The sequence below is a fragment of the Thermobia domestica genome, chromosome 15 (genome assembly GCF_964235325.1).
Source record: "Thermobia domestica chromosome 15, izTheDome1.hap1.1, whole genome shotgun sequence".
NCBI lineage: Eukaryota > Metazoa > Arthropoda > Insecta > Zygentoma > Lepismatidae > Thermobia > Thermobia domestica.
Genome location: NC_137468.1, coordinates 155,952,158 through 156,024,246, shown reverse-complemented (window position 1 = coordinate 156,024,246; position 72,089 = coordinate 155,952,158). Strand labels below are relative to the sequence as shown.

The 72,089-nt window shown below is 36.9% G+C and overlaps 10 non-coding genes across 10 annotated transcripts; all 10 read left to right on the top strand.

The window, feature by feature from the left end:
* The first annotated feature begins 27,007 nt into the window (after nt 1-27,007).
* Nucleotides 27,008-27,088, top strand: TRNAI-AAU (transfer RNA isoleucine (anticodon AAU)). The gene has a single exon. It is a non-coding gene; the product is annotated as a tRNA-Ile (tRNA).
* A 9,560-nt stretch (nt 27,089-36,648) lies between these two features.
* TRNAI-AAU (transfer RNA isoleucine (anticodon AAU)) lies at nt 36,649-36,722 on the top strand. The gene has a single exon. It is a non-coding gene; the product is annotated as a tRNA-Ile (tRNA).
* A 9,162-nt stretch (nt 36,723-45,884) lies between these two features.
* Nucleotides 45,885-45,958, top strand: TRNAI-AAU (transfer RNA isoleucine (anticodon AAU)). Its single transcript has one exon. It is a non-coding gene; the product is annotated as a tRNA-Ile (tRNA).
* A 3,751-nt stretch (nt 45,959-49,709) lies between these two features.
* On the top strand, nt 49,710-49,782 carry TRNAK-UUU (transfer RNA lysine (anticodon UUU)). The gene has a single exon. It is a non-coding gene; the product is annotated as a tRNA-Lys (tRNA).
* Nucleotides 49,783-49,991: 209 nt separating this feature from the next.
* On the top strand, nt 49,992-50,065 carry TRNAI-AAU (transfer RNA isoleucine (anticodon AAU)). The gene has a single exon. It is a non-coding gene; the product is annotated as a tRNA-Ile (tRNA).
* Nucleotides 50,066-53,968: 3,903 nt separating this feature from the next.
* Nucleotides 53,969-54,041, top strand: TRNAK-UUU (transfer RNA lysine (anticodon UUU)). The gene has a single exon. It is a non-coding gene; the product is annotated as a tRNA-Lys (tRNA).
* Nucleotides 54,042-54,250: 209 nt separating this feature from the next.
* On the top strand, nt 54,251-54,324 carry TRNAI-AAU (transfer RNA isoleucine (anticodon AAU)). The gene has a single exon. It is a non-coding gene; the product is annotated as a tRNA-Ile (tRNA).
* Nucleotides 54,325-58,070: 3,746 nt separating this feature from the next.
* On the top strand, nt 58,071-58,143 carry TRNAK-UUU (transfer RNA lysine (anticodon UUU)). Its single transcript has one exon. It is a non-coding gene; the product is annotated as a tRNA-Lys (tRNA).
* Nucleotides 58,144-58,352: 209 nt separating this feature from the next.
* On the top strand, nt 58,353-58,426 carry TRNAI-AAU (transfer RNA isoleucine (anticodon AAU)). Its single transcript has one exon. It is a non-coding gene; the product is annotated as a tRNA-Ile (tRNA).
* A 3,783-nt stretch (nt 58,427-62,209) lies between these two features.
* On the top strand, nt 62,210-62,282 carry TRNAK-UUU (transfer RNA lysine (anticodon UUU)). The gene has a single exon. It is a non-coding gene; the product is annotated as a tRNA-Lys (tRNA).
* The last annotated feature ends 9,807 nt before the right edge of the window (nt 62,283-72,089 follow it).

Sequence of the window (72,089 nt, the reverse complement as noted above, 5' to 3'; positions counted from 1 at the left end):
GACCCGAGATTGTTTGAACATATTACCCAGGATGAAATGGAGTAGTGAAGTTAAAAGGGTAACTTTATACTTATATTTTGTAATTGGAAATCGTAATACAGCAAATAATTATTTTTTAATTCTTTTATTATTTTTAGGTGGTGAAGGAAATAAAAAATTTTAATAGAAACACTGGAGAACAAACCTTATTTTCCTGAATTGTTTGTTGCGGAGGTTTTTTAGTGAAAAGGAGTTATAGATTAGTTTTAAAATATGGATTCACTGAAACCGTTGGATTTTAGTTGTATGAAATATCGAAAACATTGGATAATGTGTGATATGAATATTGAATACTGAAATATCGACAAAAGTTATTATATCCAACGAATATACTGGCTAGACTAAAGGAGACGGTGATGATGAGAAATTAATGAATATGGTGGAATGAAGAAAGTGGGAAGAAGCAGGAGAACCACGACAAAAAACCACGCACATAGTGTTTGTGCACCAAAAAGCTAACTTGAAACAAGCTGGAATTGAATTAAGGACTCCATGCACCAGAAGTGAACGCTGTATTGCGTACCCACTATAGCTTTTCTATGTATTATATTTGGATGAATAAAGTACACATTTATAATTTGGTGGAAACCGGGGATTGTAGGAGGAAACGGGAGAACTTTACACACAATGTTTAAACTAAAAATACACTTGGAATGAGCGAAAGCATTTAGTTTCAGAAGTGACTTTTTATGATTAGCGCTATTTAATGCGTATGAAGGAGGAAAGAAACTTACTGTAGCGCTTATTGGAGAATTATACTTTTGATACTCTTTATACAAAACTAGGTGTTTATATAACTTCATACATACTAGTAAAGAAAATATATCTAATAAGACGTAATGTACGTTAGGTACAATTTTGACATTATTTGAACAGTGTAGCTAACGACTCTTTTAAGGCAATACAAGAGACGGACAATTATTTGACAGCGCAGATTGTGATAGTAATGGTGTGCTTGGTTTATTAGGATTAGTCATATGCAGATGGAAACAATTGCTTTAAATAAGAGATAGCACTTTGAACGTATAGTTTGGTTAAAATTGCTTTACTTTAGAACTCATAACATTAAGTACAAGGTAACCAACACCATTGGCGATAACTATTAGCAGGACTGTGAGCGATGGGAATTAGCGTGTTGGAGAGACAGATACATTTTGCATACATAATAATAATGAGTATGAATATTTGACTTTGGCACCTAGAAGATTATGCAATCAACATTTTATAAATGTTTTGACGGTTGCATATAATATTTACAGACAGTCTGATACGATTTTGTATTTTATTTGAAGTGTGATTAATGTTTGTTTGAATTAAAAAGGGTATTTTATTTATAGGTCTTGTTTGTAAGTTAGAAAAACAAGAACATATTTTTGTAATGGTGTTATAGTCGCTAGAAGCGAAATAATTTAATACCTTCTATTACAGGTAGTAGCTAACATGTTCTTTTTTACAGTTGAAATATATATCTGACAATTTAAACTTTAATAAAAACTAGTCTGAATTTCGACAGTTTTAAACTTTATTATAATTGTTACAAATGCATAAGAAAACAGTATTTTAATGTTTTAGTTGTATGCATATACAGTGCAGATATATTTGTGAGTGAATACATGACATATAGTTATAACATATCAGAAGTGATGTACTCCCGAAATTAGATCTTCCTAAACCTTAAAGAGATTATATTGTGCAGTTTTCACTTATTGAGTTAAATTTGGTAATTTAAGACGAACTGTGATTTTGCTTTTTACCCACTGCAGTTGTATTGGATTGAAATACTGAACTTACTATATCTGGATTTTTAGTTACTGTTTTACTGGTTCTATGAATGATTTGGGAGGGCTGTTGTTTAAAGTGGAATTTGAACCATTACTAATGCTTGTAACGAGAAAGTATATCTATTGAGAAGTGTAGATTTTCTTTGACGCAGATGAGAAGTAACCTGTGTGTAAGACAGCAATACGAAAACGAATATTTGCACAACGAATTGAATCACTAATGCTCACACCAAGATTTATTTTAACTGTACCTGGGACTTTTGATTGATTAGTAAATGAGTAAATTATATTTTAAAGCGGTGTTGAGATTTATTTCGTATTAGGTTTTTAACTACTGTTTGGATTATTTTTTAAATTTATGTTTTATATAACAACAAGGTTATAAGGAATAGTATATTAACAGTAAAATGGGTTTTGAACCACAATAGGGACAACGTTAATGCAGTTGCTGTTTATATGAACTGTTATGGAAGATTAATTTTCATAGTATATATCATTTCTTTTATGTTATCGCAACTGCAAGAGAACTGTATTATAAGACTACCTACCACATGTAAATAATAGTTAGAGCTAAAATACTGAAGTACTGGCAACTGAATTGTCAGTGAGAGTAATGTATTGTTTTAAAGAAATAAATAAATAGATATTAGAAAAAAATAATCTTAGTTGTTTTCTATGTTATATGAAGAAACTAGTGTTTAAGAAGCAGTGCATTAGAAGAAAAATAATTGGTTTCGAAGAATATGGTAGGAAACTGAAAGTATTTAATACTTAATTTTAGATTATTTTTTACAGACATTACCAACGTAACTGAATGATGAACTGTTGTCCATTGAACAAGAGTCACTGAGCTTGATACCTTGTGTTTACTTTATGATATGAAGACTTTAAAACTTTTCTTTTCACAACTTTTTAAAGAAAATTGTGGTTGCAGTAGGAGAGAAATGCGTGATATACTGTAGAAAAGTTGATGTTACAGTACCCTTGTGCTCCTTTCTTATAAAAAGAAGTTAGTGTACTATTTTGTTGAGAATATGGATGAAAATATTGTAAAATTACATCTTGTTTTATTGCAAGTAGAATAATGGTACTTCAATAATGCTTAAACGCAGTGACTGTTAGGCTGAATCCACCCTTCAACAAATTTCAGGATGTGCAGACCCTTACTTGGTATATGCTTTTAAAAGAATAAGGCTTAGAGAGCTCAATACTTTGAGGTCAAGGATAAAATGTCTATGAAATGCATAGAAATATACAGGAAAATACTTCTTCTTAAGATGATAACGTGAAATACTTATTCCATTTTATATAGTAAAAGGACAAGATTGTACTTTTGTGAATAATTACCTTGGACTTGAAAATCAAACACAACCCTTTTGTTAGACAACCACTAGAAATCCTACGTATAATGAATTGACACACACTGCAGACGCTTTACTTTTATTGATCCTGATAATAAACATTGTATGGTAACCTCTTGAAACTTGTAGACCCACAGTGAGGTATACTCGGATATGGGGAGAGCACTATGACTCAGTGGTAAAACGACATTTTGATGGTCGTGATTTAAAAACGACCAAGTGAACTTTGTGGTGGACAACACCTTTTTTCTCCTGGTATTTCCATTTCCTACAGCATTCATTTATTGGCTTAATTGGCTTATCCCTTAACCTAAAGGACGTTCTTCAGAGTAAGGAAGTTTTCATGTTTCATAATATATAGTATAACAGGTACGATTGTCGTTGTATATTAAAACCTCAACTTCCTCGATAGAATTTTACAACGACAAAAGATTTTGAATTGAATAATAATATGATTTCTATGCCTTGGCGGGCTAAGATCGAACCATGGATTCATCATGCGCCAGAGGTGAAGGATTTGAAGGCGATGAAGAATATTTTATGATTCCACAGTAGTATTAATGATTGTTTGAGATTCTTAATATACTATGTGCAGTAGCGTAGCCAGGATCTGTGTTTGGGGGGGGGGGGCAAGTGCTGTTATAGGTACATATAGAAAAATTACAAACAAAAAAATATATAAACATAAAAATATATGAAAAATTACATACATCAAAGTACTAAAGTACATTGTCGGACCTCTTTGGGGGGGCCGGCCCCTCCGCCCCCCCTTCCCTACGCCACTGACTATGTGATACAAAGGTTACATGAATTTTATTTTGTTCTTTTTGGACTAATGTTTAAGAGGACCAGAATGATAGATTTCAAGAACTACCTATGGTGCACGGATTACAGTTTTAATTTTACAGCTTTATACACATGCATTCAAAATTATAAGGCCATTAGTTTTTTTGTATAAGACTCTTGTTGAACTTGACTTGATTTGAGTTTAACATCTCTTTTCACCAGCGAGGCTATATGAGACGTGGACCTACTGATTAACGTGGAATCCGAACCACATGAGCTCCCGCCGGGAATCGAACCTGGGTAGACTTTTGTTGGAATAAATGCTTTCGCTGGAACCTTTTTTTAAAAATTTAATGTAAAACTTTAAACATAATGAAGAAAATAAGAACATACTGAGGTGAAATAAACTTGAAAACTCCTACCGTGCAAAAGAATTAAGGAAAACAGCCTCTGTTTTCAAGCTGAGACTATCCATGGTTGAGATTGACCACCAAATATAACGATTATTTTTCTCAGATGATGAGTTTGTATGCTTATGCCAGTAGCTAAAACTGGAAAAGTGAACCAGGTAGTGTTTGCAAAATGGTTTGCAAAATGGTATTAAATGGTTTAATCTCAGAACATGTGCAATTGTGATGGACAAAAATTGCATGGGTAGTGGTGCTGGTGGATAACAACAACTTTACGAAACATCTGTTGGTATTAAAATTAACGATACATGAACTTTCAAAAGACAAAATGTTTCTTTATCTGGACTGTTAATACTTTTTTGAAATTTCATCGGAACAAGCATTCAACTTAAACTATAATAAACGAACGAACTATCTAGTTGCATTATAGGAGGGCGATACAGGTGTGAATGAAAAGTTTATGTATTGATTTTGAATACGAGTTGTGTGCGAGTAATTCAATTTTATTTAACTTTTAATATTAGAGATTATTTTATACGACCGTTTAATATTTTATTATTTCTTATACATATTCGCGAAACTTGTGAAATTTGGCGAGTAGCAACTCGAGAAATTTCACTTCGTGGATACGAGTTTCTTCTTTTCTGGCTTGAGAGCAAAGCGAAAACACTTACTCTGGCATGTAGATATGAGTTTCTGCTTTTTTTTCTGGCTTGAGAGCAAAGAGAAAACATTTTGTTCTAGCATGAGTCTTATATACTCATCTACTCGAGACATTTTACAAGTAGGCAACGTTGAATGGTTAATGATTGTAAAAATGTTGAATATGAAGAAAGTGGTAGGAAATGGAGAACCCCGAGAATATCCACAGGGTGTTGTCCATCACAAATTGTCACGGTCTTGGGATTGAACTAGGGATCCTCGTGCCAGATGGGTGCACTCTACCAATGGATCAAACTGTTTCCATTTAAAGAAGAATTCCGTACAGTGATAATTATGAATGTTGTCTAATATTTTTCTTGTGGGTTTTCGTGCTCATGTTGTTAAATAAAACATTTTTCTACTAACATTACAATGGACAAATGATGAAAGCGAATATGTATAAGAAATAATAAAATATTAAACGGTCGTATAAAATAATCTCTAATATTAAAAGTTAAATAAAATTGAATTACTCGCACACAACTCGTATTCAAAATCAATATATAAACTTTTCATTCACACCTGTATCGCCCTCCTATAATGCAACTAGATAGTTCGTTCGTTTATTATAGTTTAAGTTGAATGCTTGTTCCGATGAAATTTCAAAAAAGTATTAACAGTCCAGATAAAGAAACATTTTGTCTTTTGAAAGTTCATGTATCGTTAATTTTAATACCAACAGATGTTTCGTGAAGTTGTTGTTGTCCACCAGCACCACTACCCATGCAATTTTTGTCCATCACAATTGCACATGTTCTGAGATTAAACCATTTAATACCATTTTGCAAACCATTTTGCAAACACTACCTGGTTCACTTTTCCAGTTTTAGCTACTGGCATAAGCATACAAACTCATCATCTGAGAAAAATAATCGTTATATTTGGTGGTCAATCTCAACCATGGATAGTCTCAGCTTGAAAACAGAGGCTGTTTTCCTTAATTCTTTTGCACGGTAGGAGTTTTCAAGTTTATTTCACCTCAGTATGTTCTTATTTTCTGTTTAAAGTTTTACATTAAATTTTTAAAAAAAGGTTCCAGCGAAAGCATTTATAACAACAAAAGTCTACCCAGGTTCGATTCCCGGCGGGAGCTCATGTGGTTCGGATTCCACGTTAATCAGTAGGTCCACGTCTCATATAGCCTCGCTGGTGAAAAGAGATGTTAAACTCAAATCAAGTCAAGTTCAACAAGAGTCTTATACAAAAAACTAATGGCCTTATAATTTTGAATGCATGTGTATAAAGCTGTAAAATTAAAACTGTAATCCGTGCACCATAGGTAGTTCTTGAAATCTATCATTCTGGTCCTCTTATACATTAGTCCAAAAAGAACAAAATAAAATTCATGTAACCTTTGTATCACATAGTATATTAAGAATCTCAAACAATCATTAATACTACTGTGGAATCATAAAATATTCTTCATCGCCTTCAAATCCTTCACCTCTGGCGCATGATGAATCCATGGTTCGATCTTAGCCCGCCAAGGCATAGAAATCATATTATTATTCAATTCAAAATCTTTTGTCGTTGTAAAATTCTATCGAGGAAGTTGAGGTTTTAATATACAACGACAATCGTACCTGTTATACTATATATTATGAAACATGAAAACTTCCTTACTCTGAAGAACGTCCTTTAGGTTAAGGCAGCATTTCCCAACCTTTTTCAACTTGCGGCACACTACGGGTGTAGCATGGATTCTCGCGGCACACTTATAGATATTATTATTTGTAAATATAAAACACACGTATTTTTTTTCTTTGATTACTGATTTTCGCACAGAGAAAAAAGCTCGATTACTGGGTTTTCCTCGTGGTAAATCACTATGCTTATTTTTCATTCTAATTTAAAAACAGAAAACAACTGCAATGAAATGTTGGACTCAGGTTATTAAAAATACGCTTCCTTTTTCGAAAACTGTATCCAACTTTTTACTAAGAATGAAGATCACTAAATAACGAACGAACAAACGAATCTCTTTTACTTTTAAAACACAAATGTAGGTAATTTGTCGAAAAAATGGAATGATATTTTAAATTTTCAAGTTACGAAATAGTCTGCAACGATAAAGAAGCAATAATGGTAATAACAACAACAAATAGTTTTTTCAACATTAGAAATGTACAGAAAAGTAACACGGTATGAAACCTAAAATTGTAGATTCATAGTAGAGGTTCATAGTAATGTGCAATACAAATATATATTTTCTCCTACGTTTTGCAATTTGATTACTATAGAATTAATAATTTTGTTTTGATTTCCTCGCGGCACACCAGCGGCCCATTCACGGCACACCAGTGTCCCGCGGCACACCGGTTGGGAAACGCTGCGTTAAGGGATAAGCCAATTAAGCCAATAAATGAATGCTGTAGGAAATGGAAGTACCAGGAGAAAAAAGGTGTTGTCCACCACAAAGTTCACTTGGTCGTTTTTAAATCACGACCATCAAAATGTCGTTTTACCACTGAGTCATAGTGCTCTCCCCATATCCGAGTATACCTCACTGTGGGTCTACAAGTTTCAAGAGGTTACCATACAATGTTTATTATCAGGGTCAATAAAAGTAAAGCGTCTGCAGTGTGTGTCAATTCATTATACGTAGGATTTCTAGTGGTTGTCTAACAAAAGGGTTGTGTTTGATTTTCAAGTCCAAGGTAATTATTCACAAAAGTACAATCTTGTCCTTTTACTATATAAAATGGAATAAGTATTTCACGTTATCATCTTAAGAAGAAGTATTTTCCTGTATATTTCTATGCATTTCATAGACATTTTATCCTTGACCTCAAAGTATTGAGCTCTCTAAGCCTTATTCTTTTAAAAGCATATACCAAGTAAGGGTCTGCACATCCTGAAATTTGTTGAATGTTGAATATGAAGAAAGTGGTAGGAAATGGAGAACCCCGAGAATATCCACAGGGTGTTGTCCATCACAAATTGTCACGGTCTTGGGATTGAACTAAGGATCCTCGTGCCAGATGGGTGCACTCTACCAATGGATCAAACTGTTTCCATTTAAAGAAGAATTCCGTACAGTGATAATTATGAATGTTGTCTAATATTTTTCTTGTGGGTTTTCGTGCTCATGTTGTTAAATAAAACATTTTTTCTACTAACATTACAATGGACAAATGATGAAAGCGAATATGTATAAGAAATAATAAAATATTAAACGGTCGTATAAAATAATCTCTAATATTAAAAGTTAAATAAAATTGAATTACTCGCACACAACTCGTATTCAAAATCAATACATAAACTTTTCATTCACACCTGTATCGCCCTCCTATAATGCAACTAGATAGTTCGTTCGTTTATTATAGTTTAAGTTGAATGCTTGTTCCGATGAAATTTCAAAAAAGTATTAACAGTCCAGATAAAGAAACATTTTGTCTTTTGAAAGTTCATGTATCGTTAATTTTAATACCAACAGATGTTTCGTGAAGTTGTTGTTATCCACCAGCACCACTACCCATGCAATTTTTGTCCATCACAATTGCACATGTTCTGAGATTAAACCATTTAATACCATTTTGCAAACCATTTTGCAAACACTACCTGGTTCACTTTTCCAGTTTTAGCTACTGGCATAAGCATACAAACTCATCATCTGAGAAAAATAATCGTTATATTTGGTGGTCAATCTCAACCATGGATAGTCTCAGCTTGAAAACAGAGGCTGTTTTCCTTAATTCTTTTGCACGGTAGGAGTTTTCAAGTTTATTTCACCTCAGTATGTTCTTATTTTCTGTTTAAAGTTTTACATTAAATTTTTTAAAAAAGGTTCCAGCGAAAGCATTTATAACAACAAAAGTCTACCCAGGTTCGATTCCCGGCAGGAGCTCATGTGGTTCGGATTCCACGTTAATCAGTAGGTCCACGTCTCATATAGCCTCGCTGGTGAAAAGAGATGTTAAACTCAAATCAAGTCAAGTTCAACAAGAGTCTTATACAAAATCTTACAAGAGTCTTATACAAAATGGCCCTATAATTTTGAATGCATGTGTATAAAGCTGTAAAATTAAAACTGTAATCCGTGCACCATAGGTAGTTCTTGAAATCTATCATTCTGGTCCTCTTATACATTAGTCCAAAAAGAACAAAATAAAATTCATGTAACCTTTGTATCACATAGTATATTAAGAATCTCAAACAATCATTAATACTACTGTGGAATCATAAAATATTCTTCATCGCCTTCAAATCCTTCACCTCTGGCGCATGATGAATCCATGGTTCGATCTTAGCCCGCCAAGGCATAGAAATCATATTATTATTCAATTCAAAATCTTTTGTCGTTGTAAAATTCTATCGAGGAAGTTGAGGTTTTAATATACAACGACAATCGTACCTGTTATACTATATATTATGAAACATGAAAACTTCCTTACTCTGAAGAACGTCCTTTAGGTTAAGGGATAAGCCAATTAAGCCAATAAATGAATGCTGTAGGAAATGGAAATACCAGGAGAAAAAAGGTGTTGTCCACCACAAAGTTCACTTGGTCGTTTTTAAATCACGACCATCAAAATGTCGTTTTACCACTGAGTCATAGTGCTCTCCCCATATCCGAGTATACCTCACTGTGGGTCTACAAGTTTCAAGAGGTTACCATACAATGTTTATTTTCAGGATCAATAAAAGTAAAGCGTCTGCAGTGTGTGTCAATTCATTATACGTAGGATTTCTAGTGGTTGTCTAACAAAAGGGTTGTGTTTGATTTTCAAGTCCAAGGTAATTATTCACAAAAGTACAATCTTGTCCTTTTACTATATAAAATGGAATAAGTATTTCACGTTATCATTTTAAGAAGAAGTATTTTCCTGTATATTTCTATGCATTTCATAGACATTTTATCCTTGACCTCAAAGTATTGAGCTCTCTAAGCCTTATTCTTTTAAAAGCATATACCAAGTAAGGGTCTGCACATCCTGAAATTTGTTGAAGGGTGGATTCAGCCTAACAGTCACTGCGTTTAAGCATTATTGAAGTACCATTATTCTACTTGCAATAAAACAAGATGTAATTTTACAATATTTTCATCCATATTCTCAACAAAATAGTACACTAACTTCTTTTTATAAGAAAGGAGCACAAGGGTACTGTAACATCAACTTTTCTACAGTATATCACGCATTTCTCTCCTACTGCAACCACAATTTTCTTTAAAAAGTTGTGAAAAGAAAAGTTTTAAAGTCTTCATATCATAAAGTAAACACAAGGTATCAAGCTCAGTGACTCTTGTTCAATGGACAACAGTTCATCATTCAGTTACGTTGGTAATGTCTGTAAAAAATAATCTAAAATTAAGTATTAAATACTTTCAGTTTCCTACCATATTCTTCGAAACCAATTATTTTTCTTCTAATGCACTGCTTCTTAAACACTAGTTTCTTCATATAACATAGAAAACAACTAAGATTATTTTTTTCTAATATCTATTTATTTATTTCTTTAAAACAATACATTACTCTCACTGACAATTCAGTTGCCAGTACTTCAGTATTTTAGCTCTAACTATTATTTACATGTGGTAGGTAGTCTTATAATACAGTTCTCTTGCAGTTGCGATAACATAAAAGAAATGATATATACTATGAAAATTAATCTTCCATAACAGTTCATATAAACAGCAACTGCATTAACGTTTTCCCTATTGTGGTTCAAAACCCATTTTACTGTTAATATACTATTCCTTATAACCTTGTTGTTATATAAAACATAAATTTAAAAAATAATCCAAACAGTAGTTAAAAACCTAATACGAAATAAATCTCAACACCGCTTTAAAATATAATTTACTCATTTACTAATCAATCAAAAGTCCCAGGTACAGTTAAAATAAATCTTGGTGTGAGCATTAGTGATTCAATTCGTTGTGCAAATATTCGTTTTCGTATTGCTGTCTTACACACAGGTTACTTCTCATCTGCGTCAAAGAAAATCTACACTTCTCAATAGATATACTTTCTCGTTACAAGCATTAGTAATGGTTCAAATTCCACTTTAAACAACAGCCCTCCCAAATCATTCATAGAACCAGTAAAACAGTAACTAAAAATCCAGATATAGTAAGTTCAGTATTTCAATCCAATACAACTGCAGTGGGTAAAAAGCAAAATCACAGTTCGTCTTAAATTACCAAATTTAACTCAATAAGTGAAAACTGCACAATATAATCTCTTTAAGGTTTAGGAAGATCTAATTTCGGGAGTACATCACTTCTGATATGTTATAACTATATGTCATGTATTCACTCACAAATATATCTGCACTGTATATGCATACAACTAAAACATTAAAATACTGTTTTCTTATGCATTTGTAACAATTATAATAAAGTTTAAAACTGTCGAAATTCAGACTAGTTTTTATTAAAGTTTAAATTGTCAGATATATATTTCAACTGTAAAAAAGAACATGTTAGCTACTACCTGTAATAGAAGGTATTAAATTATTTCGCTTCTAGCGACTATAACACCATTACAAAAATATGTTCTTGTTTTTCTAACTTACAAACAAGACCTATAAATAAAATACCCTTTTTAATTCAAACAAACATTAATCACACTTCAAATAAAATACAAAATCGTATCAGACTGTCTGTAAATATTATATGCAACCGTCAAAACATTTATAAAATGTTGATTGCATAATCTTCTAGGTGCCAAAGTCAAATATTCATACTCATTATTATTATGTATGCAAAATGTATCTGTCTCTCCAACACGCTAATTCCCATCGCTCACAGTCCTGCTAATAGTTATCGCCAATGGTGTTGGTTACCTTGTACTTAATGTTATGAGTTCTAAAGTAAAGCAATTTTAACCAAACTATACGTTCAAAGTGCTATCTCTTATTTAAAGCAATTGTTTCCATCTGCATATGACTAATCCTAATAAACCAAGCACACCATTACTATCACAATCTGCGCTTGTCAAATAATTGTCCGTCTCTTGTATTGCCTTAAAAGAGTCGTTAGCTACACTGTTCAAATAATGTCAAAATTGTACCTAACGTACATTACGTCTTATTAGATATATTTTCTTTACTAGTATGTATGAAGTTATATAAACACCTAGTTTTGTATAAAGAGTATCAAAAGTATAATTCTCCAATAAGCGCTACAGTAAGTTTCTTTCCTCCTTCATACACATTAAATAGCGCTAATCATAAAAAAGTCACTTCTGAAACTAAATGCTTTCGCTCATTCCAAGTGTATTTTTAGTTTAAACATTGTGTGTAAAGTTCTCCCGTTTCCTCCTACAATCCCCGGTTTCCACCAAATTATAAATGTGTACTTTATTCATCCAAATATAATACATAGAAAAGCTATAGTGGGTACGCAATACAGCGTTCACTTCTGGTGCATGGAGTCCTTAATTCAATTCCAGCTTGTTTCAAGTTAGCTTTTTGGTGCACAAACACTATGTGCGTGGTTTTTTGTCGTGGTTCTCCTGCTTCTTCCCACTTTCTTCATTCCACCATATTCATTAATTTCTCATCATCACCGTCTCCTTTAGTCTAGCCAGTATATTCGTTGGATATAATAACTTTTATGTCGATATTTCAGTATTCAATATTCATATCACACATTATCCAATATTTTCGATATTTCATACAACTAAAATCCAACGGTTTCAGTGAATCCATATTTTAAAACTAATCTATAACTCCTTTTCACTAAATCCAGCTCCCGCCAAGTGAACTTTGTGGTGGACAAACACCGTGTGCGTGGGTTTTCTCGGGGTTCTCCCGTTTCCTCCCACTTTCTTCATTCCACCATTTCATATCTTACTCATCATCACCGTCTCCTTTAGCCTAACCGGCATAACCGTGGGACGTAAAACTCAAAGATTTCATTTTTTTTCCTTTTCACTAAAAAACCTCCGCAACAAACAATTCAGGAAAATAAGGTTTGTTCTCCAGTGTTTCTATTAAAATTTTTTATTTCCTTCACCACCTAAAAATAATAAAAGAATTAAAAAATAATTATTTGCTGTATTACGATTTCCAATTACAAAATATAAGTATAAAGTTTCCCTTTTAACTTCACTACTCCATTTCATCCTGGGTAATATGTTCAAACAATCTCGGGTCTCTTTTTATTGCCTTACCTTTCAACATGAAACACCCTTAAGTTCAATCTGCGGTAACGTTAAACGTTCTGTCGCCATATAACCTCTTTGTTACACTAGCGTTTATGAAACAAAACACAACAGTTTACAATAATAATAATAATAATTCTTACCATATACTTTCTAAATACCAGTTATACGTCTTACACAATTCATAGCTACATATAAATAACAACATCTGCTAAGCAAAAATGTTTGTCGTGCGGCTTTTCACGTGGAAGAGCCCTGGCTCAATTCCCGGGGCGCATTCTGCTAACTTTGTGTACAATATAATTTATATATACCTGTTATGTCTTACACAATTCATAGCTACATATGAGTAACAACATCTACTAAGCCAAATGTTTGTCGTACGGCTTTTCACGTGGAAGAGCTCTGGTTCGCTTCCCGGGGGCGCATTCTGCTAACTTTCTGTACAATATAATTTATATATACCTGTTATGTCTTACACAATTCGTAGCTACATATAAGTAACAACATCTGCTAAGCAAAATGTTTGTCGTGCGACTTTTCACGTGGAAGAGCCCTGGCTCAATTCCCGGGGGTGCATTCTGCTAACTTTGTGTACAATATAATATATATACCTGCTATGTCTTACACAATTCATAGCTACATATAAGTAACAACATCTACTTAGCAAAATGTTTGTCATACGGCTTTTCACGTGGAAGAGCTCTGGTTCGATTCCCGGGGCGCATTCTGCTAACTTTCTGTACAATATAATTTATATATACCTGTTATGTCTTACACAATTCATAGCTATGTATAAGTAACAAGTTCGCACTGCAAGCAAAATATTTAGCGTACGGTTCTCCACGTGGGAGAATACTAAGTCGAGTCCCGGTGCAATGAAAAATGTTGATTCCCTGTACCCTCCATATTACATTATACTATATCTTAGTCACGTTATAATTCCATAAAAGTACACCGAGTCATATCATTTTCAATGCCGGAAAATCCGCAATCAATTCCCGATAAAACCAAACAGTTCCGTCCCCTTATACTTCAGACAATTACAATATGTCCCTTTCCCATATAAAAATGAACAAGTATAATACAAGAAAACTACAAATTTAGTGCCTACTAATGATTTTTCTTCCGGTGCTTTCTATGTATCAATTTTCTTCTTTCTACAGTATATTTGCGTTTCTTATCTCTTATACGTTGTACGAATCATGCAAATAAATCGTTATTTATATGCCCTTCAATCTTTCCAGAAGTTTCGAGTGTGTTCTTTCCCCTATTCCAAGAATAATAAGCTTAGAAAAAAGATATGGAAGTTTCCAGTGCTTTCTTTCTCTCATTCCAACGATCAAAATTTCTAAAATATTCTCCAGCAGCAGCTGCCGCGTTACATGTGCTGCATATTAATGAATTACCTTGTTCTACGTGTGTGATCTGCATATTTTATTTCCGAAAGGTCTTTTCTATATTCTGCTTATCCAATTAACATTTCTTTTCACCGGAAACATTTATTATGTGTCATGTTACCTCCGGCCGCACTTGCATACATTATGTGTCATTAGTATGCGTTAAAGGGTGTATACATTTTTTTCAAACGTGCATTAGCAACTGCTAAAATGTCAAAAAAGTCCTCACTCATGAATATTCATGAGTGAGGACTAGATGCCAACAAACTCCTCTAGTTCCATTAGAGTACATAATATCTTAACGGTAACAATTTAAAAATCAGAACAGAAAACTGATGCTGTATGTTTCTTATCTGCACCGGTAAAATACAGGATTCCTTCAGAATCACGTAGTGCTTTTGTGCGTGGTTTCATATACAACAACTTCGTATAAACATAAACTTTTATGCAGAACACATCATCATTGTAAGTGTCAGAAAGTCGTTGATGGGTACTTGGTAGTAGTGAAGCTCCACCAATATCATATTTTAATGTACTTACCCTTTGCAATGCCATGGCTTATTCAACAAACTCAATCACTACATTAGGATAAACGATTGTAAGAAAATAGTACAATGTGGTTGCTAAGTAAATAAACATTAAAGGTGAATACATTCAGGACAATTGCGCAACGCAAATATGGCTTCAATAAAATAAATTCAGCGTCCCAATGATAAGCCCCATTTAATCCGTTAAACCTCTATTGAAACTGGAAGTGGTAGAAATTGAGTGATGTCCCATTTCAACGTCGATCAACATAGACCAAAACCGATAAGAGATAGGGAGAAAAGATCTTCTCGAATCGTTTCAGCCTTTTTGGAATGTGTTCCTCTTCATCCGCTAACATTCTATACACACCACAAATGTACGAGGGGCATTCAATAAGTAAAGAGACAAATTGCTATAGCTCAATAAAGATTTATTTCAATCTTTCAAAACTAAGGCTATTTTTCAATATAATCATCCTTTACAGTTATGCATTTGTCCCATCTTTCTTGCAGCTTCCTAATTCCCTTGGCGAAGAAATCTTTCGATTTACCTCGAAGCCACCTTTGCACCGCTGCCGTAACTTCCTCATTGTTAGCAAATCTTTTTCCACGTAGGGCGTCTTTGAGTAGTCCAAACAGGTAAAAATCAGATGGGGCGAGGTCTGGGCTGTAGGCAGGATGAGATAAGACCTCCCAACCCAATTCTTCAAGCTTATCTCTGGTCAGCTAAGCTGTATGAGGGCGGGCATTATCGTGCTGAAGAATGGCTTCTTTTGACAAGAGTCCACGGCATTTGCTCCTGATAGCTGGTTTAACTTTGTGTTCTAGCATCTCAGAATAGTATAGGCTATTGATAGTTCGCTAATCTTCAAGGAAATCGCAACAGATTGGACCCTGTGAGTCCCAAAAGATGGTCAGCAGCACTTTACCAGCGGAAGGTTGTACCAGGAATTTTTTGCGAACTGGAGAGCTAGTGTGTTTCCACTCCATACTCTGCCTTTTGGTCTCAGGGTCGTAGTGATGGATCCAGGCCTCGTTGCAAATCACTATTCTTTCAAAAAAAGCGTCTCCTTCAATCAAACTTCGTTGCGTTAAGGCTTGAGAAATGGAAAGCCTTATTCTTTATGAGCGTCAGTAAGCTGTCTGGGAACCCATCTGGCACACGTTTTTCTGTACTTTAAAATGTTCCTAATGACATTGTAAACAGTTCCAACACTTACTTGAACTTCCTCAGCTATCATTTCAACAGTAATTCTTCTGTTATCACGAATAAGTCCGTCAATCCTCGATTCCAACGAAGAACCAGAAACTTCCACTGAACGTCCACATCGGGGTTCATCACCTACACTTGTTCGGCCACTTTGAAACCGATCGACCCACTTGTACACATTCGCACGGTTCATACAACTGTTACCGTACTGTCTCAACATTCGAGAAAAAATTCCACTTGGTTTTACACCTTCTGCGACTAAAAACCTACTGACTGAGCCCTGTTCTGCTAAGGTGCAATCTTCTAGAGGACTTGCTATGATGAATTGATATTTTTCAAGTTATGTTGACATAAAATTACGAAACAGCATATCAGAGCATATCCCAATGGTGCCAGCTAACACACCTGAAACAAAAAAAAAAAATGATTACTGTTAAAAATATAGACGTTGTCTCTCTACTTATTGAATGATCCTCGTAGAAGTAAAGAATTTGCGGTTACAATGTTGATCGCAATTGAACCAAAACTGTAATAGAGAGTGAGTAGCATCCAGTTAACATCCATTAAACGTCCCAAAAAATATATATTCCATCTCGGATTCCATTCCTTTATTGCAACCAGAATTTCTATGAACCATAAATTTATCTTCAAATAGAAAAATGTTAAAGTAACAGAGATAGCAATAAATAGCCTTTTCATATAGTTTCACCGTTTCAAGAATAAGTTTAAACTTTGATCTTTTCCAGTATTACAACCCGAAGTTACAGATAGATCGGCTACGATCAGTTTCAACATTGAATTCTCATAAGACTGAAGTCCATTGTGATCTAATAACGTTTGTTTGACCACAAAATTAACAAAAATATTTGTTCTAGGATTTAGTGGACCAATTCAAATTCCATATCATCTTTAGGATCATTAATTGTCATATTAGCATAAATATTTCTTATATCATTCAATGCATAGTAACTATTTTTGAAAATACTAACAATCACTCGAATAGACACACGAATCCGAGACCTCTTGGTTTTAAGAATATGTTTGTTTCCTCTTTCTCTTTTCTTTTTGAATCGTCCCAACCGGAACACTTGTCTTTGTGGTCTTTTAAGTAATCTTATAAAAATTCAATTAGTATTGCCCACGCAAACGACATGAATTGATTTAATTTAGCATTCCGTTCAGCAACGATGCTATAACATATTTTGACCGAAGGCTTTACGTGGAATCCGAAACGCATGAGCTAGCTCTGGGATTCGATCTCAAGTATCCTACACCAAAGCCGCGGAAGGTATTCACATAACCAAGAAGGAGTTCATCGTTGCCCATGAGACGGGAGGAGACGAGGATTTACTGTGAATCATCGGACACTAAAACAGTCTTTAAGATCAAAACCTTTGGTATACTGGTGTTGCTTATAAGACTTGACACATTTCACTTCTCGTAAGGTAAAATTTCATTTGTTTTCAAGAGAAAAAACGTTTATTCGATCAAAATAAACACCTATTTTATGCTTTGATACGCCTATTTAAGTCCCGTATCATCTACGGGATCAATCATTAATTGTCATAATAGTAGAAATAGTGTTTAGATTATTGAAGGCATTATTATTCGATATTTTAAAAGTAAAGACAAACCAAACATCTCCAAAACAGAGATTTGACCATTGGATCGTTAGGCTAAAAGCTTAACACTCTACCAACTGAGTTATCCGGGTGGCGATACAAATGCAGCCACATTTAAGAGGCCTCCAAAGTGTCCAATTTCACGCTTCACATACTATGTCGACTGCATGGGAATGATCTCATTCCCTAAATCCAATGCGTTGCATTTCGTTGACACTGCCACACTGGTGGCAACAATTGGAGTTTTTCCAACAACATCACGAGTGACCGAGGAGGAGTTGTTTCGCATTCCAATCTCCGATGAAAGCAGACTCAATGTGAATAGTAACTCAGCACATACACTCATCTCACGAGAGGTGGAAGCATAGAGTGAATCCAGAAACATTGTCTAACATGATCATTTTGATGTTCCGGTGTTTTTGTATGGGGAAATATGATATGGCATTTATATACTGACCTCCTGATGTATTAACGCGGTATATTCACCGGTGAAGGTTATTGTGAGACTGCGCTTCTTGCGACGTGCTTCTTTTCAGATGGGTGATCGGCTACAACTTCTTATTTGTGGATGACAATGAGTGGCCGCATCGAAAAATAAAGATAGTGAAGCTCTTGTGACCAGAGAATAATCGGTGAATGTACTGGCCCGCCTGTTGCTTCGACTTGAACCCCATTAAGCACGTTTAAGACGGTATGGGAAGACGTAAACATTCAGATACATGAAATTTGAGAAGCATAAAATTAGTTCGCAGAGCTTGTATCTCTGTCCGTGGTGATTGCAGAGCCTCTTAAAGACCATATTACTCCCTTGATGTCAGGGATACATCATGAGTTGTAGTGCTTTCAATTAAGTTATTGGATCTGTTTAAAAGGGTCATCTTTGTTCTTCTAATCACGTGTGATTTTTTCTGTGGTTTCTTGAATCATACTTTAGTGTAGAACTACATTTTACGTAGGGCTCAAACTTCAGCAATATATGCCAAAGCATACATTAAACTACCGAAATATACTTTCGTCCTTAAATTTTGTATCTAATTGTGTGCACCTGCTCAGAAATGTATTCGACAGAAAGTTTATGTCCAAACAATTATTGATAGCCCGGATAGCTCAGTCGGTGGCATACTGTGTTTGCTTGTTGAAGTGAGTAGACGTGTCTTCGCTCTGTGCAACAAGCTCTGACGTGTTTACCTTCAACGGTGCTTTCCTTAGCATTCAGTTTTGCTGTTGTTCTTTTTTTGTTCTTTTTTTCCTCTGTTATTTTTGTGAGTGAATTCGTTGAATGAACCATGTCGTTAAAAAGGGTCAATACATTAAAATATGATTTTGGTGGTGTTTCACAGCGACCAAGTACCTTGAGTTTGCATGAGTGGCTCAGTGATTCTTTCAAGTTTTCTGTTGATGATGTCTTGAGTATTGAAATGGATGTTTATCGTAAATTATTGTATGTGAAACTTCGTACCGAAGAACTTTGTGAAAACGTTTTGCGTGCTTCTGACGGAACTGTGTACTATAGTGATACAGATAGTCAACATGCGGTACCAGTTTTGTGGGCTGATGTGCAAGTTGTAACAGTTAAATTGCTTTGTACACCAATGGAACTTGACCATTTTGAAATTAAGAAAGTTCTTGGGGACTATGGGATCATCTCGAAAATTTCTGATGAACTATATTCCGTTGATCATGTTTACCCTATACGAACCGGGCGTAAATTAATACGTATGGAAGTAAAAAGGCCTATTCCATCTTTTGTTGTCATCCAAGGACAAAAGTTTTGTGTCACGTACCCCAACCAGATCCGAACCTGTCTCAGGTGCAATGGGGCTCATATGTACTCCAATTGTCCCCTTCGAGTTCCCAGTGATCCGAACAGTTATGCAGGGAAGGTAGCTCCTATATTTCGCAATAACGATCCTGCAGAGCGTCTTATGCCTAAATTTGACAGTTTGCCCATTCCTTCCCGACACTGGAACAAACCCACCACTAGTGTACCGTGCTCATCTGACGCAAATGTACCTACAATAGACGCTTCTCAATTTCCGGTACTACTAAGTACGAATGTTTCCTGCGAGCCGAACAGTGCTAAGAGTGTTTCCTCAGAATCGTCCGCAAGTGCGTGTTTTAGTTGTTCCACTGAAAAACAAGATTGTTCACAGCCGTTACTACTCCCATCTGATGCACCTTCATCTAATTCTGTTTCTGATTTCGAAACAGTTCCTGGGGGACAAGATCTCTCTACTGCGCCGATTTCTACGACAGTTAATCGTAATGAGAGCTGCTCGCCTGGCTCCCAAGCAAAGTGTGGTTCTCCTGAAAAAGGTTTCATGCTCTCTCCCCCCCATCTCAGTCTAGTGAGTCGGAGGTCGCTTCTCCTATCATGGAAGTAAGTACAGTTAGTGACGACAATCGAAATCGACGCAAGCGTACGAAACGTAATGAATTGAGTCAAAAGCTATTTTAAAAGTCTGAAAATGACACGAATGCGTCTATTCTGTCTCCAAATACTGACATTATGTCGTAATATGGTTCTTAATACAGTACATGTGCTATATTTTAATGAATTCAGTTTAAGTATCTTACAGCACGTTAGTCTCTTCTTCTATAATACGTTAGATTGATATGTATGTCATTTAGATGTTTTAAGCTTTCTTCTATTGTTTCTCTTGTCAGTAATTATGCCGTTATATTTACTTTCTCTGCTCATTCTTTTGTGTCGGTGGTTTTCTGTGCTTACCAGTGTGATGATGCTTAAAATTGCTAAGATTAACATTAATAATTTGCAAAGTTCCGCCAAGCAGTTTGCTCTTTGTGACTTTTTGCGCATAGAGGGCATTGACGTTGCCCTTTTACAAGAGGTTGGTATTTCTGAATTAAATCTTAGTCCATCCTATGCTATAGAAAATAACTTTGACAATAGTGGCACAGGTACAGCTATTGCTTACCGACATTCAACAAATTTTTCTTCACCTGTGTTCCATCCCTCTGCTCGAATAATACGGGGTAATCTAGGAGACATCAATCTTGTCAATATTTATTCTCCGAGTGGTTCACAAGCTCGCACCAGGCGAAATGCTTTCTTTTCTCAGGACGTTGCTCTTTCGCTTGGACCCAATGTTGACAGGTTAATTTTGGCTGGAGATTATAATTGCGTTTTAAGGCCTGAAGATCAAACGCCGGGATTTAACTACTGCCATACCCTCCACGAGTTAATCAATGGACTTCATTTACGAGACACATGGATCTGTCTGAAGCCACAAGCACGGGATTACACTTATTTATCACACCAGAGTGCCTCTCGCCTTGATCGCATATATGTATCCCCTGTGTTGGTACCATGCATTAAGCACGTTGAAATTGCCCCCACCTCCTTTTCTGATCACTCAGCCTATATCGTATCTTTCAGCTTTCCTGATCTACGAGTTGAACGCGGTAGGGGTTATTGGCAATTCAACACATCGTTATTGGAAGACGATCAATTTTGTGCTGAGTTTCAGTCCAAATGGCGTTACTGGCTTAGGCAACGTCAATACTTTCCCACAGTAGGCGACTGGTGGAATACTTATTTCAAACCACGGTTTGCAAGTTTCTGTCGGTGGTACTCATCTGAAAAATCCAGAGATCTTCGTAATCTGCATTACTTTTATACCAGGTGTTTGCGAGAAGCTCGCTGTGCTGCTGTTTCTGACTTATCTATGTTCTCTCAGGTTAAGCGCTATCAAGCTTTGCTTCTCAATTTGCATCGCCGCCGTGTAGCTGGCATCAAGGTCAGAAGCAAGGTTCCCATAATAGATGCTGATGAAGGACCATCATTACATCATGTCCTCAAAGAAATCAAACGAGGCCAAGGAAAATGGATCCATCAAATCATAGATGACGACGGACATCTTCATAAGGATGTTGCTTCCATTAAACATGTGTTTTGGATGCACTACTCAGAACTCTATAGTATTGCAGACACTACTACAACGTCGGGGGATTATCTGCTTCACTTTCTGGTATTCTTGATGCTGCAGCGCAGCAATCTCTTGTTCGAGCTTTTAGTATTGAAGATGTACATCACGCTGTTCTCGCAGCTCCGAAAGGTAAATCTCCAGGACTAGATGGCATATCTGCAGAATGGTATGTAAAGTTTTTCCCTCTAATTGGTGAAACACTGACCTGTCTCGTTAATGAATATTTCAGTAACAACCCACAGAGACTGTATAAAAGTCCTGGTGTCACAGTATTTATACCTAAGCAAGCACACCCTACAAGTGTTACTCATTATCGACCCATCACTCTCCTGAATTGTGATTACAAGTTGCTTGCTCGTTGTTTGAACAACAGACTCTCCCACTATATTGATATTCTCTCTGGACCATTTCAATATGCACGAGTCGGAGTGAAAAAAATATATCACGTACTTCAAACTGTTCGAGATGTTATTGCAAATTTTCAGACTAACACTACTAGTCATGCTTTGCTATCCTTAGATTTTAACCAAGCCTTTGATCGTGTAGATTACAATTTTTTGTGGTCAGTATTGAACCATATGGGCGCTGGAGACTTATTTGTCCGTTGGATTCGCGTCCTGTATGGTGACGCTCAATCGAAGTTAAAAATCAATGGGTTCCTGACTACACCTCTTAAACTCAAACTCAGGATGTCCATTAAGCATGACTCTTTTTATAATTTCCATCTGTCCTTTCCTACACAGCATTGCGCAACGTATCCAAGGCCTTACTATCTGCAATGTTCCTGTTAAGGTTATAGTTTTGCTGATGACGTACATGTTTTCCTTCGTGATCCCCAGGATTTAGAAGTAGTTGAAGATTGCGTTCACAAGTACTCTGAACAGTCAGGAGCACGTCTTAATCGCTTGAAATCTAAACTTATGCCATTAGGAAATGGTTCTACGAATGAATATACCAATTTTCCTCAGGTAGTGAAGATTATGAAAGTACTCGGTATTTATTTTTCCTGCAACTTGAATGAGAGTATAGCAAAAAATTTTGAAGATGTTTTTCTGAAGGTTCGCTCTGTTTTACATCAACATACATCTCGTCACCTGTCGTTGATATCTCGTGTCTACTTTGTGAATACATATGCATTTTCCAAGTTGTGGTACGTCTGTCAAATTTTGCCTATGCCTACATCTTATATTCAGAAGTTCACGAGCATTGGTAACTTTTTTGTGTGGACAAGTATGATTGTTCGAGTACAATATCCAACTCCATGTTTACCATATGGCGCAGGAGGGTTCAACTTGATCCATGTTGCAAGTGAAACGAAAGCTTTATTCTCCTACCGAGGATTCCAAAACATTCAAGGTATTGGAGATCAACTCAGCACGACCGTTCTCTCGTCTCTCGTAGCTACCAATGATGGAGTACTACCTGTGAACTTATCCCAGATTCCTCCCGACTTTTGGTATTTTAAAGATGTAATATGTAATTATTTCTACCTGTCTGCCCGTGGCCTTCAAACCTTACCTCAAAGAGTGAAACTTCTCTATAACTTTTTTCTACAAGAAACACGAAGCCAATGTCCTCACATAGTTACAAAGTTCCCATCTGTGCATTGGCAACGTATTTGGAGAAAAATTTCCTCTACTGTTGTGTCAACCTCAGCCCGCTCTTTATGGTACAGAACTGTTCATAACATTATAGATACTAAGGCTAAACGACATCACCTTCATATTACAGATGACAACCAGTGTTCTCTTTGTGGACAAGTTGATACTTTAGAACACCGTCTCACCACCTGCAACGGATCGACCTCAGTTTGGAAAACCTATAGAGAAATGGTTCAATATTTGTGTAAAATAAGCATGGATTCCATTACTGTTCACATGCTTTTGTTTCCTGATTTAAAGTTTTTTCCTAATGAGAAGCAAAACTCTTTGTATGGCTCACTGCTACTACCATTGAATTTATTCTGTCCCCTAGTTCTCCTCAAGCACATCACACCTACAAAGGTTTCCTGTGTTTACGATACGGTAAATTACCACCACCAAGAAAGAAAAAGCTCTTTGCGCATTACCTGAATTACCTCTTGTATGGGTATGCACTATAATTGACTTGTAAATTTCTTGTTACTTGCTCTACTATATATATTCACTTTGTAACTACAAACTGTACCAATGTGTAGTCTTATTTTTTTTCTGAATTTTGCGCTGATATGTAATATGAATTATTAACAATAAACAAGTGAAAAAGAAAGTGGATAGAAAAAGAAAGTCGGTAGAGCGTTAGGCTTTTAACCTAACGGTCCAGAGTTCGAGTCCCTGTTTGGGCGAGGAGAGGTTTATTTTTACTTCGAAAATACAACTATTAATGCCTCGAATAATGTGATGACTTTCTGGTATTATGTCGACCATTGACCGATTCTTAAGATGTCATGGTATTTAAATAGGTGCATCAAAGCATAAACTAACTATAAATTTTCATCGAATATGTATATATTCTTCGTTTTACGAAAAGAAATTGCAGACTATATCATCTAGGCCGGTTAGCTCTCCCGGAATTGTACAAATCAGCAAAGAACTCATGCGCGGAAAGCAGAAATTTATATCTCAGCTTAAAGATGCCACAGGTCACGTGTATGTCGGTGAGGAAGTAATACATTGTGTCACAAATCATTATAAACAGCTGTATGCCAAACCTACTTCCTTCTGTGACAGTCCTGAAATTCTCAACTATCTTCCTACAGTCTTGCAAGAACAGGATCAAGAATATCTATCTAGTCCATTTACAGTCGACGAGGTTAAATCAGCCATTGCTTCCGGCCGTCGAGGAAAATCTACGGGGATTGATTCCCTACCTCTAGAATTCTATATAACCTTTATCGATATATTAGCACCCTTTCTTACAAACCTTTTCAATGAATATAGGCAGACTCTTGTTCTAGGTGAATCTCTCCGCACAGGTGTTACAGTTTTAGTACCTAAACATTCTCGCACTTCCAGTGTTAATGATTTAAGACCTATTTCCCTTCTGTGTACGGATTTAAAAATTTTAACACGCTGTCTTACTGCACGAATAAAAGTGTTTAGTGACAAACTGCTAAGTTCACATCAATATGGAATAGGCCAAAAGAACCCGATCTATAAGGCTTTATCAAATCTTAGAGATTTCATTTCCTACCACGAATCCACTGCTCCTTCACCCGTTGCTGTTTTAGCCACGGATTATTCTCAAGCTTTTGATAGGATTAACCATGACTACTTATTCAAAGTCCTTGAGAAATATGGTTTTGGGTCCTCCTTTATTTCTCTTGTACGAGGAATTTATACGCATAGATTGTCAAAAATTAAAGTTAATGGTGGCTTAAGTAACCCAATAAACATTAATAATGGTATTTTGCAAGGTGACCCAATGTCAAGTTTATTATTCAGTTTGTCCCTTGCACCACTTATATACGCGACTGAACGTTTACTCCCTGGTGTGTCTGTCTACATTACCAAACTCACTGTACAAAGTTATATAGATGATTCCCACTATTGTTTACAAAATCCGGCCGACATGAATTGCCTACAACGGTTATTAACCTTATATCAACAGGCTTCTGGAGCGCAACTCAATCACAGAAAAACAAAAATATTATGTATTCATTCAGAATACAATGCTTCATATAGCAACTACTATGATACGGTTCAAAGTGTCAAAATACTTGGTGTATGGTGGTACAATAATATCAATCAAACAGTAGAACAGTCATATAATCTTACAGCAAATAAAATCCGAAGTCTTCTTATTACTCATAGACAGCGAAACATGAACATTTTTAGTAGAAACTTATTTCTCAAAACGTCTGTTTTTAGTATTTTCAGCCACATTGCACAGATTTTACCAATGCCAGTTAAAATATCTAACTAGTTAACCAGTCAAGCTTTGTTTTTCTTATGGCATCCCAAAATCTTACGCGTGGCTAAGAATCAACTCTACCTCCCCTCACGTGAAGGAGGCATAGGCTTTTTGCACATAGAAGCACAGGCACGTGCCCTTCTTATGCACAGAAGTTGTAAGCTGGTCTGTGAACACGAGACTTCGATTACGGCTGCTGTTATCAATGTCTGCTTCCACTGTTTAGACCTTCAGGCGCCAGTACACGTGTTTCCTTGGAGCTACAAATTTCCTCATTTACGTGATGTCATACTTGATATGGTATACGCCTTGCTAGCAAAAGATCCAATTGAAACTGGTTCGGTCAACAACCTTTACTGGCGCTATGTTCGCTTGTGGGTTACTAGTATACCGACTGTTGTCTTAAAGCACCCACACAAAAATTGGAATGCTATTGGAAAAACATCAACGCTTCCTTTCTCACCCACCACCAACGTACAACCTGGTATTTCATAGTCAATAATGTATACGAAACATTGGAAAAACTTCACAATATAGGTATTGTAAATAGTAATATATGCCCATACTGCAACAATCTTGATACACTAGCACATAAGTTTCATGCCTGTTCCAACGTACCAATCATTTGGACGTATTTTTGTATTTTAATTAGTAAAATTTGTCGTCTTTCACCTCATAGCTTTACTGTAACAGAACTTATTTTGTGGCCTGCTTTTAATTATTTTCCGACATTTAAAAACAATGCTGTTATCTGGATAACTATACAGACAATTATGTTTCTTGTGCATACTAATCGGCCTTATCATATAGAATTATACAAGCAATATTTGCAATATCAGGCCAGCCTTCTCTCACCTGCACGAAAAAGGAAATTTTTTGCAAACTATTTAACTGTTCTTACAGAATCTTTGTCCGTGTATGTAATGTTATAAAAAAAAGAAAAAAAGAAAAACAGAAAGATGACAAATCTGTAATACACTTTTGACACATCAGCTCATGATAATGTAGGAATAACTCGTGGTAAATTTACAAATAATAATGTAACCTGCCTGCCCCGTGCAGACACCTATGTATATATGCATTGTCTTTGTTCATTATGTCAGTTTTTTCTTCTTTTCCTTTTTTTTATTTTACCATTTTTTTTACAAATGACTTAATTCACTTTTTTTAAATTCTTAATATGTTCATGTACTTTGTTTGTTCTTCTCAATAAAGAAGGTTTTAAAAAAGTTAGCTAAGTTGGTTAGAGCGTCGTGCTAATAACGCGAAGGTCGTGGGTTCGATCCCCTCACTGGCCAAAATTTTTGTGATTGTGCGCTTTGATGCGTCTTCTCGTGAATCTAATTCTTTTCTGGAGGCTGACTGCAAGTTGGAATTTTGGATGCTTATATAACAAACCAAAAAGAAAATCTAAGATTACGAGATGAAATAAGAATAGAAAGGGTCTTTCCTCCACGAAAAATCATCTCCACACGTTCAACGAGGAGTAGAGCGAGATATGTATGGAATGTCGTGATCAACATTAGTTTACCTTCTCAGATCAAAAACACTATTTCAGTGTCACATGATGCACAACAGAAAGAAGCTATCAACCTGTGTGTCAGTAAACTAAGGAGAAGTGGTTTGATCTCTTACGTTTTTATTAGGAAGGTTACTTTGTTCTTAAGAACCAGTGCAATTGGAAAGCTGAGTTATACTCTATATAGTAGAAAATTTCGGAATCAATTTCTCGGTCACCAGGTATATTGTCCATCTTATTTGCAGAATCAAATGGAGGGACATCCATTGATATCTTTTGAATTGAATACAACGAAAAATGTTGATAATGATCACAGTTACCTGGCTTACTACTACATGCACCTACTTGAACTTGTGATGAAATTTTATTAGCATTGTCCAACTCACACATGCAACTTATGTATATTATATATTAGTTCCGCAAATGTATTTTTGTTACAGAGAGGCATACAAGTTGAGGTAGGCGCTAAATTGTATTTGATACCTTATTCCAGTTTATAGAATAAATTGGCATGCTATCAAATTTAGGCTTAAGAGTTCTGAAGGGTTACTACTTCTAAACGTAGGAACTACTTTTCGAGAAAAACTGTTAGGTTCAGTGGAAACTCGAAGCAGGCAATTCGAATATACATATGCCTTATTGTACTTGAGAAATGTCCTTATCTTATTGCAATATGCTAGACCAAACTTTTGTTCTTGTGTAAGCACAAAATATGGAATAGATCTTCAAACTTCTGTGCATATTAACTTATGTCCCGTTCGTATTGCAAATTCATGATCTAGGGAATACAGTTATCAGGTATTTATCATGGCTAATTTCTGAATTTGCTAGTTCCATTAGAGTACATAATAACTTAATGGTAACAATTTAAACATCAGTCCAGAAAATCGATACTGCATGTTTCTCATCTGCACCGGTAAAATACACCACTCCTTCAGAATCACGTACAGCGTCTTCACGTAGAACTTCTGTGCGTGCTTTCACATACAACCACTTCCTATAAACATCAACTTTTATGCTGAACACATCATCATTGTAAGTGTCAGAGAGTCGTTGATGGGTACTTGGTAGTAGTAAAACTACACCAATATCATATTTTACTGTACTTACCCTTTCGCATGCCATATATTATTCAACGAACTCAATCACTAAATTAGGAAAAACAATAGTAAGAAAATAGTACAATGTGGTTGCAAAGTAAATAAACATTAAAGGTGAATACGTTCAGGACCATTGCGCAACGCAAATATGGCTTCATAAAATAAATGTTGCACCCCAATGATAACCTCCATTTAATCCGTTAAATCTCTGTTGAAACTGGAAGTGGTAGAAATTGAGTGATGTCTCATTTGAACGTTGATCAACATAGACCAAAACCGGTAAGAGATAGGGAGAAAAGGTCTTTTCGAATCGTTTCAGCCTCTTAGGAAATTGTTCTTTTTCCTCCGTTAACAATCTATACAAACCACAATTATAGAAGTAAAGAATTTGAGGTTACAATGTTGATCGCAATTGAACAAAAGCTATAATAGATAGTGAGTAGCATCCAGTTAACATCCATTAAATGTCCCAAAAGTAAGCTCCACTTCGGATTTCATTCCTTTATTGCAACCAGAAATTCTATGAACCGTTTACTTATCTTCATATAGCAAAAAATGTTAAAGTAACAGAGATAGCAATAAATAGCTTTTTCATGTAGTTTCAAGAATAAGATTCAACTTTGATCTTTTCCAGTATTACAACCCGAAGTTATAGATAGATCTGCTACGATCAGTTTTATCATTGAGTTCTCATAAGTCTGAAGTCTATTTTGGTCTAATAACGTGTGTTTGACCACAAATTTAATAAAAATATTTCTTCTAGAATTTGGTGCACCAATTTCAATTCCATATCATCTTTAGGATCATTAATTGTCATATTAGCATAAATATTTCTTATATCATTCAATGCATAGTAACTTTTTTTGAAAATGGAAACGATCGCTCGAATAGACACACGAATCCTATACCTTTCTGTTTTAAGAATATGGTTTTTATCCTCTTTCCCTTTTGTTTTTGAATCGTCCCAACCGGAACACTTGTCTCTGTGGTCCTTTAAGTAATCTTAATTCAATTAGTATTGCCCACGGAATCGAGATGAATTGATTTAATTTAGCGTTCCGTTCAGCAACCATGCTATAACATACTTGCACCGAAGGCTTTACGTGGAATCCGGAACGCATGAGCTACCTCTGAGAGTCGATCTCAAGTATCCTATATCAATGCCGCGAAAGCTATTCATATAACCACGAGGGAGTTCATCGTTGAGCATGAGACGAGAGACGAGGAGTTACTGTGAATCATCGGACACTAAAACAGTGTTTGAGATCAAAAACTTTGATAGACTGCTATTGCTTATAAGACTTGAGACATTTCGCTTGTCGTAAGTTAAAGTTTCATTTCTTTTCGGGAGAAAAAAGTGTTTATTCGATCAAAATAAACACCTATTTTATGCTTTGATATGCCTATTTAAATTCCGTACCATCTTCAGGATCAATCATTAATTGTCATAATAGCAGAAATAGTCTTTAAATTATTCAAGACATTAATATTCGATATTTTAAAAGTAAAGACAAACGCAACATCTCAAAAAAGGGGGGATTTGACCATTGGATCGTTAGGCTAAAAGCATAACACTCTACCAACTGAGTTATCCGGGTGGCGATACAAATGCAACCACATTTAAGAGGTCTCCAAGGTGCCCAATTTCACGCTTGTCATAGTTGTCTACTGTATGGGAATGATCTCATTCGCTAAATCCAATGCGTTACATTTCGTTGACACTGTCACAGTGGTGGGAACGATTGGTGTTGTTCCAACAAAATCACGAGTGACCGAGGAGTTGTTTCGAATTCCAATCTCCGATGAAAGCAGACTCAATGTGACTAGTAACTGAGCACATATACTCTTCTCACGAGAGGTGAGAACATACAATGAATCCAGAAACATTGTCTAACATGATCATTTTGATGTTCCGGTGTTTTTGTATGAGGAAATATGATATGTCATTTACATACGAACCCCTATATGTATTAACGCGGTACATTTACCGGTGAAGGTTATTGTAGACTGCGTTTCTGCCGATGTGCTTTTTTTCAGATGGGTGATCGGCTACAACTTTTTATTAGTGGGTGACAATGAGTGGCCGCATCGAAAAATAAAGCTAGTGAAGCTCTTGAGAACAGAGAATAGTCGGTGAATGGACTGGCCTGCCTGTTGCTTCGAGTTGAATCCTATTAAGCACGTTTAAAACGGTATGGAAAGACGTAGACATTGAGATACATGAGATTTGAGAAGCATAGAATTAGGTCGCAGAGCTTGTATCTCTGTCCGTGGTGATCACACAGCCTCTTAAAAACCATATTATTCCCTTAATGTCAGGGATAGATCATGAGTTACAGTGCTTTCAATTAACCCTAGATTAGGCGCGTGGGTGACAGGTGTCCCCCAGTGAATTTTGTCTCACGCTGGCTTTGTGTCGGTGTTCGGAGTCGCACATTTCAGTAGCTGAACGTTAATTGTTGGTTTTTGATGTGGCGGCAGTAGCATACTTCTGTTCCCTGTCTACGGTTTGTCAAAAATATATTATTTCTGCAGCAGTATGTTTTAATAGGTGGTGACACCTGTCACCCAGGCGCCTAATCGTGCAACAAAATCATACGCGCCTAACTCAGGTTTAGGTTATTGGATCTGTTTAAAAGCGTCATCTACGTTCTTCTAACCACGTGTGTTTTTTCTGTTGTTTCTTGAATCATACTTTAGTGTAGAACTACATTTTACGTAGGGTTCAAACTTCGGCAATATATGCCAAAGCATACATTAAGTTACCGAAACATACTTTCGTCCTTAAATTATACATGTAATTGTGTGCACGTGCTGAGAAATGACTTTGAACAGAAATTTTATGTCCAGGCCAATTATTGCCAGCCCGGATAGCTCAGTCGGTAGGACATACTGTGTTTGGTTGTTGAAGGGTGTAGACGTGTCTTCGCTCTGTGCTAGAAGCCTTGACGTGTTTACCTTCAGCGTTGCTTTCCTTAGCAATCAAGTTTGCTGTTTTTTTTCTTTTCTTGTTGTGTTTGTCTTCGTGACTGATTTAGTTGAATACATCATGTCGTTAAAAATTGTAAATACCTTAAAATATGATTTTGGTGGTGTTTCGGAGCGACCAAGTAGCTTGACCTTGCATCAGTGGCTCAGTGATAATTTTCGATTTTCTGTTGATGATGTATTAAGCATAGAAATGGACGTTTATCGTAAATTTTTGTTTGTGAAACTTCGTACGGAAGATTTATGTGAAAATGTTTTGCGTACTTCTGATGGAACTGTGTATTATACTGATACAAATGGAAAACACACAATCCCAGTTTCCTAGGCTGATGTTCAAATTGTGACTGTTAAGTTGTTATGTACTCCAATGGGACTTGCAGATTCAGACATTCGAAAAGTACTTAGTGACTATGGTGTCATATCTAACATCTCTGATGAAATGTATTCTGTCGAACATGTGTACCCAATACGAACGGGACGTAAGCTAATACGTATGGAAGTTAAAAAACCTATTCCATCTTTTGTAGTTATTCAAGGGCAAAAGTTTTGTGTAACATACCCTAATCAGATACGGACCTGTCTCAGGTGTAATGGTGCACATATGTATTCCAATTGTCCTCTTCGCGTACCCAGTGATCCTAACAGTTATGCTGGAAAAGTGGCTCCTACCATTAAAAATAGTGATCCTTCAGCTACTCTTATGCCTAAATTTTATAGCATTCCAGTTCCATCTCGCAACAGGAAGAAGGCATCAAATATAGTTTCTTGCCCACCTGACCCCAGTATGCCTACCTTTGACAAAAATAATTTTCCAGTACTATCAAGTTCCGTTTGTGAGACAAACAATACGAATTCTCTTTCGTCAGGAGTTCAAACAAATACATCTAATGGTATTCTTACTGAGGAGCCAGTTAACTGTGATCATGATCCTCAGCTACCGTTATCTCCCGTACCACAGTACACATTTCAACGGAAGTCCCTCCATCTCATTCTGCACATGACATGGCGACTATACCTAGTGAGCAAGAAGTTTCTTCTGATAAGTTGTATTCTACAGAAAGTGATGGTAAGGTTTGCAGTTTCCCTGGTTCCCAAGAGCGGAATGACTTGCCTGATAACAATGCAACTGATCACACCATGTCTACTCAGTCTAGTGACATACAGGTTGATTCTCCTATCACAGATTTAAGTGCAATTACCGAAGAAACCCGTACTCGTCGCAAACGTACAAAAAGGAATGAATTGAGTCAAAAGTTGTTCAAAAAGTCTGAAACTGACGCAAATATTTCTAGCATGTGTAAAGGAGGTGCTGCTAGGCTGTAATTCTTTCTCTTGTAAGTTGTATTTTTATTGGGTTAAGTTTACACTGGGTTCAGCTATGTTAGTTTCTTTTTTATTAATTCGGTCAAGTTTACTCTATGCTATTTATATGTTCTAAATTTTGTTTAATTAATTCCTATGTTAGTTGCTATGCTATTTTTGCTATTTTATTTCAAGAACTTTATTTTTTATTGGTCTTTGTGTGTATTTGCCAATGTGATGTTGCTTAAACTAGCTACAATTAATATTAACAATTTACAAAGCCCCGTCAAGAAATTTGCACTCTGTGATTTTCTACGAAGTGAAGGAATTGATGTTGCTTTTTCCCAAGAAGTTGGTGTACCGGACCTGAATCTAAGTCCATCATACATAGTCGAAAATAATTTTAACAATAGTGGCACAGGTACAGCAATTGCTTTCAGATCTTCCACTCGTTTCTCTTCTCCTGTGTGTCACCCGTCTGGTCGCATACTAAGTGGTAAACTAGGAGATATCAATCTTGTCAACCTTTATGCTCCGAGTGGCTCACATGCTCGAACCGATCGAAATTCCTTCTTCTCCCAGGATGTAGCTCTTACACTAGGACCTAATGTTGATAGATTAATTATGGCAGGGGATTATAATTGCGTTTTACGGCCTGAAGATCAAACCCCAGGCTTTAATTTCAGTCATGCCCTCCAGGACTTAGTGACTGGACTTCATTTACAAGATACATGGATATGTCTGAGGCCACAGGCTCGTGATTATACGTACTTATCCTATCAAAGTGCATCACGCCTTGACCGTATATATGTCTCCCCACCAATGGTGCCGTGTATTCAACAAGTTGAAATTGTGCATACTTCCTTTTCTGATCACTCTGCTTATGTTGTAACTTTTTCTTTAAATAATCTAACTGTTGAACGAGGTAGAGGTTACTGGCAATTAAATATATCGTTATTGGAAGACGAACACTTTTGTGCTGAATTTCAATCAAAATGGCAATACTGGCTTAGGCAGAGGAAATATTTTCCCACTGTTACAGAGTGGTGGCATACTTACTTCAAACCACGATTTGCGAGTTTCTGCCGTTGGTACTCCTCCGAAAAGTCTCGCGATCTTCACAAATTGCTTTACTTTTATAACAGATGCTTATGAGAAGCTCGATGTGCTGCTGTTTCTGATTTGTCCATGTTACCTCAGGTTAAACGTTATCAAGCATTGCTTTTAAATTTGAATCGCCGACGTGTAGGTGGACTCAAGATTAGAAGCAAGGTTCCCTTAGTAGATGCTGATGAAGAACCATCATTATACCATGTACTTCGTAAAATGAAACGAGGCCAAGGCAAATGGATCCATCACATTCGTGATGAGGAAGGGCAACTTCATGAAGATCTTGCCTCCATTAAAAGTGCATTTTTGTTGTATTACAAGAACCTTTATGGCCTTTCTGAAGTTAATACAATGCCTGAGGAATCTTTCACATCACCGTCTTGTGTTCTTGATGATACAACACGACAATTTCTAGTGCGCCCATTTACTATTGTAGATGTACAACAAGCAGTCATGGCAGCTCCTAAAGGAAAATCTCCAGGACTAGATGGAATATCTGCAGAATGGTATATTAAATTTTTCCCCTCGTTGGTGAGTTACTAACTTCTCTAGTTAACGAATATTTCAGCGACAATCCACAGAAACTGTATCGTACTCCTTGTGTTACAGTGTTTATACCCAAACAAGCACATCCTACAAATGTTACTCACTATCGACCCATAACTCTTCTCAATTGCGATTACAAATTACTTGCTCGTTGTTTGAACAATAGACTCCTTCCATTTATTGAAATTCTTGCTGGACCATTTCAGTATGCCCGAGGAGGTGATAAGAAAATTTACCACGTGCTACAAACTCTGCGTGATGTTATTGCGAATTACCAGTCTCACAATACTAGTCATGCCTTGCTTGCCTTAGATTTCAACCAGGCATTTGATCGTGTAAATCACAATTATTTGTGGTCTTTGTTGCACCATATGGGAGTAGACGACTTATTTATCCGTTGGATTCGAGTTTTGTATGATGCTGCACAGTCAAAACTAAAAGTCAACGGGTTTCTGACCACTCCTATTGCCATAAAACGTAGTGTCAGGCAAGGCTGTCCATTAAGTATGAGTCTATTCATAATTTCTATATGTCCTTTACTATACAGCATCAATCAACGTATCCAGGGTCTTCATATCTGCACTGTTTCTGTCAAAGTGTGTAGTTTTGCTGATGACGTAACTGTATTTCTTCGGGACCCACAGGATTTAGAACTAGTTGAAGATTGTGTTCAAAAGTACTGTGATCACTCAGGCGCACTTCTTAATAGAGCAAAAACTAAACTCATGCCCTTAGGGAATGGTTCTACAAATTCATATGACCATTTCCCGACAGTGGTGCCAGTTCTCAAAGTATTGGGCATTTATTTTTCCTGCAACTTGCATGAGAGCATTTCTAAAAATTTTGAAGATGTTTTCTTGAGGGTCAGATCTGTTTTACATCAGCACCAATATCGTTAACTTTCGTTGATATCTCGTGTGTATTTTGTGAACACTTATGCCTTTTCTAAGCTGTGGTACATATGTCAAATTTTGATTATGCCTAAACTTTATATTCACAAATTTACAAGCATCGGCAACTGGTTATTGTGGGCAGGTATGATTTTCGAGTGCGCTATCCAGCTACCTGTTTGCCCTATCATGCAGGAGGACTGTACTTGATACATGTTGAAAGTAAAATAAAAGCTTTATTCTACTACAGAGGATTCCAAAATATACAAGGTATTGGAAACCAACTCAGCAGTACATTACTTTCATCTCTAGTTGATACCAATGATGGAACATTACCTGTGTGTTTGCCTCTCATTCCTCCCGACTTTTGGTATTTTACGGACGTTATATGTACTTACTTTTACTTTTCTGCCAGTGGCACCCAACATATTCCTAAAAGTGTCAAACTTCTGTATACGTTGCTATTACAACAAAAAAACAGCCACTGTCATCGCATAACTTTCAACTTACCTAATACGAATTGGACGCAGATATGGAGGAACATTTCCTTGAATTTTCTATCAACCTCAGCTTGTTCGTTATGGTACAGGGCTGTTAACAACATCATTGACACTAAGGGAAAACGACATCATCTCCAGATTACATACGACAATCGATGTGATCTCTGCGGAAAAGTGGATACGTTGGAACATCGTCTCACACTTTGCAACAGATCAAAACCAGTTTGGAAAATGTATTGTGAAATGATTCAATATCTGTGTAAAATCAGCTCTGACTGTATTACTGTTGAAATGCTTATGTTACCTGCTTTTAAACACTTTCCACAACAGAAACATCATTCTGTCGTTTGGCTTAGTGCAAACACCATTGAATATATTCTGTCTCCTCGTTCTCCTCAAGCACATCACAAGTACAAAGACTTCCTGTGTCTAAAATATGGTAAATTTCCCCCACCAAGGAAGAAAACACTATTTGCCAATTACCTTCATTATCTCTTCTATGGTCACTCTGTGTAATTATAATGTAACGGTTTTCCTTATACACATTTTTCTGTGCAAATAATTACAATTGTAAATTATGTAACTTTCTCACTGTGACTCGAAAATAATGTAAATAAAAAGTAATTTTAAAAAAAGTCGGTAGAGCGTTAGGCTTTTAACCTAACGGTCCAGGGTTCGAGTCCCTGTTCGGGCGAGAAAAGATTCATTTTTACTTCGAAAATACAACTATTAATGCTTTGAATAATCTGATGACTCTTTCTGGTATTATGATAATCATTGATCGATTCTTAAGATGCCATGGTATTTAAATAGACGCATCAAAGCGTAAACCAGCTGTAAATTTTGATCGAGTAAGTATATATTCTACATTTTACAAAAAGAAATTACAGCCTTTGTCATCGTGGCCGGTTAGCTCAGTTGGTTAGAGCGTCGTGCTAATAACGCGAAGGTCGTGGGTTCGATCCCCCCACTGGCCAAAGTTTTGTGAGTGTGCGGTTTGATGCGTTTTCTCGTGAATCTGGTTCTTTTCTGGATGCTGACTGTGAGTTGAAATTTTGGAAGCTTATATACCAAACCAAACAGAAAATCTAAAATTACGAGATGAAATAGCGGTAGAAAGAGTCTTTCCTCCACGAAAAATCATCTCCACACGTTCAACGAGGAGTGGAACGAAATATGTTTCGAGTGTCGTGGTCAACACTAGTTTACCTTCTCAGATCAAAAACACTATTTCAGTGTTACATGATGCACAATATAAAGAAGCTATCAACCTGTGTGTCACTAAACTAAGAAGAAGTGGTTTGATCTTTTACGTTTTTATCTGCTAAGTTACTTTGTTCTTAAGAGCCATTGACATTTCTCGGTCATCAGGTATATTCTCCATCTAATTTGCAGAATGAAATAGAAGGACATAAATTGATATTTTTGCATTGAATGCAACGAAAACTGTCGATAATGGTCACAGTTACCTGGCTTGGTTTAGGTAGGCACGAAATTGTATTTTATACCTTGTTCCAGTTGATAGGATAAATTGGCATTCTATCAATATTAGGCATAACAGTTCTGAAGCGTTACTATTTCTAATTGTAGGAACTACTTTTCCAGAATAACTGTTAGGATCAGCGGAAACTCGAAGCGGGCAATTCGAATATACGTATGTCTTATTGTACTTGAGACATGTCCTTATCTTATAGCAATATGCTAGACCAAACTTTTGTTCTTGTGTAAGCACAAAATATGGAATAGGTCTTCAAACTTCTATGCATATTAGCTTATGTCCCGTTCGTATTGCAAATTCATGATCTAGGGAATACAGTTATCAGGTATTTATCATGGCTAATTTCTGAATTTGCTAGTTCCATTAGAGTACATAATAGCTCAATGGTAACAATTTAAACATCAGTCCAGAAAATTGATACTGCATGTTTCTTATCTGTACCGGTAATATACATCATTCCTTCAGAATCACGTACAGCATCTTCACGTAGTGCTTCTGTGCGTGCTTTCACAAACAACCACTTGCTATAAACATCAACTTTTATGCTGAACACATCATCATTGTAAGTGTCAGAGAGTCGTTGATGGGTACTTGGTAGTAGTGAAGCTACAGCAATATCATATTTTAATGTATTTACCCTTTCCAATGCCATTGCTTATTCAACGAACTCAATCACTAAATTAGGAAAAACAATAGTAAGAAAATAGTACAATGTGGTTGCAAAGTAAATAAACATTAAAGGTGAATACGTTCAGGACCATTGCGCAACGCAAATATGGCTTCATAAAATAAATTTTTCACCCCAATGATAAGCTCCATTTAATCCGTTAAATCTCTGTTGAAACTGGAAGTGGTAGAAATTGAGTGATGTCCCATTTGAACGTTGATCAACATAGACCAAAACCGGTAAGAGATAGGGAGAAAAGGTCTTTTCGAATCGTTTCAGCCTCTTAGGAAATTGTTCTTTTTCCTCCGTTAACAATCTATACAAACCACAATTATAGAAGTAAAGAATTTGAGGTTACAATGTTGATCGCAATTGAACAAAAGCTATAATAGATAGTGAGTAGCATCCAGTTAACATCCATTAAATGTCCCAAAAGTAAGCTCCACTTCGGATTTCATTCCTTTATTGCAACCAGAAATTCTATGAACCGTTTACTTATCTTCATATAGCAAAAAATGTTAAAGTAACAGAGATAGCAATAAATAGCTTTTTCATGTAGTTTCAAGAATAAGATTCAACTTTGATCTTTTCCAGTATTACAACCCGAAGTTATAGATAGATCTGCTACGATCAGTTTTATCATTGAGTTCTCATAAGTCTAAAGTCTATTTTGGTCTAATAAGGTGTGTTTGACCACAAATTTAATGAAAATATTTCTTCTAGAATTTGGTGCACCAATTTCAATTCCATATCATCTTTAGGATCATTAATTGTCATATTAGCATAAATATTTCTTATATCATTCAATGCATAGTAACTTTTTTTGAAAATGGAAACGATCGCTCGAATAGACACACGAATCCTATACCTTTCTGTTTTAAGAATATGGTTTTTATCCTCTTTCCCTTTTGTTTTTGAATCGTCCCAACCGGAACACTTGTTTCTGTGGTCCTTTAAGTAATCTTAATTCAATTAGTATTGCCCACGGAATCGAGATGAATTGATTTAATTTAGCGTTCCGTTCAGCAACCATGCTATAACATACTTGCACCGAAGGCTTTACGTGGAATCCGGAAAGCATGAGCTACCTCTGAGAGTCGATCTCAAGTATCCTATATCAATGCCGCGAAAGCTATTCATATAAACACGAGGGAGTTCATCGTTGAGCATGAGACGAGAGACGAGGAGTTACTATGAATCATCGGACACTAAAACAGTGTTTGAGATCAAAAACTTTGATAGACTGCTGTTGCTTATAAGACTTGAGACATTTCGCTTGTCGTAAGTTAAATTTCATTTCTTTTCGGAAGAAAAAAGTGTTTATCCGATCAAAATAAACACCTATTTTATGCTTTGATATGCCTATTTAAATTCCGTACCATCTTCAGGATCAATCATTAATTGTCATAATAGCAGAAATAGTCTTTAAATTATTCAACACATTAATATTCGATATTTTGAAAGTAAAGATAAGCGCAACATCTCAAGAAAATGGGGGATTTGACCATTGATCGTTAGGCTAAAAGCGTAACACTCTACCAACTGAGTTATCCGGGTGGCGATACAAATGCAACCACATTTAAGAGGTCTCCAAGGTGCCCAATTTCACGCTTGTCATAGTTGTCGACTGTATGGGAATGATCTCATTCCCTAAACCCAATGCGTTACATTTCGTTGACACTGTCACACTAGTGGAAACGATTGGTATTGTTCCAAGAACATCACGAGTGACCGAGGAGTTGTTTCGCATTCCAATCTCCGATGAAAGCAGACTCAATGTGACTAGTAACTGAGCACATATACTCTTCTCACGAGAGGTGAGAACATACAATGAATCCAGAAACATTGTCTAACATGATCATTTTGATGTTCCGGTGTTTTTGTATGAGGAAATATGATATGTCATTTACATACGAACCCCTATATGTATTAACGCGGTACATTTACCGGTGAAGGTTATTGTAGACTGCGCTTCTTCCGATGTACTTTTTTTCAGATGGGTGATCGGCTACAACTTTTTATTAGTGGGTGACAATGAGTGGCCGCATCGAAAAATAAAGGTAGTGAAGCTCTTGAGAACAGAGAATAGTCGGTGAATGGACTGGCCTGCCTGTTGCTTCGAGTTGAATCCTATTAAGCACGTTTAAAACGGTATGGAAAGACGTAGACATTGAGATACATGAGATTTGAGAAGCATAGAATTAGGTCGCAGAGCTTGTATCTCTGTCCGTGGTGATCACACAGCCTCTTAAAAACCATATTATTCCCTTGATGTCAGGGATACATCATGAGTTACAGTGCTTTCAATTAACCCTAGATTAGGCGCGTGGGTGACAGATGTCCCCCAGCGAATTTTGTCTCACGCTGGCTTTGTGTCGGTGTTCGGAGTCGCATATTTCAGTAGCTGAACGTTAATTGTTGGTTTTTGATGTGGCGGCAGTAGCATACTTCTGTTCCCTGTCTACGGTTTGTCAAAAATATATTATTTCTGCAGCAGTATGTTTCAATAGGTGGGTGACACCTGTCACCCAGGCGCCTAATCGTGCAACAAAATCATACCCGCCTAACCCAGGTTTAGGTTATTGGATGTGTTTAAAAGCGTCATCTACGTTCTTCTAACCACGTGTGTTTTTTCTGTTGTTTCTTGAATCATACTTTAGTGTAGAACTACATTTTACGTAGGGTTCAAACTTCAGCAATATATGCCAAAGCATACATTAAGTTACCAAAACATACTTTTGTCCTTAAATTATACATGTAATTGTGTGCACGTGCTGAGAAATGACTTTGAACAGAAATTTTATGTCCAGGCCAATTATTGCCAGTCCGGATAGCTCAGTCGGAGATTCGAGTGCTAGCCGTCTTACTGCGCGGACGTGTGGAAAGTGCTCTGCGAGTATATTACTATAGTGTTTTGTTTGTTTAGCTAGCTATTTGCTAAACGTTTAGTTTCTGTTGGTGTTTTGGTTTATTAGTGCAACATGAATACAATACGTAAAAATACCGTCAAATTTGAGTTTGATAAGAGTTTACGCCATTTACGACCGACGCCACTTGAGGTTCATACTTGGCTTGCCGAGAAAGTAAAGCTCACCTTGGACCAAGTTGAAGCCATTCAATTGCACAACGAACATTATTGTCTATATGTTAAGTTCAGTGCCCCTAGTACTTATGATAATTTTTTGCGTACAACACCTGAGAAGTTGATTTTTACTCACTCCACTGGAGCAGAAAGTTTCGTCCATATTTCCAGTGCAAGTGAAGATGTCACACGAGTGCGGGTTTTAGAGTTGCCCATTGAACTTAGTCTCGAAGTGATTCAAGCAACATTAAGTCCTTATGGAACTATTTCTAAAGTAATAAATGAACAATGGTCTGATAAATTACAATTTCCAGTGTCTAATGGAGTGCGTGTTGTGTATATGACTCTAAAAAAGCATATTCCGTCTAAAGTGACATTTCAAGGTCATCGTGCTACAGTCATGTATCCTGGTCAGCCCCCTACTTGCTTCTACTGTGGCAACAGTTCCCACGTATATAGTAATTGTAATAAACGCCAACCTCGTAATTTACCTGCCCGACATTCGTCTGGTACTTTACAGATGACTGAGTTGTTCGTAGGACCTCTACCCCAAACTCCTCAGTATTCAAGCTCTACTGCGTCCCGTCCCTCCCCTGGCGCATCAGAAGCTGTGGAGATGACCGATCTTGAACCAGGTGTTCCTAACATACAAGATGTGCAACTTTTCCCCTCTTTACGAACATCGGATTCACAAGCATTATCCCCAGTTATTACTAGTGGTATAACCTCATGTTCCGATATTCATACAAGTGCCTCTCCTCCAGAAGTTCCGGAGAGTTCCCAGCATAATTCTGTGCCTCCCCTCTCTGTTACTTCATCAAGTCTACCCCTCAATAGTGGTGATGTGTCTGCTAACTCAAGCGCTTTACAACCCGAAAACTCTACAAGTGAAAAGTGTGCTGATAAGCTATTGTTGCCTACCGTTGAAGACACAGGTGGTCGGAACAAAAAACGCAAAGTGTCAACACCCAAACAACCGTCACGTGATCCACGTGTACTTACTTCAGACAGTGTTAAGCATACTTCAGAAGCACCAAGTGAAGGTCAGTTACCTCCCAAGGTTACTTCTGCAGTTCCCACTCAACCATAGTGTTTACGTTTTTGGTGCTTTGTTTTCGTATTGATACGAGCGACTTACCTGTCTCTCGTTCCCCAAGATGTTGTTTACATATTGGAGTTTGTGCATTCTTATAGTTTTTTTTACTCAGTATCTTATGTTTCCCTTCCATTTTGCAACACTTAATTTTAACAAATCTACCAGCGTTCTTAAATTTACTGCTTTACAGGACTTTTTATGTTGTCATTCCATTGATGTTTGCTTCTTACAGGAAGTTGGTACTGCATCCTTTGTGAATATTCAAGGTTACAATGTTTATAATAATTTCACTTACAACGCTACCGGTACAGCTATTCTTGTTCGTCAGGGTATAAAGTTTGACAATATTTTTTATCATCCATCTGGTCGCTTAATTAGTGGTATGATAGGAGATGTCAAAATTTTGAACTTGTATTCACCTTCGGGGAATAATCAAAGGGCTGCCCGCAACGAATTTTTCGACACAGTGGTTGCTCCGGAATGTGCCGGAAATTATGCTGGTCTTATCATTGGGGGTGATTTTAACTGTGTCATACATCAATCACAGCAACTTCCGGGCTACAATTATTGTGCTACTCTACATAGGTTGGTAACAGGCCTTGGGTTAAAAGACTGTTGGCTTACGTTACATCCGGATTCTCCAGGTTTTACTTTTTTTACGCACACAAGCTCGTCCAGAATAGATTGTTTTTTTGTTTCTCAACGTTTGCTTCGCGGGCTACTTGATATGCAAATTTCGCCCACATGTGCTTCTGATCATTTTGTCCCACATTTAAGTATTATGTTAAATGTTAATAAAATACCGAGAGGCAGAGGTCTCTGGTATCTCAATACATCTATCCTAGTGGATCAACTATATGTGCAAGAGTTTACCGATACCTGGCATCGCCTCGTTCAGCGGCGTTCTCCTCGTAAAACTATTGTTGACTATTGGGAATACAATGTTAAACGCACGATTCGTTATATGTCTATTTCCTATTGCAAAGACAAGGTGCAGGGTTTTAATCAAATGTACAATTTTTATTATGGTGTCCTCCACAATTTATATACTCTGGCTCTTCAAGGGGACAAACGAATAGCATCCATTAAAGAGGTGAAGGCAAAACTATTACAAATCCATCGTCGTCAACGAGCGGGAATTCATATTCGGAGTAAAACTCTATCCATGGATTCCGATGAGTGTGTGTCTGTATATCAAGTATTGCGCGAGCGTCAGCGCTCTAGGTCTCAACTTATTGAAAATATCACTGATGTACATGGAGAATCCGTCACTAAGTTTTCTGATATACAAGCTATCATCCTTCGACACTACCAACAATTATTCAATATGCAGGATGTCGTCACAGCACCTCCCATTGACTACTTTGCCCATCTGCCGCATAGATTGACAGTGGAACAACGACAAGCGCTCACTCAACCATTTTCTCAGGAGGAAGTGAAGCAAGCCGTCCTCACAGCCCAGAATTCTAAAACGCCTGGCGTAGATGGACTAGGTATAGAGTTATACAAGACATTTTTTCATTTAATGGGACCCATGCTTACTGAATGGGTGAATTATGTACTGCAAGTAGGCATTTTGGGAGAATCCTCTCGGACTGCTGTCATTGTGTTAATTCCGAAGAAGACTCATCCTCGTACAGTGGCGGACTATAGACCTATATCTTTACTCACCTGCGATTATAAAATAATTAGTCGATGTATTAGTGCCCGATTACAAACTGTTCTTGCCCAACTTGTTGGGCCTCTTCAACATGGTGGTCTACCACATAAACGTGCTCAAGATATTCTTGCTGCTATACGTGACGTCATCACCTACCATCAAGATATTGACCAATGTGCTGCGGCCTTAGTTGCCTTGGACTATTCCAATGCTTTTGATCGAGTGAACCATACATACTTATTTTCTTGTCTTCAAGCCTATGGATTTGGCGATGATTTCTGTAATTGGATTAAGCTGTTATATTGTAATTGGACAATCAAACTCAAAATTAATGGATATCTCAGTTCTGCCTTCCGCATTAGTAATGGTATCCAACAGGGCGGTCCCTTGAGCAGTCAACTTTTTATTCTTAGTTTAGGGCCATTTCTATATAATGTCCAACATGCCCTTCATGGTGTCACTATATGTAATACTTCTGTGCGAGTTTACTCATTTATGGACGATGTAACATGTTTCACGACTGGTTACTCTGACTTCGCCGTTTTACTACAGCACATACGGCTCTACGAATCAGTATCCGGAGCCACGCTTAACCCTAATAAAACGTACGTTATGCCTCTGGGTAAGTCAACCACTATTACTACTACTTCCATTGGTCAGTTACAACAGTCAGTTAAAATCTTGGGAGTGACTTTCAGTTCCAGTGTGGTGGACATTATTACTAATAATGTTGGCCTTGCAGTGAATCGGCTAACTTATGTTCTTGACCAACATCGATTTCGGAACCTTAGCCTTTTATCTCGCTTAGAATTTGTGCGTTTGTATGGATTATCTCAATTATATTACATTGCCCAAGTCCTGCCTTTTTCTAACTGTCATCTTGCAAAAATTAAGAAAATTGTGGGTAATTTTTTGTGGAAACCTATGATTTTTCGTGTTTCCTACCAAATCTTGTGCAACGATTTCCAACAAGGTGGATTAAATTTGAAAGATGTCGAATTGCAGACCCAAGCCCTATTTCTCCAACGATGTTTACGTTTACTCCACGAGCATCCTCATCATCCTACCACTCAGCTTCTCATGTACTTATTACACCGTGTTCCATTAGAAGCACCTTTCTATCTTGGACACCTCCCGCCTCAATATACATATCTGAAACCGGTTTTGTATGAGATTTGTTATCGATTGTTAAATCATGATTTAGACGAAGTGCCCACTGTTAAAAGACTGTATTCGGTACTTCGACAACCTTGTACTCTTGCTCCTACCATTGTTACTAAGCATCCCCATCATAATTGGCAACGTATCTGGCGTGTTCTACATGCTCCTTATTTAACTTATCGTGCAAGATCCGTCTGGTTTATTGTGGTGCATCAAATTGTTGATACTGTATCCCGACGACATTCACTTGGATTTAGTGACTCTGACCTTTGTGCTTCTTGCAATGTAAAGGACACTATTGCACATCGTCTTACCGAATGTGGTGAAACAACAGTGGTGTGGCCTCAGTTCTGTCGCTATATGGCTCACATGTGCCGCACTACTCCCACGGCTATTTCAATAGACTTTATACTTTTTCCCGACTTTACTTTTTTTCCGAGAACAAAATATCAAGCTGTTAATTGGTTGATTGGCAACACTGTTTTATACTTGTTCGTAGAATCTCAGAAACTTGTTCATACTACCTATATTATGTTTTTATATGCTACGCTACACCAAATTCCTTTTGCTATGCGCAATAGGTTGTTTGCAAATTTTTTTAGTGTTCTATCTGCATAATGTACCTTTTCTTGTATCTGCCCATTTGTATCACCTTCCTTAGTTTGTTTATTGAATTGTACTGACATTAAGTTGCAATAAAAAAAAAAGTCGGTAGAGCGTTAGGCTTTTAACCTAACGGTCCAGGGTTCGAGTCCCTCTTCGGGCGAGAAAAGATTCATTTTTACTTCGAAAATACAACTATTAATGCTTTGAATAATCTGATGACTCTTTCTGGTATTATGATAATCATTGGTCGATTCTTAAGATGCCATGGTATTTAAATGGACGCATCAAAGCGTAAACCAGCTATAAATTTTGATCGAGTAAGTATATATTCTACATTTTACAAAAAAAAATTGAAGCCTTTGTCATCGTGGCCGGTTAGCTCAGTTGGTTAGAGCGTCGTGCTAATAACGCGAAGGTCGTGGGTTCGATCCCCTCACTGGCCAAGACTTTTGTGATTGTGCGGTTTGATGCGTTTTCTCGTGAATCTGGTTCTTTTCTGGATGCTGACTGTGAGTTGAAATTTTGGAAGCTTATATAACAAACCAAACAGAAAATCTAAAATTACGAGATGAAATAGCGGTAGAAAGAGTCTTTCCTCCACGAAAAATCATCTCCACACGTTCAACGAGGAGTGGAACGAAATATGTCTCGAATGTCGTGGTCAACACTAGTTTACCTTCTCAGATCAAAAACACTATTTCAGTGTTACATGATGCACAATATAAAGAAGCTATCAACCTGTGTGTCACTAAACTAAGAAGAAGTGGTTTGATCTTTTACGTTTTTATCTGCTAAGTTACTTTGTTCTTAAGAGCCATTGACATTTCTCAGTCATCAGGTTTATTCTCCATCTGATTTGCAGAATGAAATAGAAGGACATAAATTGATATCTTTTGCATTGAATGCAACGAAAACTGTCGATAATGGTCACAGTTACCTGGCATGGTTTAAGTAGGCTCGAAATTGTACTTTATACCTTATTCCAGTTGATAGGATTAATTGGCATGCTATCAAATTTATACATAACAGTTCTGAAGGGTTACTATTTCTAATTGTAGGAACTACTTTTCCAGAATAACTGTTAGGATCAGTGGAAACTCGAAGCGGGCAATTCGAATATACATATGTCTTATTGTACTTGAGACATGTCCTTATCTTATAGCAATAAGCTAGACCAAACTTTTGTTCTTGTGTAAGCACAAAATATGGAATAGGTCTTCAAACTTCTGTGCATATTAGCTTATGTCCCGTTCGTATTGCAAATTCATGATCTAGGGAATACAGTTATCAGGTATTTATCATGGCTAATTTCTGAATTTGCTAGTTCCATTAGAGTACATAATAACTTAATGGTAACAATTTAAACATCAGTCCAGAAAATTGATACTGCATGTTTCTCATCTGTACCGGTAATATACATCATTCCTTCAGAATGACGTACAGCATCTTCACGTAGTGCTTCTGTGCGTGCTTTCACAAACAACCACTTGCTATAAACATCAACTTTTATGCTGAACACATCATCATTGTAAGTGTCAGAGAGTCGTTGATGGGTACTTGGTAGTAGTGAAGCTACAGCAATATCATATTTTAATGTATTTACCCTTTCCAATACCATGGCTTATTCAACGAACTCAATCACTAAATTAGGAAAAACAATAGTAAGAAAATAGTACAATGTGGTTGCAAAGTAAATAAACATTAAAGGTGAATACGTTCAGGACCATTGCGCAACGCAAATATGGCTTCATAAAATAAATTTTGCAACCCAATGATAAGCTCCATTTAATCCGTTAAATATCTGTTGAAACTGGAAGTGGTAGAAATTGAGTGATGTCCCATTTGAACGTTGATCAACATAGACCAAAACCGGTAAGAGATAGGGAGAAAAGGTCTTTTCGAATCGTTTCAGCCTCTTAGGAAATTGTTCTTTTTCCTCCGTTAACAATCTATACAAACCACAATTATAGAAGTAAAGAATTTGAGGTTACAATGTTGATCGCAATTGAACAAAAGCTATAATAGATAGTGAGTAGCATCCAGTTAACATCCATTAAATGTCCCAAAAGTAAGCTCCACTTCGGATTTCATTCCTTTATTGCAACCAGAAGTTCTATGAACCGTTTACTTATCTTCATATAGCAAAAAATGTTAAAGTAACAGAGATAGCAATAAATAGCTTTTTCATGTAGTTTCAAGAATAAGATTCAACTTTGATCTTTTCCAGTATTACAACCCGAAGTTATAGATAGATCTGCTACGATCACTTTTATCATTGAGTTCTCATAAGTCTGAAGTCTATTTTGGTCTAATAACGTGTGTTTGACCACAAATTTAATAAAAATATTTCTTCTAGAATTTGGTGCACTAATTTCAATTCCATATCATCTTTAGGATCATTAATTGTCATATTAGCATAAATATTTCTTATATCATTCAATGCATAGTAACTTTTTTTGAAAATGGAAACGATCGCTCGAATAGACACACGAATCCTATACCTTTCTGTTTTAAGAATATGGTTTTTATTCTCTTTCCCTTTTGTTTTTGAATCGTCCCAACCGGAACACTTGTCTCTGTGGTCCTTTAAGTAATCTTAATTCAATTAGTATTGCCCACGAAATCGAGATGAATTGATTTAATTTAGCGTTCCGTTCAGCAACCATGCTATAACATACTTGCACCGAAGGCTTTACGTGGAATCCGGAACGCATGAGCTACCTCTGAGAGTCGATCTCAAGTATCCTATATCAATGCCGCGAAAGCTATTCATATAAACACGAGGGAGTTCATCGTTGAGCATGAGACGAGAGACGAGGAGTTACTGTGAATCATCGGACACTAAAACAGTGTTTGAGATCAAAAACTTTGATAGACTGCTATTGCTTATAAGACTTGAGACATTTCGCTTGTCGTAAGTTAAAGTTTCATTTCTTTTCGGGAGAAAAAAAGTGTTTATTCGATCAAAATAAACACCTATTTTATGCTTTGATATGCCTATTTAAATTCCGTACCATCTTCAGGATCAATCATTAATTGTCATAATAGCAGAAATAGTCTTTAAATTATTCAAGACATTAATATTCGATATTTTAAAAGTAAAGACAAACGCAACATCTCAAAAAAAAAAGTGATTTGACCATTGGATCGTTAGGCTGAAAACATAACACTCTACCAACTGAGTTATCCGGGTGGCGATACAAATGCAACCACATTTAAGAGGTCTCCAAGGTGCCCAATTTCACGCTTGTCATAGTATGTCGACTGCATGGGAATGATCTCATTCCCTAAATCCAATGCGTTACATTTCGTTGACACTGTCACACTGGTGGAAACGATTGGTATTGTTCCAACAACATCACGAGTGACCGAGGAGTTGTTTCGCATTCCAATCTCCGATGAAACCAGACTCAATGTGACTAGTAACTGAGCACATATACTCTTCTCACGAGAGGTGAGAACATACAATGAATCCAGAAACATTGTCTAACATGATCATTTTGATGTTCCGGTGTTTTTGTATGAGGAAATATGATATGTCATTTACATACGAACCCCTATATGTATTAACGCGGTACATTTACCGGTGAAGGTTATTGTAGACTGCGCTTCTTCCGATGTGCTTTTTTTCAGATGGGTGATCGGCTACAACTTTTTATTAGTGGGTGACAATGAGTGGCCGCATCGGAAAATAAAGGTAGTGAAGCTCTTGAGAACAGAGAATAGTCGGTGAATGGACTGGCCTGCCTGTTGCTTCGAGTTGAATCCTGTTAAGCACGTTTAAAACGGTGTGGAAAGACGTAGACATTGAGATACATGAGATTTGAGAAGCATAGAATTAGGTCGCAGAGTTTGTATCTCTGTCCGTGGTGATCACACAGCTTCTTAAAATCCATATTATTCTCTTGATGTCAGGGATACATCATGAGTTACAGTGCTTTCAATGAAGTTATTGGATCTGTTTAAAAGCGTCATCTACGTTCTTCTAACCACGTGTGTTTTTTCTGTTGTTTCTTGAATCATACTTTAGTGTAGAACTACATTTTACGTAGGGTTCAAACTTCAGCAATATATGCCAAAGCATACATTAAGTTACTGAAACATACTTTCGTCCTTAAATTATACATGTAATTGTGTGCACGTGCTGAGAAATGACTTTGAACAGAAATTTTATGTCCAGGCCAATTATTGCCAGCCCGGATAGCTCAGTCGGTAGAGCGTTAGGCTTTTAACCTAACGGTCCAGGGTTCGAGTCCCTCTTCGGGCGAGAAAAGATTCATTTTTACTTCGAAAATACAACTATTAATGCTTTGAATAATCTGATGACTCTTTCTGGTATTATGATAATCATTGGTCGATTCTTAAGATGCCATGGTATTTAAATAGACGCATCAAAGCGTAAACCAGCTATAAATTTTGATCGAGTAAGTATATATTCTACATTTTACAAAAAGAAATTGCAGCCTTTGTCATCGTGGCCGGTTAGCTCAGTTGGTTAGAGCGTCGTGCTAATAACGCGAAGGTCGTGGGTTCGATCCCCTCACTGGCCAAGACTTTTGTGATTGTGCGGTTTGATGCGTTTTCTCGTGAATCTGGTTCTTTTCTGGATGCTGACTGTGAGTTTAAATTTTGGAAGCTTATATACCAAACCAAACAGAAAATCTAAAATTACGAGATGAAATAGCGGTAGAAAGAGTCTTTCCTCCAGGAAAAATCATCTCCACACGTTCAACGAGGAGTGGAACGAAATATGTTTCGAGTGTCGTGGTCAACACTAGTTTACGTTCTCAGATCAAAAACACTATTTGAGTGTCACATGATGCACAATATAAAGAAGCTATCAACCTGTGTGTCACTAAACTAAGAAGAAGTGGTTTGATCTTTTACGTTTTTATCTGCTAAGTTACTTTGTTCTTAAGAGCCATTGACATTTCTCGGTCATCAGGTATATTCTCCATCTAATTTGCAGAATGAAATAGAAGGACATAAATTGATATCTTTTGCATTGAATGCAACGAAAACTGTCGATAATGGTCACAGTTACCTGGCATGGTTTAGGTAGGCACGAAATTGTACTTTATACCTTATTCCAGTTAATAGGATGCTCGTGGGTTTTTTCGGGGTTCTCCCGTTTCCTCCCACTTTCTTCATTCCACTATTTCACTCATCTCTCATAATCACCGTCTCCTTTAGCCTAACCGGCATAACCGTGGGACGTAAAACTCAAAGATTTCATTTTTTCCAGTTGATAGGATAAATTGGCATGCAATCAAATTTAGGCATAACAGTTCTCAAAGGTTACTATTTCTATTTGTAGGAACTACTTTTCCAGAATAACAGTTAGGATCAGTGGAAACTCGAAGCGGGCAATTCGAATATACATATGTCTTATTGTACTTGAGACATGTCCTTATCTTATAGCAATATGCTAGACCAAACTTTTGTTCTTGTGTAAGCACAAAATATGGAATAGGTCTTCAAACTTCTGTGCATATTAGCTTATGTCCCGTTCGTATTACAATTTCATGATCTAGGGAATACAGTTATCAGGTATTTATCATGGCTAATTTCTGAATTTGCTAGTTCCATTAGAGTACATAATAACTTAATGGTAACAATTTAAACATCAGTCCAGAAAATTGATACTGCATGTTTCTCATCTGTACCGGTAATATACATCATTCCTTCAGAATGACGTACAGCATCTTCACGTAGTGCTTCTGTGCGTGCTTTCACAAACAACCACTTGCTATAAACATCAACTTTTATGCTGAACACATCATCATTGTAAGTGTCAGAGAGTCGTTGATGGGTACTTGGTAGTAGTGAAGCTACAGGAATATCATATTTTAATGTATTTACCCTTTCCAATACCATGGCTTATTCAACGAACTCAATCACTAAATTAGGAAAAACAATAGTAAGAAAATAGTACAATGTGGTTGCAAAGTAAATAAACATTAAAGGTGAATACGTTCAGGACCATTGCGCAACGCAAATATGGCTTCATAAAATAAATTTTGCACCCCAATGATAAGCTCCATTTAATCCGTTAAATCTCTGTTGAAACTGGAAGTGGTAGAAATTGAGTGATGTCCCATTCGAACGTTGATCAACATAGACCAAAACCGGTAAGAGATAGGGAGAAAAGGTCTTTTCGAATCGTTTCAGCCTCTTAGGAAATTGTTCTTTTTCCTCCGTTAACAATCTATACAAACCACAATTATAGAAGTAAAGAATTTGAGGTTACAATGTTGATCGCAATAGAACAAAAGCTATAATAGATAGTGAGTAGCATCCAGTTAACATCCATTAAATGTCCCAAAAGTAAGCTCCACTTCGGATTTCATTCCTTTATTGCAACCAGAAATTCTATGAACCGTTTACTTATCTTCATATAGCAAAAAATGTTAAAGTAACAGAGATAGCAATAAATAGCTTTTTCATGTAGTTTCAAGAATAAGATTCAACTTTGATCTTTTCCAGTATTACAACCCGAAGTTATAGATAGATCTGCTACGATCAGTTTTATCATTGAGTTCTCATAAGTCTGAAGTCTATTTTGGTCTAATAACGTGTGTTTGACCACAAATTTAATAAAAATATTTCTTCTAGAATTTGGTGCACCAATTTCAATTCCATATCATCTTTAGGATCATTAATTGTCATATTAGCATAAATATTTCTTATATCATTCAATGCATAGTAACTTTTTTTGAAAATGGAAACGATCGCTCGAATAGACACACGAATCCTATACCTTTCTGTTTTAAGAATATGGTTTTTATCCTCTTTCCCTTTTGTTTTTGAATCGTCCCAACCGGAACACTTGTCTCTGTGGTCCTTTAAGTAATCTTAATTCAATTAGTATTGCCCACGGAATCGAGATGAATTGATTTAATTTAGCGTTCCGTTCAGCAACCATGCTATAACATACTTGCACCGAAGGCTTTACGTGGAATCCGGAACGCATGAGCTACCTCTGAGAGTCGATCTCAAGTATCCTATATCAATGCCGCGAAAGCTATTCATATAAACACGAGGGAGTTCATCGTTGAGCATGAGACGAGAGACGAGGAGTTACAGTGAATCATCGGACACTAAAACAGTGTTTGAGATCAAAAACTTTGATAGACTGCTGTTGCTTATAAGACTTGAGACATTTCGCTTGTCGTAAGTTAAAGTTTCATTTCTTTTCGGGAGAAAAAAAGTGTTTATTCGATCAAAATAAACACCTATTTTATGCTTTGATATGCCTATTTAAATTCCGTACCATCTTCAGGATCAATCATTAATTGTCATAATAGCAGAAATAGTCTTTAAATTATTCAAGACATTAATATTCGATATTTTAAAAGTAAAGACAAACGCAACATCTCAAAAAAAAAAGTGATTTGACCATTGGATCGTTAGGCTGAAAGCATAACACTCTACCAACTGAGTTATCCGGGTGGCGATACAAATGCAACCACATTTAAGAGGTCTCCAAGGTGCCCAATTTCACGCTTGTCATAGTATGTCGACTGCATGGGAATGATCTCATTCCCTAAATCCAATGCGTTACATTTCGTTGACACTGTCACACTGGTGGAAACGATTGGTATTGTTCCAACAACATCACGAGTGACCGAGGAGTTGTTTCGCATTCCAATCTCCGATGAAACCAGACTCAATGTGACTAGTAACTGAGCACATATACTCTTCTCACGAGAGGTGAGAACATACAATGAATCCAGAAACATTGTCTAACATGATCATTTTGATGTTCCGGTGTTTTTGTATGAGGAAATATGATATGTCATTTACATACGAACCCCTATATGTATTAACGCGGTACATTTACCGGTGAAGGTTATTGTAGACTGCGCTTCTTCCGATGTGCTTTTTTTCAGATGGGTGATCGGCTACAACTTTTTATTAGTGGGTGACAATGAGTGGCCGCATCGAAAAATAAAGGTAGTGAAGCTCTTGAGAACAGAGAATAGTCGGTGAATGGACTGGCCTGCCTGTTGCTTCGAGTTGAATCCTATTAAGCACGTTTAAAACGGTATGGAAAGACGTAGATATTGAGATACATGAGATTTGAGAAGCATAGAATTAGGTCGCAGAGTTTGTATCTCTGTCCGTGGTGATCACACAGCTTCTTAAAATCCATATTATTCTCTTGATGTCAGGGATACATCATGAGTTACAGTGCTTTCAATGAAGTTATTGGATCTGTTTATAAGCGTCATCTACGTTCTTCTAACCACGCGTGTTTTTTCTGTTGTTTCTTGAATCATACTTTAGTGTAGAACTACATTTTACGTAGGGTTCAAACTTCAGCAATATATGCCAAAGCATACATTAAGTTACCGAAACATACTTTCGTCCTTAAATTATACATGTAATTGTGTGCACGTGCTGAGAAATGACTTTGAACAGAAATTTTATGTCCAGGCCAATTATTGCCAGCCCGGATAGCTCAGTCGGTAGAGCGTTAGGCTTTTAACCTAACGGTCCAGGGTTCGAGTCCCTCTTCGGGCGAGAAAAGATTCATTTTTACTTCGAAAATACAACTATTAATGCTTTGAATAATCTGATGACTCTTTCTGGTATTATGATAATCATTGGTCGATTCTTAAGATGCCATGGTATTTAAATGGACGCATCAAAGCGTAAACCAGCTATAAATTTTGATCGAGTAAGTATATATTCTACATTTTACAAAAAGAAATTGCAGCCTTTGTCATCGTGGCCGGTTAGCTCAGTTGGTTAGGGCGTCGTGCTAATAACGCGAAGGTCGTGGGTTCGATCCCCTCACTGGCCAAGACTTTTGTGATTGTGCGGTTTGATGCGTTTTCTCGTGAATCTGGTTCTTTTCTGGATGCTGACTGTGAGTTCAAATTTTGGAAGCTTATATACCAAACCAAACAGAAAATCTAAAATTACGAGATGAAATAGCGGTAGAAAGAGTCTTTCCTCCACGAAAAATCATATCCACACGTTCAACGAGGAGTGGAACGAAATATGTTTCGAGTGTCGTGGTCAACACTAGTTTACGTTCTCAGATCAAAAACACTATTTCAGTGTTACATGATGCACAATATAAAGAAGCTATCAACCTGTGTGTCACTAAACTAAGAAGAAGTGGTTTGATCTTTTACGTTTTTATCTGCTAAGTTACTTTGTTCTTAAGAGCCATTGACATTTCTCGGTCATCAGGTATATTCTCCATCTAATTTGCAGAATGAAATAGAAGGACATAAATTGATACCTTTTGCATTGAATGCAACGGAAACTGTCGATAATGGTCACAGTTACCTGGCATGGTTTTGGTAGGCTCGAAATTGTACTTTATACCCTATTCCAGTTGATAGGATAAATTGGCATGCTATCAAATTGAGGCATAACAGTTCTGAAGGGTTACTATTTCTAATTGTAGGACTTTTCCAGAATAACTGTTAGGATCAGTGGAAACTCGAAGCGGGCAATTCGAATATACATATGTCTTATTGTACTTGAGACATGTCCTTATCTTATAGCAATGTGCTAGACCAAACTTTTGTTCTTGTGTAAGCACAAAATATGGAATAGGTCTTCAAACTTCTGTGCATATTAGCTTATGTCCCGTTCGTATTACAATTTCATGATCTAGGGAATACAGTTATCAGGTATTTATCATGGCTAATTTCTGAATTTGCTAGTTCCATTAGAGTACATAATAACTTAATGGTAACAATTTAAACATCAGTCCAGAAAATTGATACTGCATGTTTCTCATCTGTACCGGTAATATACATCATTCCTTCAGAATGACGTACAGCATCTTCACGTAGTGCTTCTGTGCGTGCTTTCACAAACAACCACTTGCTATAAACATCAACTTTTATGCTGAACACATCATCATTGTAAGTGTCAGAGAGTCGTTGATGGGTACTTGGTAGTAGTGAAGCTACAGCAATATCATATTTTAATGTATTTACCCTTTCCAATACCATGGCTTATTCAACGAACTCAATCACTAAATTAGGAAAAACAATAGTAAGAAAATAGTACAATGTGGTTGCAAAGTAAATAAACATTAAAGGTGAATACGTTCAGGACCATTGCGCAACGCAAATATGGCTTCATAAAATAAATTTTGCACCCCAATGATAAGCTCCATTTAATCCGTTAAATCTCTGTTGAAACTGGAAGTGGTAGAAATTGAGTGATGTCCCATTTGAACGTTGATCAACATAGACCAAAACCGGTAAGAGATAGGGAGAAAAGGTCTTTTCGAATCGTTTCAGCCTCTTAGGAAATTGTTCTTTTTCCTCCGTTAACAATCTATACAAACCACAATTATAGAAGTAAAGAATTTGAGGTTACAATGTTGATCGCAATTGAACAAAAGCTATAATAGATAGTGAGTAGCATCCAGTTAACATCCATTAAATGTCCCAAAAGTAAGCTCCACTTCGGATTTCATTCCTTTATTGCAATCAGAAATTCTATGAACCGTTTACTTATCTTCATATAGCAAAAAATGTTAAAGTAACAGAGATAGCAATAAATAGCTTTTTCATGTAGTTTCAAGAATAAGATTCAACTTTGATCTTTTCCAGTATTACAACCCGAACTTATAGATAGATCTGCTACGATCAGTTTTATCATTGAGTTCTCATAAGTCTGAAGTCTATTTTGGTCTAATAACGTGTGTTTGACCACAAATTTAATAGAAATATTTCTTCTAGAATTTGGTGCACCAATTTCAATTCCATATCATCTTTAGGATCATTAATTGTCATATTAGCATAAATATTTCTTATATCATTCAATGCATAGTAACTTTTTTTGAAAATGGAAACGATCGCTCGAATAGACACACGAATCCTATACCTTTCTGTTTTAAGAATATGGTTTTTATCCTCTTTCCCTTTTGTTTTTGAATCGTCCCAACCGGAACACTTGTCTCTGTGGTCCTTTAAGTAATCTTAATTCAATTAGTATTGCCCACGGAATCGAGATGAATTGATTTAATTTAGCGTTCCGTTCAGCAACCATGCTATAACATACTTGCACCGAAGGCTTTACGTGGTATCCGGAACGCATGAGCTACCTCTGAGAGTCGACCTCAAGTATCCTATATCAATGCCGCGAAAGCTATTCATATAAACACGAGGGAGTTCATCGTTGAGCATGAGACGAGAGACGAGGAGTTACTGTGAATCATCGGACACTAAAACAGTGTTTGAGATCAAAAACTTTGATAGACTGCTGTTGCTTATAAGACTTGAGACATTTCGCTTGTCGTAAGTTAAAGTTTCATTTCTTTTCGGGAGAAAAAAAGTGTTTATTCGATCAAAATAAACACCTATTTTATGCTTTGATATGCCTATTTAAATTCCGTACCATCTTCAGGATCAATCATTAATTGTCATAATAGCAGAAATAGTCTTTAAATTATTCAAGACATTAATATTCGATATTTTAAAAGTAAAGACAAACGCAACATCTCAAAAAAAAAGTGATTTGACCATTGGATCGTTAGGCTGAAAGCATAACACTCTACGAACTGAGTTATCCGGGTGGCGATACAAATGCAACCACATTTAAGAGGTCTCCAAGGTGCCCAATTTCACGCTTGTCATAGTATGTCGACTGCATGGGAATGATCTCATTCCCTAAATCCAATGCGTTACATTTCGTTGACACTGTCACTCTGGTGGAAACGATTGGTATTGTTCCAACAACATCACGAGTGACCGAGGATTTGTTTCGCATTCCAATCTCCGATGAAACCAGACTCAATGTGACTAGTAACTGAGCACATATACTCTTCTCACGAGAGGTGAGAACATACAATGAATCCAGAAACATTGTCTAACATGATCATTTTGATGTTCCGGTGTTTTTGTATGAGGAAATATGATATGTCATTTACATACGAACCCCTATATGTATTAACGCGGTACATTTACCGGTGAAGGTTATTGTAGACTGCGCTTCTTCCGATGTGCTTTTTTTCAGATGGGTGATCGGCTACAACTTTTTATTAGTGGGTGACAATGAGTGGCCGCATCGAAAAATAAAGGTAGTGAAGCTCTTGAGAACAGGGAATAGTCGGTGAATGGACTGGCCTGCCTGTTGCTTCGAGTTGAATCCTATTAAGCACGTTTAAAACGGTATGGAAAGACGTAGATATTGAGATACATGAGATTTGAGAAGCATAGAATTAGGTCGCAGAGTTTGTATCTCTGTCCATGGTGATCACACAGCTTCTTAAAATCCATATTATTCTCTTGATGTCAGGGATACATCATGAGTTACAGTGCTTTCAATGAAGTTATTGGATCTGTTTATAAGCGTCATCTACGTTCTTCTAACCACGTGTGTTTTTTCTGTTGTTTCTTGAATCATACTTTAGTGTAGAACTACATTTTACGTAGGGTTCAAACTTCAGCAATATATGCAAAAGCATACATTAAGTTACCGAAACATACTTTCGTCCTTAAATTATACATGTAATTGTGTGCACGTGCTGAGAAATGACTTTGAACAGAAATTTTATGTCCAGGCCAATTATTGCCAGCCCGGATAGCTCAGTCGGTAGAGCGTTAGGCTTTTAACCTAACGGTCCAGGGTTCGAGTCCCTCTTCGGGCGAGAAAAGATTCATTTTTACTTCGAAAATACAACTATTAATGCTTTGAATAATCTGATGACTCTTTCTGGTATTATGATAATCATTGGTCGATTCTTAAGATGCCATGGTATTTAAATAGACGCATCAAAGCGTAAACCAGCTATAAATTTTGATCGAGTAAGTATATATTCTACATTTTACAAAAAGAAATTGCAGCCTTTGTCATCGTGGCCGGTTAGCTCAGTTGGTTAGAGCGTCGTGCTAATAACCCGAAGGTCGTGGGTTCGATCCCCTCACTGGCCAAGACTTTTGTGATTGTGCGGTTTGATGCGTTTTCTCGTGAATCTGGTTCTTTTCTGGATGCTGACTGTGAGTTCAAATTTTGGAAGCTTATATACCAAACCAAACAGAAAATCTAAAATTACGAGATGAAATAGCGGTAGAAAGAGTCTTTCCTCCAGGAAAAATCATCTCCACACGTTCAACGAGGAGTGGAACGAAATATGTTTCGAGTGTCGTGGTCAACACTAGTTTACGTTCTCAGATCAAAAACACTATTTCAGTGTTACATGATGCACAATATAAAGAAGCTATCAACCTGTGTGTCACTAAACTAAGAAGAAGTGGTTTGATCTTTTACGTTTTTATCTGCTAAGTTACTTTGTTCTTAAGAGCCATTGACATTTCTCGGTCATCAGGTATATTCTCCATCTAATTTGCAGAATGAAATAGAAGGACATAAATTGATACCTTTTGCATTGAATGCAACGAAAACTGTCGATAATGGTCACAGTTACCTGGCATGGTTTAGGTAGGCTCGAAATTGTACTTTATACCTTATTCCAGTTGATAGGATAAATTGGCATGCTATCAAATTTAGGCATAACAGTTCTGAAGGGTTACTATTTCTAATTGTAGGAACTACTTTTCCAGAATAACTGTTAGGATCAGTGGAAACTCGAAGCGGGCAATTCGAATATACATATGTCTTATTGTACTTGAGACATGTCCTTATCTTATAGCAATATGCTAGACCAAACTTTTGTTCTTGTGTAAGCACAAAATATGGAATAGGTCTTCAAACTTCTGTGCATATTAGCTTATGTCCCGTTCGTATTGCAAATTCATGATCTAGGGAATACAGTTATCAGGTATTTATCATGGCTAATTTCTGAATTTGCTAGTTCCATTAGAGTACATAATAACTTAATGGTAACAATTTAAACATCAGTCCAGAAAATTGATACTGCATGTTTCTCATCTGTACCGGTAATATACATCATTCCTTCAGAATGACGTACAGCATCTTCACGTAGTGCTTCTGTGCGTGCTTTCACACACAACCACTTGCTATAAACATCAACTTTTATGCTGAACACATCATCATTGTAAGTGTCAGAGAGTCGTTGATGGGTACTTGGTAGTAGTGAAGCTACAGCAATATCATATTTTAATGTATTTACCCTTTCCAATACCATGGCTTATTCAACGAACTCAATCACTAAATTAGGAAAAACAATAGTAAGAAAATAGTACAATGTGGTTGCAAAGTAAATAAACATTAAAGGTGAATACGTTCAGGACCATTGCGCAACGCAAATATGGCTTCATAAAATAAATTTTGCACCCCAATGATAAGCTCCATTTAATCCGTTAAATCTCTGTTGAAACTGGAAGTGGTAGAAATTGAGTGATGTCCCATTTGAACGTTGATCAACATAGACCAAAACCGGTAAGAGATAGGGAGAAAAGGTCTTTTCGAATCGTTTCAGCCTCTTAGGAAATTGTTCTTTTTCCTCCGTTAACAATCTATACAAACCACAATTATAGAAGTAAAGAATTTGAGGTTACAATGTTGATCGCAATTGAACAAAAGCTATAATAGATAGTGAGTAGCATCCAGTTAACATCCATTAAATGTCCCAAAAGTAAGCTCCACTTCGGATTTCATTCCTTTATTGCAACCAGAAGTTCTATGAACCGTTTACTTATCTTCATATAGCAAAAAATGTTAAAGTAACAGAGATAGCAATAAATAGCTTTTTCATGTAGTTTCAAGAATAAGATTCAACTTTGATCTTTTCCAGTATTACAACCCGAAGTTATAGATAGATCTGCTACGATCAGTTTTATCACTGAGTTCTCATAAGTCTGAAGTCTATTATTTTGGTCTAATAAGTCTATTAGACGTTATTTTGGTCTAATAACGTGTGTTTGACCACAAATTTAATAAAAATATTTCTTCTAGAATTTGGTGCACCAATTTCAATTCGATATCAACTTTAGGATCATTAATTGTCATATTAGCGTAAATATTTCTTATATCATTCAATGCATAGTAACTTTTTTTGAAAATGGAAACGATCGCTCGAATAGACACACGAATCCTATACCTTTCTGTTTTAAGAATATGGTTTTTATCCTCTTTCCCTTTTGTTTTTGAATCGTCCCAACCGGAACACTTGTCTCTGTGGTCCTTTAAGTAATCTTAATTCAATTAGTATTGCCCACGGAATCGAGATGAATTGATTTAATTTAGCGTTCCGTTCAGCAATTATGCTATAACATACTTGCACCGAAAGCTTTACGTGGTATCCGGAACGCATGAGCTACCTCTGAGAGTCGATCTCAAGTATCCTATATCAATGCCGCGAAAGCTATTCATATAAACACGAGGGAGTTCATCGTTGAGCATGAGACGAGAGACGGGAAGTTACTGTGAATCATCGGACACTAAAACAGTGTTTGAGATCAAAAACTTTGATAGACTGCTGTTGCTTATAAGACTTGAGACATTTCGCTTGTCGTAAGTTAAAGTTTCATTTCTTTTCGGGAGAAAAAAAGTGTTTATTCGATCAAAATAAACACCTATTTTATGCTTTGATATGCCTATTTAAATTCCGTACCATCTTCAGGATCAATCATTAATTGTCATAATAGCAGAAATAGTCTTTAAGTTATTCAAGACATTATTATTCGATATTTTAAAAGTAAGACAAACGCAACATCTCAAAAAAAAAAAAAGTGATTTGACCATTGGATCGTTAGGCTGAAAGCATAACACTCTACGAACTGAGTTATCCGGGTGCGATACAAATGCAACCACATTTAAGAGGTCTCCAAGGTGCCCAATTTCACGCTTGTCATAGTACGTCGACTGCATGGGAATGATCTCATTCCCTAAATCCAATGCGTTACATTTCGTTGACACTGTCACACTGGTGGAAACGATTGGTATTGTTCCAACAACATCACGAGTGACCGAGGAGTTGTTTCGCATTCCAATCTCCGATGAAACCAGACTCAATGTGACTAGTAACTGAGCACATATACTCTTCTCACGAGAGGTGAGAACATACAATGAATCCAGAAACATTGTCTAACATGATCATTTTGATGTTCCGGTGTTTTTGTATGAGGAAATATGATATGTCATTTACATACGAACCCCTATATGTATTAACGCGGTACATTTACCGGTGAAGGTTATTGTAGACTGCGTTTCCTCCGATGTGCCTTTTTTCAGATGGGTGATCGGCTACAACTTTTTATTAGTGGGTGACAATGAGTGGCCGCATCGAAAAATAAAGGTAGTGAAGCTTTTAGAACAGAGAATAGTCGGTGAATGGACTGGGCTGCCTGTTGCTTCGAGTTGAATCCTATTAAGCACGTTTAAAATGGTGTGGAAAGACGTAGACATTGAGATACATGAGATTTGAGAAGCATAGAATTAGGTCGCAGAGTTTGTATCTCTGTCCGTGGTGATCACACAGCTTCTTAAAATCCATATTATTCTCTTGATGTCAGGGATACATCATGAGTTACAGTGCTTTCAATGAAGTTATTGGATCTGTTTAAAAGCGTCATCTACGTTCTTCTAACCACGTGTGTTTTTTCTGTTGTTTCTTGAATCATACTTTAGTGTAGAACTACATTTTACGTAGGGTTCAAACTTCAGCAATATATGCCAAAGCATACATTAAGTTACCGAAACATACTTTCGTCCTTAAATTATACATGTAATTGTGTGCACGTGCTGAGAAATGACTTTGAACAGAAATTTTATGTCCAGGCCAATTATTGCCAGCCCGGATAGCTCAGTCGGTAGAGCGTTAGGCTTTTAACCTAACGGTCCAGGGGTCGAGTCCCTGTTCGGGCGAGAAAAGATTCATTTTTACTTCGAAAATTCAACTATTAATGCTTTGAATAATCTATGACTCTTTCTGGTATTATGATAATCATTGGTCGATTCTTAAGATGCCATGGTATTTAAATAGACGCATCAAAGCGTAAACCAGCTATAAATTTTGATCGAGTAAGTATATATTCTACATTTTACAAAAAGAAATTACAGCCTTTGTCATCGTGGCCGGTTAGCTCAGTTGCATAACGTGTTTGGTTGCTGGAGTGTGTGGACGTGTGCTGCGCGCTCTCTGCGATTGATTCTCTTCCTAGTGTTTGGTTGTCAAATACCTCGCTTTCTACGTATAAGTGGTTGTTTTCCCATTGTTTCATATAGTGAAGTTTCAATTTATTGTTTTTCAAGTGTTTTTTTTTCTTTGCTTTTTTTTAAGTTTACGTTTTCTTTCTGTTGAATACTGTGCTCCATTTGAAGATGTCAACTCTCAAACGAGTAAACACTCTGAAGTTTGATTTTGGCCTTGTCTCTGAGCGACCTACGTCTCTTGTAATTCATGAGTGGTTGCATACCACCTTCGCCTTTACTGTTGATCAAGTGTTTAGTATCGAAATGGACATGTATCGTAAATGTATTTTTGTCAAATTGGCCTCTTTACATTTGTGTGAAAAAATCCTTCGTGACACAAATGGTGTTGTAAAATTTCGCGATTCACACAGTTCATGTGACATAAAAGTAACTTGGTCAAATGTTAGCACTCTAACAGTGAAGCTGCATGTTACTCCCTTGGAGTTGTCACCTAATGAAGTCACGGATGTCTTTGAGAAGTACGGTAAAATATATAGTATACAGGATGAACTTTATTCAGCCGACCATGTCTACCCTATACGAACTGGTACTAAGTTGATCAAAATGGAACTGAAACATGCCATCCCTTCGTTCATAAGTATTCAGAACAGTAGATATTGTGTTACCTATCCCGGTCAACAAAAGACATGCTTGCGCTGCAATTCTCTCCAACATCTTCACTCGGCATGTCCACTCCGTCCTCCCCCACTGGCTGTTTCTGGTACCTTGAGTTATGCTGGACGAGTATCTGTTCCAAAGCCCTCCAATTTGACATCACCGCCGGATTTTGTTCCGAAATTTTCCAACCTTGCCCCACCTATTCTGCCACGAGGAAGTGAAGCAAGTTTACCTGCAGTGTCTCCAAAGGTTTCAGTGTCCGAAAGTGGTGTTTCCCGTGTTAGTGTGCATAATACCGTAACGCCTGTGTCATCTGATAACAATACCAGTGATTTTCCACCCCTCATGTCTCAATGTGCTGCTGATCGTGACAAAACCTTTTCATGTGATAACGAGGCTGATGAGCGCCCCTCTCTGAACAAACAACCAGGTGATCTTCCGGAGGCAAAACCGCAACCTCAACGTTCAACTACCTCTCCACTTGGCACCCCTTCTAATATGGTTACTTCCTTACCCCCTTGTCCAGAAGATGATTCCAGTACCATGATTACCGACGAAAGTGCAACCCCCATTCAACCAATCTTAGGAACTCTCAGTGCTTCGTCTCTGTCTTCCCCCGTTCTCAGTCTTCCAGCAGATGATCAAGTGCAGGACTACCCGTCTCCACGAGAAACAGTAAGAAGTGCATCCAGTTCCCCCGCCCATACTAAACGTAAACGCACAAAACGACAAGAACTGAGTGAAGCCCTCTCTCAGAGAACTGATCAACAGTCTGAACATAGCGTTTCTACATGTTCCTCCGATAAAAAGTAAGTACTCTAACCTTAGGTTAGTTGTGTACAGTATACGCTTCGTGCCTGTTCCCTGTTTGTCAATTTCTTGACAACATTGAACGTTGTATGACATTTCCGTTTCCAGTAATAGTGCAGTTTATAGGATATTTCTATTCAGCATATCGATTCTTCCTGATTTCAATAGCTTGTGTAAAATATGATGTACTTACAAACCGATTTACATTTTTCTACAATGTTTTTCTTTTTCATCATCATGTTTATTAAAATAGCAACTATCAATATTAACAACCTGCGGTCACCTACCAAAGAATTTTCGTTACGTGATTTTCTAATTCAGTCGCATATAGATGTCGCGCTATTACAGGAAGTTGGCTTAGAAAGGCTAAATCTCGGTGCAGCTTATACAGTTTATAATAATTACAGCACAAATGGCACAGGTACTGCAATAGTGGTCAAGAGTGACGTAAACTTCACACCTGGAACATTTCACCCAACCGGCAGAATAATGACTGGCACGTTAGGAAGCATACAGCTCGTAAATCTGTATTCACCATCCGGATCACAACATCGTGTAGAAAGGAATGAATTTTATGTACATGATGTTCCATCTGCCTTCTCCTCAAACACTGACCATTTTTTACTGGCTGGAGATTTCAACGCCGTACTCCGTCCTGAAGACCAATCTCCTGGTTTTAACTACTGTCCTACCTTAAATGAACTGGTTAAAGGGTTTCACTTACAAGACAGCTGGCCATTGAAACGTCCACATGAACGTGGATATACTTACGTTCGGAATAATTCCGCTTCAAGAATTGACCGTATCTATTTGTGTCCCAGCCTAGCTAAAAAGATTATCGACGTAGAAGTAACCCCTACCATCTTTTCTGATCATCACGCATACGCCATATCTTTGAATATTCCTGATGTCAAAATTGAACGTGGTAGAGGATACTGGCACCTCAACACTTCCCTTCTCGCTGACACTAATTACTGTGAAGCTTTTACAGCTAAATGGCACTATTGGGTGACACAACGACGACATTTTCGAACGCTCAGCGAATGGTGGCATCAATATCTGAAACCTCGTGTTTCTAGTTTTTCCAGATGGTACTCGTCAGAGAAGAGTCGAGATGATCGTAACCTGTACAATTTTTATTACAGATGTTTATGTGATGCTCAACATTCAGCACTTTCCGATCGTACGCTCCTATGTACTGTTAATAAATTTAAAGCAAAACTTTTAACCATGACCAGAAAAAGAATGAAAGGTGTACTTATCAGAAGTAAATATCCTATATTCGACCTCGAAGAAGAGCCATCACTACATCATGTTATACAGGAGTATAAGCGTGGTGCGAGTAAATTAGTAGCACGCATTCAAGATGACGAAGGGAACACATTTTCCTCTTTCCCTGAAATCAAAACAGCGTTTTACACCTACTATAGTTCCCTATTTGGTGACTGCGGCGAAGCAAACACCCAACAACAGATTTTCCACAACCTTTCTCCAGTGCTCGATTATGATTAAGCTAGAGCGATGGACACCCCGATTACGAAAGAAGAGGTAGAATCTGCTGTGATGAATGCACCTTCTAACAAATCTCCTGGTCTAGATGGACTTCCAGCAGAATGGTACCAACGCTTCTTCCCTTTGATAGGAAACACATTAACAGACATAGTCAATGAATATTTCAGTGATGCGCCTGTGCAAAATTATAAATCTCCAGGAGTGACAGTCCTTATTCCCAAAGTAAAAACTGCGACTTTAGTTACTGATTACCGACCCATCACACTAATGAACTCTGACTATAAAATTCTGGCCCGTTGCTTGAATAACAGACTACAACCATATTTGGAATCCTTGGCAGGGCCATACCAATTTGCAAGTGTAGGAGATAGGAAAATCTATCATCTTCTGCAAACGATTCGGGATGTAATTGCTAGTTGCCAAACTTCCTCTAGCACTCCTGCGGTTTTATCTATTGATTTCCATCAGGCATTTGATAGAGTAAATCATGCCTATTTATGGGCGCTTCTACAAAAGTTTGGCATAGGGGAAAAATTCATCAGATGGATCCGTGTACTCTATGATGAAGCACAAACAAAACTTAAAATAAACGGATTTTTGAGTGAGCCCATAAAAATCAAACGCAGTGTCCGACAAGGCTGTCCTCTGAGCATGACCCTTTTCATTATTTCCCTTAGTCCTCTACTCAGGCACATTGCAGCACATATACAAGGGATTTCTTTTCATAATAATGGATTAAAAGTTTGCAGTTATGCGGATGATGTGACGGTGTTCTTACGTAACCAAGAGGATCTTCATTCTGTAGAAGCATGCATTGAAGATTATGTGAATATGTCTGGCACTCTGGTAAATCGTGCAAAGACTAAAATTCTGCCACTTGTACAGAACTCTTTTACCACACAAATACGAACGGTCGACCAATTGAAAATCCTTGGGATAACCTTCACTCCTCTCCTTGCTGAAACCATACAGTTAAATTATAACCAGTTAGTTAATACTGTGCGACATGTTCTCCCACTTCACAGATCCCGTCAACTCAGCTTACGATCCAGAGTGTATTTTCTAAATGTCTTCGCATTTTCCAAACTATGGTATCTAGCCCAGATCCTACCTATGCCCTCCCACATTGCGAAACGTCTTACCAGTGTTGGGAATTGGTTTCTTTGGCACGGTCACGTCTTCAGAGTCAAATACCCATATACCTGTCTACCCACCGGACATGGAGGTTTGGGTCTTGTTCATATTGAATGTAAAGCTACTGCCTTATTCAAGTTTCGATCATTTGAAAATATTCAACACAATGTAAATTGGGTCAGCCATGGTATCTTAGCTGATTGTATCGAACGTATAGGTAAAAACTTGCCTCTACATATTAATTCAATCCCTTGTTGGTACTGGTATTTCAGAGACGTGGTTGCTGATTATATTTATATGAGTGCTGAACAACAAGCATCAATAACTTCAGTGAAGTGCTTTTATATATTGCTCCTCAACCAGCTGAACCTTGAGCCTCCTCGTATGGAACTGAAACATCCAAACAACAATTGGTCCCAGATTTGGGGCAATGTATTTGCTCGTCACATTCCACGATCTGTTCAATCGACTTGGTACACTGTTGTCAATGAGCTTCTCCCCACGAATGCCAAAAAGCACCGTCTCAAATTTAGTGACACTACAAAATGTGTCACATGTGGTAATGAAGATTATATTGTGCATCGCTTAATTCAATGTGGATCTGCAGCGTCAATATGGCTCAAATTCCAAACAGCTGTCAGCAGAATCTGCCGTACAGTTCTTACTCTTACCACAATTCGCATATTCGTTCTACCGGACTTTCACTTTTATCCAACCACTAAACTCAATTCAGTTACCTGGTTAGCAGCTCATACGATTGAATACATACTACAAGCCTCAAAACTACGCTTTGTAACAGACTATCAAGATTTCTTGTGCACTCAATACAGACACTTTCCGCCCGCTAGAAAGAAAAAGCTTTTTGCGAACTACCTGGACATTGTACTTTCTGAATATATTTGAAGTTCAAAAATAACATGGTAAAATTCTACTTCTTTCCATCAAAAAGCGACTTTAGCACTCTTGTATACAATTTGTCGATATCTGTGTGACACTTCTCTACTGTATAACTGCTGTAAACATTATTGGTATATTCATCCTGTAATCATGTAACACTCCTGCTGTTATAGTATATTGTATTTCATATGTAATTACTCTGTAATACTTAAAGAACAATAAAAAAGTGTAAAAAAAACAAACAAAAAAAAGTTGGTTAGAGCGTCGTGCTAATAACGCGAAGGTCGTGGGTTCGATCCCCTCACTGGCCAAGACTTTTGTGATTGTGCGGTTTGATGCGTTTTCTCGTGAATCTGGTTCTTTTCTGGATGCTGACTGTGAGTTGAAATTTTGGAAGCTTATATACCAAACCAAACAGAAAATCTAAAATTACGAGATGAAATAGCGGTAGAAAGAGTCTTTCCTCCACGAAAAATCATCTCCACACGTTCAACGAGGAGTGGAACGAAATATGTTTCGAGTGTCGTGGTCAACAGTAGTTTACCTTCTCAGATCAAAAACACTATTTCAGTGTTACATGATGCACAATAAAAAGAAGCTATCAACCTGTGTGTCACTAAACTAAGAAGAAGTGGTTTGATCTTTTACGTTTTTATCTGCTAAGTTACTTTGTTCTTAAGAGCCATTGACATTTCTCGGTCATCAGGTATATTCTCCATCTAATTTGCAGAATGAAATAGAAGGACATAAATTGATACCTTTTGCATTGAATGCAACGAAAACTGTCGATAATGGTCACAGTTACCTGGCATGGTTTAGGTAGGCTCGAAATTGTACTTTATACCTTATTCCAGTTGATAGGATAAATTGGCATGCTATCAAATTTAGGCATAACAGTTCTGAAGGGTTACTATTTCTAATTGTAGGAACTACTTTTCCAGAATAACTGTTAGGATCAGTGGAAACTCGAAGTGGGCAATTCGAATATACATATGTCTTATTGCACTTGAGACATGTCCTTATCTTATAGCAATATGCTAGACCAAACTTTTGTTTTTGTGTAAGCACAAAATATGGAATAGGTCTTCAAACTTCTGTGCATATTAGCTTATGTCCCGTTCGTATTGCAAATTCATGATCTAGGGAATACAGTTATCAGGTATTTATCATGGCTAATTTCTGAATTTGCTAGTTCCATTAGAGTACATAATAACTTAATGGTAACAATTTAAACATCAGTCCAGAAAATTGATACTGCATGTTTCTCATCTGTACCGGTAATATACATCATTCCTTCAGAATGACGTACAGCATCTTCACGTAGTGTTTCTGTGCGTGCTTTCACAAACAACCACTTGCTATAAACATCAACTTTTATGCTGAACACATCATCATTGTAAGTGTCAGAGAGTCGTTGATGGGTACTTGGTAGTAGTGAAGCTACAGCAATATCATATATTAATGTATTTACCCTTTCCAATACCATGGCTTATTCAACGAACTCAATCACTAAATTAGGAAAAACAATAGTAAGAAAATAGTACAATGTGGTTGCAAAGTAAATAAACATTAAAGGTGAATACGTTCAGGACCATTGCGCAACGCAAATATGGCTTCATAAAATAAATTTTGCACCCCAATGATAAGCTCCATTTAATCCGTTAAATCTCTGTTGAAACTGGAAGTGGTAGAAATTGAGTGATGTCCCATTTGAACGTTGATCAACATAGACCAAAACCGGTAAGAGATAGGGAGAAAAGGTCTTTTCGAATCGTTTCAGCCTCTTAGGAAATTGTTCTTTTTCCTCCGTTAACAATCTATACAAACCACAATTATAGAAGTAAAGAATTTGAGGTTACAATGTTGATCGCAATAGAACAAAAGCTATAATAGATAGTGAGTAGCATCCAGTTAACATCCATTAAATGTCCCAAAAGTAAGCTCCACTTCGGATTGCATTCCTTTATTGCAACCAGAAATTCTATGAACCGTTTACTTATCTTCATATAGCAAAAAATGTTAAAGTAACAGAGATAGCAATAAATAGCTTTTTCATGTAGTTTCAAGAATAAGATTCAACTTTGATCTTTTCCAGTATTACAACCCGAAGTTATAGATAGATCTGCTACGATCAGTTTTATCATTGAGTTCTCATAAGTCTGAAGTCTATTTTGGTCTAATAACGTGTGTTTGACCACAAATTTAATAAAAATATTTCTTCTAGAATTTGGTGCACCAATTTCAATTCCATATCATCTTTAGGATCATTAATTGTCATATTAGCATACATATTTCTTATATCATTCAATGCATAGTAACTTTTTTTGAAAATGGAAACGATCGCTACCTCTGAGAGTCATCAGGTATATTCTCCATCTAATTTGCAGAATGAAATAGAAGGACATAAATTGATATCTTTTGCATTGAATGCAACGAAAACTGTCGATAATGGTCACAGTTACCTGGCATGGTTTAGGTAGGCACGAAATTGTACTTTATACCTTATTCCAGTTGATAGGATGCTCGTGGGTTTTCTCGGGGTTCTCCCGTTTCCTCCCACTTTCTTCATTCCACCATTTCACTCATCTCTCATAATCACCGTCTCCTTTAGCCTAACCGGCATAACCGTGGGACGTAAAACTCAAAGATTTCATTTTTTCCAGTTGATAGGATAAATTGGCATGCTATCAAATTTAGGCATAACAGTTCTGAAGGGTTACTATTTCTAATTGTAGGAACTACTTTTCCAGAATAACTGTTAGGATCAGTGGAAACTCAAAGCGGGCAATTCGAATATACATATGTCTTATTGTACTTGAGACATGTCCTTATCTTATAGCAATATGCTAGACCAAACTTTTGTTCTTGTGCACTGAGAAAAAAAATGTAGGTGGCATACTTAAAAACGTAGGTTACATTCGTAATTCCTGTAGTTTCTGGACTTTACGTACAACCGTATATAACATCCTGCATCAAACGTATAGCTGAAAAAGTATGTATTATACGTACTGTCTGCATAAGTGCAATGACGTCATTCGTGTGACGTCATCTGCAGTAACAAGTATATACGGAGGTGATATCTAGCTTTGTGACGTCAGGGTCGTATGTAGCATGTGGGTTAATATTGACGACATACACTGACTATCAGGACGGAGCATGATTTCAAGAAGTATGCAATATACGTTCTGTACGTATGTTTCTTGCGTTCAACCCCGAGACAGCATCTATATTGTACTTGTGCCCCATACGTACGACTAGATACAGTATACGTATTGTACGTATGTATTATACAGATTTTCCTTATGTCGCACACAGCTTGTCCAGATACAGCATACAGAATATCCGTATGCACCATACAGAGTGCATATATGTAGCTTACAGACTGTCTGCATGCAGCATATAGATTATACGTATGTCGCGTACAGGTTGGCCATATGTAATGTATAGATCGGATGTATATAGCTAATAGGTTGTCCATATGAAATATACAGATTTTACCTGTATCGAATACGTATTGCCTTCTTGTAATGTATGGATCGGACATATGCAGGATCTAGAGTGTACGTATAGTGCACCATTATTAAAGTGCTGCAACATACTGCAAAGTGCATGATACATTCTTACTGTAATGTTGTCAAATATTGTTTTACTCTGTATGAAAACAAAAATAGCTTAAAATATGGTTGCTCTCCTTTGTGCCAATAATAATAAAATTAACAATACTACACTTTTCAAATCTTAGTTTGGAGCAGTGAAACTGTCCAAAGAAATGTATTTACCTGCAGGGTGTCCTATAAGTTTGGGCTTCCTGCTAATTCGTTGGAAAGCTACTGCAAAGCCAAGTGTTGAAAAGTGACACAAGCGTTAATTTTAAAATTATGGGCACAAAGGAGGTTAACCATATATTAAACTATTTTCGTTTCCATACAGAGTAAATCAATATTACTGTAAGAATTTATCATATGGTTTGCAGTTAGTTAGTTGCAGCACTTCAATAATAATGCAAAATGCACAGCCTTATACAATCCTATATTCAAACTCAAACAAGATTTACGTACAATCATTTATTAAGCTGTTATCATCCATTGCTTGTACGATATAAAGATTAGTTTACCTCATTCCTTTCCTTAATAGTATCTTCTTCTAAAGTGCAGTTGTTACCACAAGAGGCCTGAATAGAATTTTCCAGAAATAACTTCTCTGTACATTTTAATTAACAGGTAAGTTATGTCTTTTCTTTTTCTTTCTTTTTTTTTTAATGTCGCAATAATTAAAAGTGTAGTGTCAGCCGAAAACGTATTCGCTTACAAGATGATTCCTACTCAGTACTCGCTATTAAAAATGCAACACCAAGAAGGAGACTGGGTAGATGCGCCAAAGTTCCCAGGCCGATACCTAATAGTAAGTGCAGAATACTCTTAAACGTTCGCTGTATTCGCTGTGTGACAACGTGGTGACAGCGGAGGCGTTGTGCAGCCATCGACTAAACATATTTATTCTTCCCTGCTA